This window comes from Gossypium hirsutum, chromosome A09 (assembly GCF_007990345.1).
Source record: "Gossypium hirsutum isolate 1008001.06 chromosome A09, Gossypium_hirsutum_v2.1, whole genome shotgun sequence".
Taxonomy (NCBI): Eukaryota; Viridiplantae; Streptophyta; class Magnoliopsida; order Malvales; family Malvaceae; genus Gossypium; species Gossypium hirsutum.
In genome coordinates this window covers 59,700,173-59,772,261 of record NC_053432.1, presented here as the reverse complement: position 1 = coordinate 59,772,261, position 72,089 = coordinate 59,700,173, and the positions used below count along the sequence as shown (strand labels likewise).

The following is a 72,089-nucleotide window of genomic DNA, read 5'->3' as shown; positions in this document are numbered from 1 at the left end:
ACGCTCGACAAACCCAAACGATAAGGTATGTTTGCATGTGCTTCGGAAAAGTCAATTCGTTTTAAATAGTATTCGTTCAATCGACTAACGAACTTTCGGCTTTTAGATAAGTTGATACCTTGTGTGTGTATATGTTGATGAAGTGTGAAGTAAGTATGATTATGAGAATGTGTATTAATAAAGTGATTCATTTAGCTATGTGAATGTAATACTTTAGTCAAAGCCGATTTCATTACTTGAAACTTACTAAGCTTTAAAATGCTTACCCCGTTGCTTTGGCTCTCTGTTTTATAGATTTTGTTCGTTAGCTATCGGATTCGGGATCATCGAAGTCGAAGTCATCCACACTATCAAAGCCCTTTTGGTACTCTTTTAGTTGAACTCTGGATATGGCATGTATAGGACTACCCCTTGTTGTTTTTAAGTACTTTTTGTGATGTATGTGTGTACAGCCATGCGAAAATGGCTCGTAGAAGTGGAGTATGGCATTAGACCATTTGTGTTTATGTATATATATATGGTTTCATGATGTGACTATGGATTGAAATAGAAGTGTTGGGCAAATGATCAGCCATTGGAATGGCTAAATATGATCATATGTGGACCTATGTATGACAAAACCCTAGTTGGTCCATGGTAACCACGAAATAGGTAAAGTTTACCTTGAAAACAGATGCTGACAGCAGCAGTGGTGTGGATTTGAAAAATCACTAAAATTTTTAGGAATGGAATTAAATAGTGAATAAATTATGTAATCGAACCTTGATTAATCTACTTTCATATGAAAGTAACGAAACAATCATATGAACAGTATATTAAGAGATATTGAAGTTCTCGTGAAACAGGGCCAGAACGGTTTCTGGATCTCCTGTTTCGACTTTGAAAATTCACCATAAATTATCCAGAGGTAATTAGAAGTCATTCCTTACATTTATGGATTCCCCTTTGAGTCTAGTTTCATTAGAAACAAACGGCATGAGTATTGAAGCTCTGTACAGGGAGATATCCAAGTTAGAATACATGAAGGTCAGAGTAGTCGAACCCAGAATCAGGGGAGACTTTAACTAATAAACTGTACCAATTGGCCCGACCAAAAATTCTAGAAATAAATCCACAGATGGATATATGAGTCTAATTTCGGGGAAAATTTACGGAATCTGTTTTCAAGTGTTTGAACTCGAGATATGATTTTTAAGGCGACAGTGACGCGGTTAGCCAGCCTGTCTGGAAATTTTTTAATGGACTGTGAAAACAAAGTAATTAAGTCTGTTAACACCTCGCGTTCGACTCCAGCAACGGTCTCGGGTACGGGGTGTTACACCGTAAATAAGCGTGGGGCTATGGACGTGGCAGTGGTGCACTAGAGATCGTTGCGGACGTGGCGAGGCCGTTCATGGGAGCTACGGCATGGGGAAACCTAGGGTTTCTAGAAACTTCAACCTACCTGGGCCATTTGGGTCATTTTTTAGTTTGGGCTATTGGGTCAGTTTTGAAATTGGGCTATTAGGCCTTATGAATTTGGGTTAACCCAGGTTTAATTTTGAGTGGATTTGGGTTTAGGGTCTAAACTAGTAAACTTAGATTATTTTTGGGTTTCAATTTGGGTTTCAATTTGGGCAAAGCTGGGCTTGTTGTAATTGATGGACTTTGGACCCTTTATTGGTGTGTTTTTTTTATTTTGATTTTTTTATTTATTTTATTTATTTGGATGACTTTATGAGCCCGGACAAAGGCCTTCTACATCAACAATTAGATTAATTTCTCATTTTTCTTAAAGTATGAATGCTAAAATTTGACGAATTAAAGTAGATGGACTAACTTGTTGATTTTTCTAAAATAGAAGGATGAAATTTGAATTAAACCATTAGAAAATGAGAGGAGAAAAGGACTAGTATGGATACATTCCAAATGCACTAATAAATCAATTGTAGAAATAAAAAGGAAGATTAAATTATATTGGAATATAAGCAACTTTGATCCATAAGTGCAGTCAAGTCAGCTCCATGATTTATTGAATGTGTAGTAATTTTCAATCATAAAAATAGTGGTCCAAAGTGGAATCAATGGGATTCAATGATGCAAGAAAATTATCAATTTGCTTGTCGGGAAAGTGCCTAACTTTTTCCACACCCTAGAAATTTTTTTCCAAACATTTCAATTTATGCATAATTTAGGAATATAATTTTTCTCTTTATTTATGATATATGAAAAACATATATAGAAAGTTAATATCACACTCTTGAGCTGTTTAATGATAAATGAAAAATTCAATAGAAAACTAAACAAAAACTTTGTGGTTGTAGCATGTTGCTTGTATTGAAGAAAAGAACAGACACAAAACCAATTTCAAGAAATGAGATTGTCGGAGATAGTGGAGCTGACGGTGGAGGAATTACAGTTTGATTGCAAATTTGGTAGTAAAACAAGGAGTTTTAATTAACACCTAACATATTTTCCACAAGAATTTTTTACAGCAAAATGTAGACAAAATGCAGTTCAGAGGGTAGTGGGAGAGTGGTAGAGTAGCTAGTAAGCATTAGCACAACCGCACTCATGTTTGGTCTTTGAGCTACATTTTATTGAACACAAAGCAACCCAATGTAGATGCATCTCATTATCTCACTTCTGGATCCATCCCTCAAATTGGAGTCTACAAGATCAAATGCTGTCCCATCCTCCCAATTTCTCCATGCCTACAAGGTTTAATTCATGCAAAGTGATAAACTCTACATTCCAAAACCAAATCATAATATGCAGAAGATTCAGATACTTACAAAGCTTAGAAGATCTTCTACATCACTCCCATTTCGAAAAGCGCTATTCTTTTCACCACTTAAAATCTCCAACATCAATACGCCAAAACTAAAAACATCTAATTTAACTAAAAATTGACCATGCATTGCATATTCAGGTGCCATGTTTCCACTGTAAATCAATATAAGAAAAATTAACTAGTTTCAATTTGCGAAACGTTCTGATTCATGTTATTTGAGTGAAAATGATTACCGGTCATGAATCATAAACTTATTGGGAGTACTTACTATGTTCCTACAATTCTACTGGTAGCACTTTGAGTTTGCTCAACAGCACACGTTCTTGCCATGCCAAAATCTACAATTTTGGGAGCTATCTCTGCATCTAACAGTATATTGCCAGCTTTAAGCTCTCAATGAATAATTTTTAGTCGAGAATAATGAGGAAGGTAGAGAATGTTGTTCCAATAGGGTTGGAAGCGTGTAAATTATTGTACTAAAAAATCACACAAAGTTCAATTCCTAGGAAAGAGAGATGGATCACAAGGATCTCTTAAGTACCAAGTCTTTCCTTAGTCAGAATATCCATTCTATCGTAATTTAATAGCACAATTAAATACTACTATTATACCCTCAAATATTGAAAGAAAAATGGGACAAGAAAGAACACAAGAGTTTTAACGAGGTTCGGTAAATTATACCTACGTCCTCAGACACTAACACCAGATGATAACTTCACTATCTCCAAAATATTACAAACAAATAGAACTCCTTAAGAATTCTCAAAAGGGAGAAGAGAGAAAACTAAAAGAGAAAGAATGGTTGGGATTACATAGAAATGAGAAATGGGAAGGCCTATTTATAGTTGAAATTCAAGGATCAAACCATAAATAGCCCATTATCTCAAGGACCAAAAAAAATTATCCCATGCCAAATTTTTCAAGTAAATTTTCGGTGCCAATTGCACCTCCTATTTTTGACATTTAAGTCAAACTTAATGGCTGCTATAAATTTTAACAATCTGCCATGCAATTTGGCGCTACAAAACCATGCAATTTTCAACAATTTACCATGCAATTGTCAACAGAGAAGTACGCGAGCAACACCTTCTATGATTTTGCATCGTGTTTTCTAGTCCAAATAGGCTTTCTTAACTGGATCTGCATCACCATAAAATGTACAAATTTGAATTAATGAAATAAAAATGGTTATTGGTGTTTAGCTTTGTAGCAGAGATTCTATAATATATTAATACACTGACATATCATACCAAATAAGAATTTATCCAAACTTTCATTAGGAACAAACTCATAGATGAGAAGCCTTTCTTTTCCTTCAAGGCTGAAACCTTGGAGCCTAACTAAATTCCTGTGTTGAAGATTGGCCATTAACTGAACCTCGTTTTTGAATTCAAGGTCTCCTTGTCTAGAATCTAAAGATAACCTTTTCACTGCTATTAATTTTCCACCAGCAAGTAAAATTTTGTTTTGTTTATCCTACAAATATCGAACCTTTTTTAAGCTCAATCTTCCTTCATTCTTTATCTGGATTTATTACGTTGTTGCTCAAGTTTTACATTGAGCTTCATACTTCCTCCAGATAAATTGTTCAAAAACCCAATAAATGGTATCTAGAGCTAAATTCTTAGTGGACCTATCATTTTCATTCCTTAAAAACCATGTCTTCCTCAGGTTTTTCACCAGCTGCACCACTAGTCTTCAATGGAGAGGGCTACCACATTTGGGTAGTGAAAATAAAGACCTACTTGCAGGCATTCGATTTGTGGGAGGTTATCAACTTAGAAGTTGAACCAGCACCTCTTAGAGCCAATTCAACAGTGGCTCAGATCAGATAACATTCAGATGAAAGAACCAAAAGGCACAAAGCCATGTCTTGCATCCAAAACAGTGTGTCTGATGTGATTTTCACAAGAATCATGGCTTGTGAGTCACCAAAGCAGGCCTGGTATAAGCTAAAAGAGGAGTTCCAAGGGACTGAAAGAAAAAGGTAGCAACAACTACTGAATTTAAGAAGGGACTTTGAAAACTTGAAGATGAAGGAAGAAGAAACATCAAAGAAATACTTAGACAGAATCATGGCTGTAGTAAACAGCATAAGGCTACTAGGAGAATAGTTTAGTGAAGAAGGTGATCTCAACCTTACCTGAAAGGTATAAGGCAAAGATATCATCTGTTGAAGACTCGAGGGACCTGACTAGCATTTCATTGACAGAGCTGATTAATGCTCTTTATGCTCAAGAGCAAAGGAGAGCAAGTAGACTAGAGGTGCATCAAGAAGGTGCTTTCCAAGCCAAAACCAAACTAGCCACAAACTCCTCTGCCTATAAGGGGAAGAAAACCTGGAAAGATAAGCCTAGAATAGCTGGTGCAAGAAAATATCCACCTTGCCGACACTGTAAAAGGCTAAGTCATCCGGGTGAAGTATGTTGGTTTAGGCTGATGTGCAGTGTCAAATCTGTAAAAATATGGGCCATGCTGAGAAAGTCTACAAAAACAAAGGCAAGCAGAGACAAAACCAACCTCAGCAGCCAAGAGCTAAAGCGCAAGTGGTAGAAGAAGAAAGTGATCAAGAAGAACGAGTCTTTGCTGTCTCTTGCTCATTTACCAAAAGAAAAGCCACAGAAGGATGGCTAATAGACAGTGGTTGCACAAACCACATGACCCCTGATGCTAGCATTTTTAAGTCAATTTACAGAAGCTTTAAAACAAGGGTGAAGGTTGGAAATGGACACTTCATCGAAGCTAAAGGCAAAGGAGATGCGCTGATAGAAACTTCTATAGGTACCAAACTTGTTACAAATTTCTTGTTTATGCCTGATATTGATAGAAACTTGCTTAGCATTGCTCAGCTGCTTGAAAAAGGATATTCAGTAGTATTCAAAGGCAAAGAATGCCTGATCAGTGAACCAAGTGGATCTAAGCTCATATCAGTAACCATGGCTGACAAAAGCTTTGTTGTGGACATCCTACAAAGGTAATCTCCTCGATGGACACATCAGGTTAGGCCATCGAGTTTTGATTCAGAACCTTTGCATCATCGACCCATTACTGATCGTAGTAGTCCTAAGTTTGGAGATTATCATTCACTAAAAGGTGCTACACAATCTGATCCATTGAACCAAAAGAAGCTTGTCACTCGTATTGTGGATTTAGAATCTCAACTAGGGCAAGCACAAGAAGAGTTGAAGAATCTCAAAGACCAATTGGCTTCAGCAGAAACTACAAAGAAAGAAGTGCAACAAGAGTTGGAAAATAAGACCAAGAAGCCTAAAGCTTGGGAAACTGTTGAGGTAAATGAAAAGGTTTCTCTGAAAAGAACTCGAGATTTTAAGAAATCCGATTGTAGCATCAGAGATAAAGTCTCTAAAGATCTTGCAATAGATCAAGCTGAAACTGATCAAAATGGTCCTGAAATGGACATTGATGATAAAATAGTCAGAGACACTAGACCATTGGTTGAGATTTGTGAAAGAGCTAAAGTAGTTGCTATTGAACCATGCTGTTTTGAAGAAGCTGAAGCTCAACAAGGATGGAAGCAGGCCATGCTCGATGAGATGTGCATGATTGACAAGAATCAAACTTGGGATTTAGTTCCAAGACCAGCCAATAAGAATGATATTGGAGTGAAGAGGGTGTTTTGAGCCAAGCAAAAAGCTGATGGTAGCTTGAACAAACTCAAATCAAGGCTGGTTCTAAAAGGATCAGTCAGAACTATACAGCATGCAAGCCAAGGAGGAGTGTTGAAGTTGGCATGCATGCAGGAGATAAAGCAACCAAAGAGCAGACCATGCAACATAAGTTATGCGGATGAAGTATGAAGAAGCAAATCAAGCCGAACTTACAACACATAAAGTACATACAATCCAAGTTATGTGGATGAAGTATGAAGATCAAGCTGTTGTAGTATTTCCGGATAAAGTACATGCAGCTACTGAAGTTGATGCTACTGTTCAATTTCAGTTTCATTTTGTTACTTTAAGTTATATTTTTTAACTTAGTTAAATTAGAACTAAGTAGGTAGTGTATTTAATGTTATTGGGTGCTGATAAGATTGATAGATCAGCTTACCTAATTGTGCAAGTTGATCTGCAAGTTGCAACATGCAAGGGGTGCAAGTAAGTCTAAAAATAGTAAATATGTTAAAGCTGACTAGCTTATGACTGGTATATGTATTGGCATTATGCCATCTTTTTTTAATCAATGAATTTCAATAGAAATCATTCAAGAAAAATACTCTCTCAATTTTTGCTTTCTTTCACCAAGTAAAATTATGTTTTGTCTATCCTGCAAATATCGAGCCTTTTTAAAGCTCAATCTTCCTTCATTCTTTATCCGGATTTATTACATTGTTGCTTAAGTTTTACGATGAGCTTCATACTTCCTCCAGATAAATTGTTCAAAAACCCAACAAGTTATGATTTCATTCACTGCTTCAGTTGCTTCATGCTCTTCAGAGGTATAACAAATCAAACAAAAACAAGTAAATTATAGATTCAGTCATAACGTTGCAAAAAAAAAGAAGAAAACCAATAAACTGATACTTCTACTTACTTCGAGGTTTCAACTTTGGCTTCCTCAACCTTAAAATAATGAAGATGCAGCCGGAAATGAGAAATAGAGCAAAAGTGGTAGCCGAGATGGATATGATAATAGTTGCTCCAGATGAATTACTATTGTTTCCTGAAAAATTTCAAAAAAGTGTTTACTTTATGAGTGAAGACATAATGAAGTTTAGATCTCCCCAATATGGAAGTATCTTGATATTCTGGAGAAACCATTTTCTATTTTTACAGATAGGAACCTCTTTATACAAGATGGTGACTTGATAAAACAAAGAAGAAAAGAGGAGGTACCTGTTGTTGTGGTATCAACAGCAGTAAGATTATAGAAGCGGTCAATGCCAAACCTAATATTACAACTAAGAACACCTACCCTGACTCCTTGTTTTCTTACATAGCATTGCAGGATATAAACAATACCGCTGGACAGGCAGGAGCTGTAACCATTCTATGTCAAATCAGGAGTGCATTGAGCAAGCGCATATATTGTTCAGAAAGGTGAAACTTGTGTACTTCCTATTGCAAAATTTCGAAGAGAAGTCCCTGATGAAGCTTTATTTCTTAGGCTTTCCAATAAAGAACCCAAAGCCTGATTAAAAGCTTCTACATTCGTCACATTATCTCCATACTAAATGAAGAAAGCAGGGTCTATTTCCGCACGACCAAGGATGGAGTAATTTGTGTAGCAGAACATGCAATAGTCATACCATATGCTTGCCTCTATTTGGTCAGGGCAGCGATCTCTAAGTTCAGTGTTTGCATTATTGACGCAGTCGAAGTAATCACTTGAGCTCAAATCTCCTCTGCAAAGTGCAATTGTGTTAGCTATGTTGGAGCCTTGACCTGATGAAAAATTGTAGAAGCCGTTTTCATGTGCTGTGCTATAGAGGAAGGACGAAAGTAAGCGGTTGAGGTTTGTCTCGTAAGTGTTGTTTCTGGTGAAGTTACCATTTGTCTTCGAACAGTAGTGGTATAGGTATAGAGGCTGTTGTTGAGCAAGGGTAAGAGTAAGAAGGAATGTTGTAACTAAAGAAGAGATAAAAAAACTACCATGAAAGATCCATTGATATGATTGCCTGCAAAAAACGAGTATATTAAAATGATCAGTGCTCCTTCTCTCACGGAGTAAGGAGTTGGATGCTTAAAAACCTTTATGGTGTATAAGTTTATGTAAACGTTGAATGATTCAAAGTTAAAAGGTAATGGAAATTAATTGTGTGACCTTTAACAATATGCTATAAATATTGTTCACTCATTTGTTCAACTGAAATGAAGAAAACAAATGGTGTAACATTCAACGTTGTCTCTTTAATTCAGTATTTCCACACCCTGCAAGAAAGTAATAGAAATGCTTAGAGCAGAGTGAAATTGGAGTCCATTAACCTTCATGCATAATTTCTGACCTTGACAAACCAATTAAAAATTCCATGCCATACAATACCTACGGTAAGTACAGATATTGTTTTCAGGAAGATTAAAATATTAGTAATTACTTTTTTTTTATTTAACCGAAAAATTGGAGTGACTGATTAAAACTAAAATTAACTAAATTAATTAACTAGAGAACATGACAAAGAACAAAGCAGAAAAACAAACGATTAACAATCAAGAAGCGAAACAATACGTAGGAAGAATTAACCTGGATTTCATCTGTTATTATCAATATTAATTAAACAATTTTTTCACTTAGTATATTGATTCATAGAAATTGATCTAAATTATGATAATAGACTAAGAGCAACTGACCTAGGTTGATTAATTGGAATTTCTTTCTAATTAAAACCTCTATTATCGCATTAACTAAATCTATAGATCCCCTTATTAGATTTGACTCTAATCCGATAGATTTATGTCATCCTAATTCTAAGATTGCATGCATCTCCACTCAATTATACTAGATCTACTCTTAAACATGGTCCATTCCTCCTTTGATTTAAGCACATTAAACATGGATTAATAGCCTACAAATATTAAACCAAGAATTAAGCACATATAATAGAGAACAAGATTCAAGTATTTATTTCGTAAAATAGAAATCAAAAGGCAGAATCCATTCTAGGGTTCATCTCCCTAGGTATTTAATTAGAAAATTAGTTCATAATTGCAATTAAAAACATCTCAAAGAAAGTATAACCACAAGAAATAAATAAACTCATAATAAACTTCAAATAAATCAAAAGGAGATCTTTAATCTTGATGGAAATTTGCTTCAGAGTCAACTTCAATAGTGTTTTCCAAGTTGTTTTCTTAAATATTCTATGAAGGCTTTCTCCCCTCTTCTTATCTTTGTCATATATAGGTCTTAGAATGCCCTAAGAATCTAAAAATTATGTTTTTTTTTCACGTGTTTGGAGTGCGATTCGCAAAATCCACACTGTCTAGCACATGGTCATGTGGCCACATGGCTGTGTGTCCAGCCCGTGTGGTTCTTGAAACTTTCTCTCATTTTTTTTTCTTTTTGTTCCCAAATGCTCTCCTAAGTATAAAATCATGAATTTAAAGGATTATAAGAATAAAATTCACCATTTTAAATCAAATAATCATCCAAAAATGCATTAAGAATAAGGCTAAAACATGTTACTTTTGGCATTTATCAAATATCCCCACACTTAAGCGTTTATTTGTACTCAAGCAAAATTCTGAACCCACATTCAAGTTAACTTTCTTAGTGTGTCATTTTCATCAATAATGTTTCAAGATAGTTCATAAATAATCATGCATAGGAAATTGAACCAAAATGACACTAAAGATTCAAGTAGTCTAAGCCGAAAATTTTTTAAAGCACAAAAACGTAGGTGTCTCCCCTTATCTAAATAATTACCTTAAATTCAAATCAAGAAGAATTGACATCCACAATAAAGATCACTCAAAGCACTCAAAGTGTTTAAGGTTTAAATATTGTACACTCAACAGTCGAATGAGAAATGTCATTATCATAAGCTTGCTTGAAAATCAAATCTCCACCACTATAAAATGATATGACACACTAATCAAAAAGTCTTTATAAGGTTGTAATGGGGCTTAGATTAAGGATATGAAAAATGTAAGAAAAGTTGGTTATAATCGAGATCGTGTTGATAAATTACCAAAATAGAAAGAAAAAATCATTTGTTGAATTTTAAATAAATTACATAAACAAGAATAATCACAAATGGAACTGTTCTTTTCAGCAGAATATGAAACTAATTATTCAAGCTCAATCAATTTTTTTTATATATTTTCTTCTTCTTCTTTTTTGATTGATTTTTTTAAACAAAACAAAATTCAGTAATCCAAATAATGAAACATAGTTAGACAACTGACCAAATCAAATTTTGAAAAAAGGGAGTCAATAAAAAGGATAACTTCACAACATAAATATGGGTTATGTGTAGTGCCCCAAAACCCGGCCTAGAAGTTTAGACCGAATCCCGGAGGTTAAATTGATCACCAAATGATATGAAACAATTTTACAAACGAGTTGTTAAAATCTTATACGAACACAGTTATTAAAATCGAACTAAACTATTTAACCCTTTTAGGATTCAAAATAGAGAATTCAAGTCACATCGAAGGCGTTCAGAAGTAAAGTTCTGAGTTTCTAAAATTCAAAACAAAACTATTCACGAAAATCCAAAATTAGATTGTACCATAGTCATTATAGATGTTTACAGTCCAAAATAGTTCACAAATTTAAAATTTTGAAAAGTCATTTTATTAGTCCAGCTTAAAACATATCACTCCGAGACCTCTGGCATGCCAAGTCCAACTACAGAAAATGAGGGTACCTGCAAAGAAATAAACTAGAGGGTGAGCTATACAAGCTCAGTGTGAGTTCGAAACGTAACAAACAACAAAGTTACAAAATAGAATTTCAATTAGAAGTTCAATAGCGAAACGTACTTACCAAGCTATTACAAATCCAGAATGTAAACACTGAACCAACGTCCCAACCATACGCATCAAACAGAGCACAACATATCATTGCGAACATATCTTTCAAACAAATAGATGTTCGCACAACCAGAAGTATGTACTAATGCAAAACAGATTAAAAACAAACCCACCCCACCAATCGAACACCACTCCGATTCCTATTCACACCACGAATAAGCTAAAGGTAGCCCAACCAACCATGCACACCACATAGGACCCCGAAAGGCCTATCCAATCCTACACACCACATATGTGGAACTAAGCCACATAGATGGCAATATGCAGCTGAGTTGACATATGTATCATATTGTGCGATAAATCATTGTACAGATCTAATGCAGATGAACTGTCGTATCAGATTAGACTTCTTTCTCTTCGCAACCAATCCCAAAAACTTTATGCAAATGGATGTGTGCAGACAGACTTACAGAAACAATCTACGGACAGTCAAACCAAATCAGAGGTGCACACATCAAATTGACCAGGTTCAGAACCAGATATCACGATACATAATTATTATGCAACATCATATTAAAAAATCATTAATATAGTGTAACAATACATAAAACACATATGCCCAAGCCAAAATAGAGTCTCAACTACCCTTACTAAGGCCTAGCCAAGGGTCGAAACACACAAGAACACAATTAAGTTACAATCCGACTCAGAACCAAAATTTGCAAAATAGGGCAACACGGCCGTGTGGGGATCTACACGTCCATGTGAAGGCCACACACGCCCGTGTGGATGGGCATACGCCCATGTGATCAGCCCATGTAATTCATTGTCCAAAAGTGCCAAAATTAAGTGTAGAGCAGACACGGCTGTGTGGAAATCTCACACACATGTGGATAGGGGACACGTCCGTCTGAAAATAAAAAAAATCCTAAATCAGCCACACGTACGTGTGACACCAAAATTTTCCCAAAAACCCCAATTCCCAATTACACACAGCCATGTGAGCTACCCATATTGGGCTCACGCCCGTGTGGCCACCCGTATGGTCACGAAACCACGCTAAAATAGCCTAAAAAAATGAAATTTGACATCAAATAATCCTTAACCTCTAATAGTACAGAAGCACACCCTAACTAGTCGAATTTTACACAATTTAACAGTGACATAACATTATGATTACACAATCATCGGAACACAGGAAATTACCAAATTTCACAAAATTGATTCAATAATTCACGAATTTTAAAAAGTTACAAACCTACACCTGAATTCACGATTTAAACACCCAAAAACGATCGATGCCTCAAATCCTCCAATTTTAAAACTCCTGTCAACGAAATTGTAAAAAGCAGCAAAAGAAATGGAGTAGAAGCAAAAGAGTAGAACTCCAATCGAGACGAAAACAACCCACTGAAATGAAGCAGCAGAAGAAAATCAAAGATTAAAATAAAAAGAAGAAAACGTGAAAAGAGAATAGAAGAACGTGTGTGAGAGGGAGAAGAGAACGTAAGAAGAAATTTTTCCTTTTTCAAAAGAAAAAATATATAAAAATAAATAAATAAATGAATAAATAAATATTTAGACTTAAAAAAAACAAACTAAATAAAAAATAATCCCTCAAAACACACTTAAAAACTCAAACCCAGGACCCAAATGTACACTAACACACAACTAACCACCAGACCAGCATACCTACTTTGACATAAAATATGAGCAACAAACCCAATTGCCCGATCTAGCCACTAACCCTACCTACAAATCTTAAAACTTCTAACCCCAAGTTCCAAGTTGTTACATTATGGGTTGACATTAACGGGTTAGAAAAAAGGTGTTAGGATCAATGGGGTTTACTAAGGGTTAATTCAATAGGTAAGCTTTTTATGGGTCAAGTGGGTTAAATCCTAAGTTCCTCTATCATCTCAGCATATTAAATCAATAATGTGGTCTCGACATATATAATCGAAGCAAGTTCTAAAATAACAAATCAAGTCTGCATACTCTGAACCAAAGATAAAATGAGCACGAATAAATATATGCTCTATAGGCTCAAAGCTCACAAAAAGATTATGGTTTTGATGTCGAACTTATAAAATTAAAATTTCAAGATAATGCTTTAATTTAGGGAGACAACCTAAAATAATAATTTTTGAAAACATCTTATCATGCTTGACTCTCTCGTGTCTTAAAGTATAAATCACACAAAAATCCACAAATTATTCCAAAATCGAATCAATAAAAACTCCAAATTAAAAGGATTTCACTCTAATGGAGGGTATGAGAAAGTTTCTTAAACATAACAAATAATTCAAGGATTTTATCACAAATATAAAAACAACCTCTCCACACTTAAGATGCACAATTTCCTCAAAATACAAACAAATATAATTACAGAAGAAGCATAAATAAGAGAGGAAGGGAACTGAAACTACCCTGAATTTGGATGAATTAGTCGGAATATTGAAAATCAGAATCATGTGCAACTCTAAATGAAGTGCATGTTTTCGAACAAACTAATAAAAAATAGACAAAAATGAATAAAAAGATAAAGAGATAACAAAATAAAAAAAAAGCCAACGAAACCATAAAAGTACCGTGCATAATAAAATGCAAAAATAAAAACAAAAAAAATTATAAAAATAAAAATAAAAATAAATAAAATATAAAACTAAATGAGATCACTCTAATTAGGTTAGGAAGGAAATAAAATAAAAAAAATACCTTTAAAAAGGAAATAAAATACATGGCCGTGTGCGGCACACGGCTGTGTGAAATCACTCAGACCGTGTATGATAAAAATAGGCAAAAATAAGCCCAGTAACCACACACCTGTGGGCCAAGTCGTGTGCAACACTCCTTCACTTCTCCCACGCTTGTGTGTCAAGTCGTGTGTCTCACTCGACCACGTCTCCAACTTGTGTAATGCTCTATGCCCATGTGGGTCAAACTAAAATTGAAAAAATAGCTCCAGTATAGACACGGCTTGAGACACACCCATATGTCCAAACACACGGCCATGTGGATCACTCTAGAACATATGTACCACTTTTTTAAAAAAAAATCATTTTTTTGAATTTTTTTCTTTTCAAATTTTTTTCTTCCAAATTTTTTTTCAATTTTATTAAAACGATAAAAAAAATAGTAGTATATATATTTAATTTTTTTTAAAGAAAACATGAAAGTAAACTAAAAAAACAAAAACACTCGGATTGCTTCCCGAAGCACTTATTTAGAGTCTAAGCTCGACTTCCCTTTTTAAACTCACGGTTAACGTGGATCTTGGAGCTGAAGCTCTTCTATCTTGATATCAGTTTTACCACCAAAATAAGGTTTGAGACAAGTATTGTTTACCTTGAACATGTCGAATTCAGAATGTCTTACCTCAACTGTACCGTATGGAAAAACAGTTTTTACCACAAATAGGTTGGACCCTTTTGACTGGAAAAACGATTTTTACCACAAATAGGTTGGACCCTTTTGATTTAAACTCTAAAGGAAAATTTCGTGGATCCGATTTGTCTAATAGTACTTTATCCCTAACTTTGAATTGGTTCATTCTCTTTACATGCACATCATGGCGTTGCTTTGTTACTTCCTTTTTCTTTCTCGATTTCTCATCAACATTCGTTCGACATTCATCTAGTTCGTTGAGTTGCACTATTCGCTCTTCACTTGTCCCTCAAGTTCTATCACTTTGAATAAAATATGGCTCCAACACGTTTTCATGAGGGGTTTCTTGTAAAGAACATTGAGCCACATTATTACTAAAATTAACAGAACAATTAGTATCATATTGTTTACTAGGGACTTTCACAAAATCATGTGCTTGTAGAGTAATCTTTTTATCACCCATACGAAGAACAAGTTCATCAGTACCCGCATCAATAACGGTTCTAGCAATGACTAAAAAGGTCAGCCTAAGATCATAGGTACCTCAATATCGTCATCCATGTCGAATACAACAAAATCAACAGGGAATATAAATTTATCGACTTTCAAAAGTACATCATTAATACCCCCAAGGTATCTAATTGATCTATCCGCTAATTGAATATTTATCCTAGTAGGTTTGGGTTCCCCAAGACCAAGTTGTTTGAACATTTTATAAGACATGACATTTATACTAGCTTCCAAATATTCAATTAGCTACTAGGATAAATATTCAATTAAACTCCTTGGATCCAAAATGCTTTTAACATTTAAACTACCAATGAGACAAGGGATAGTAAAACTCCTTGGATCTTTAAGTTTGTTGGGTAGTTTTTTTTTGGAGAATGGTCAAGCAAACTACATTGAGTTCCACAGTCGACAAGTCGTCTAACTTCTATTTCTTTGTTAACAACTTCTTTAAAAATTTTATATATTTTGGCATCTGGGAAAGGGCTTCAACAAAAGGAAATTTAATATGTTGTTTTTTAAAAAGTTTCAGAAATTTACCATATTGTTCATTTGTGCAGTCTCTCTTAAATGCTGCCAGATATGAAATTCATGGTTTGTATTCCCTAATTATCATTTTATGCTCTTTCTTACCATGACACCTCAAACTCGGCCTAGACGTTATGGCCAAATCTGGAGATGTCACAAAGAATGAGTTTGGTTGCGTAAAGTCATTTCAAATACTTTACTCATATACTTTATATTCATTTTGAAAACGTTATTTAATTAATTTATTTTCCAAAACCTATCTTACAGTTGAAGTCGGTAAAACCGATTCATTTAGAAATTTGAATTGAATTTTTTTTTAAAAAAAACCACATTTTGCGTGAAAGCCGTCTATTTCATAAAAAATTTTAACCAAGCATGCAGAAAATCGATAAATCAAATTCAATAGATTAAAACCAAAAAGTCCAAAGAGTCCCAAATATTACAGACTCTCAAAATAAATGCCAGAACATAAATAAAACCATAATTTACTAAGTTTAATCAATTTATGATCATGTGGTCACCGTAGAGTCTCTGCCACGCTGATCTGCCTAAGTCTGTGGATTACCTGACAAAACAGACAAACAGATGTGAGTTTACGTAAACTCAGTGTGTAACCCATCAAAATTAAGCATGCAACATACAACAACATATATACGATCAAAAACAGATATAGACTTAGTTTCATATTTAGATACAGATATCAGATTCAAATATGTCAAAATCCTATCCTCATTCTCTACACACCAACTTCGACCATCCCATCACACCATGTGGGGTTAAAAACACCCACCCATCCCTACACACCACATCATACCATTAAGGCACACATCAGATAATATGCAGCCAAGCTGCCAGAATTAAGGCGTTTAACGCCCAAAAGAATACTTCATCCATACATATAAATCCCACCCCAATAATAGATACAAAAATCAGATACAAAATAGCAAAATAAACATGCTTATACACAGATATCGAAATAATCAAACATGCATAGTATTATCATACTCAGAACAGAATTTCAGGCTATTAGATCAGAATTTCAGGCTATTAGATCCACAGTTTTTGGGTTTGGTTAGCCTTTACTAACCCCACAGTAGGCCCACAGTCGATCGGAGTGACCCGTGCGACCCTAGGGAAAATTTTAGAGTTTTGGGCTCACATACCCGTGTGGCCCACACCCCCAATTAGGCCATGTTCATATGGCCTACACGGCCGTGTGCTGCGTACGACCATGCCTTTATCGACCATATAACCGTGTCTCGCACACAGCCATCTACATGGGCGACCATACGCTCGTGTGGCATCAACATATTCATTTTTTAACTTTTGTCGAGGCCTCGTTTTCTGCGTTTTAGGTACACACCTAGTATCAATTTGATGCGAAATTACGCCTGAGTCTTCCAGAACCTACAACTAACATTTCCAAAGTCTGAATTTAGTAACACTAACGAAACTCAACCGCAATTCTTTTACAACCAAAACCTTACAGCATTAATCAATGAACGCGAATACTTACCGATAATGAACAGAAACCCTGAACACTTAAACCACTGTAGGAGCCCTATTCGAAACTTGTCCTTTGCCTAAATCGAGAGTAACAAAAAAAACAAATTCTCTCATTAAACACTTAGTAGAAACAACATTAAGATTCTAACAATACACAACTTACTGAACAAGCGAAAACGTTGTGTAAAAGGAGACGGATTGAAAAAGAAATCGAAAGGAAAAAAGAGAGGAAGAGGCAGATTTTCAGCAAAAGGGAGGAGAGAAACTGACGTAAAAAATTCTCTAGATGAGAGAGAAACAATATTTTTTTTGAAAATAAAAATAAAATCCCCACTAATTCACATCCTAACCACCCACTACTCAGAGTTCTAATAAAACCGAAACTCTATCATACAGTCGAGCAAAAGTAATACCTATGCTCGCGCAAGCATTCAAACATAGGACCTCCAGCACACTAACTCTTACCACTCAAACCAGCAGGCTCATTCTGATATGGACTAACAGAAAATTTAATATAAGCCCACCTAACAATGATAAGGCTTGGATCCAAAAATAATAAAATTTGCTAAAGATGAGGCTTGAACCCAAGACCTCTTAGACACACCCAGAACACTTAACCACTGAAATAGATACACAGTTGTGTCAAATTTCACAGAAGCTAAAATAAATTATTTAGGGCGTTACAACTCTACCCTTTTAAAAGAAATTTCGACCTCGAAATTTACTTGATCAGAACAGATGAGGATACTACTGACGCATTGAGTTTTCAGGTTCCCACATGACCTCCTCAGTACCATTATTCTGCCACAGAACCTCACTAAAGGGATGGAATTCCTCCTCAGAACCTTAATTTCACGATCCAGAATCTGAACCGGCTCCTCCTCAAAAGTCAAATCCGGCCTAACCTCAATCTCCTCAACAGAAATAACATGAGAAGGATTAGACTGATACTGCATTAACATCGAGACGTGGAAGACATCGTGGATACTGTTTAACTTTAGAGATAGCTCCAACTGATAAGCGACCGGTCCCACACGCTTTAGAATCTGATACGACTCTATAAACCTAGGGCTTAACTTGCCCTTACGACTGAATCTCAGAACCTTCTTCCATGGAGAAACCTTAAGAAAAATGAAGTCCCCCACAGAGTACTCAATATCACGCATCTTCATATCTGCATAAGATTTTTGTCTATCAGAAGTTGGTTTCAGACGATCTCAAATCAGCCTAACCTTATCCTCTATCTTAGAAACCAACTCAGGACCTAAAACACGATGTTTACCCATCTCATTCCAACATAGCGCTGTACGATATTTACAACCATATAAAGCCTCGCAAGGTGCTATCTGGATGCTAGATTGGAAACTATTATTGTAGGCGAACTAAACTAGCGGCAAATAATCCTCCCAACTACCTTGGAAATCTATCACACAACTCTAAAACATGTCCTTCAGTATCTGAATCACCCTTTTAGATTGACCATCAATCAGAGGATGGAACACAGTAATGAAGTCTAATCTCGACCCCAAAACATCATGTAAATTTTTCCAAAACTGAGAACCTTATGCATTCTTACAATCTCAAAATAGAGCTTTGCTAACTTCTGGAGAGAAAAGTCCGTCTGAATAGGAATAAAGTGAGCAGACTTGGTTAATTGATCCACGATGACCCAAACAGAATCTTTCTTGGTGGGTGTCAAAGGTAAGCCACTAATGAAGTCCATCGTCACTTGTTTCCATTTCCATAAGGGAATCTTAACTTGTTGCAACAAACCCGAAGGCAACTAGTGCTCAGCCTTAACTTGCTGGCACGTCAGATATCGAGCCACAAAATCCGTAACCTCACGTTTCAAACTTGACCACCAGTATAACTCACGGAGATCGCGATACATCGTATTACCACTGGGATACATAGATTAAGGGCTACTATGCATCTCCCCCAGAATGCCTCAAATTAGTATCATTCGGTACACAGATTCGTCTTCGAAAATACAGAACACAATCATTATTCAGCCCAAAAACCAAAGTAATGCCACTCTCAACTTGATGAAACCACAAGCCTAGAGACTAATCCCCTAACTGTTTATCTCGAATCTACTTCACCCAAGTTGGCTTAACTTGCAACTCAGCTAACAGACCCCCATCATCAAACAGGCTGAGTCTAGTGAGCATCGCTTTCAAATCAGACATCGCCCTATGACTTAGAGCACCGGCCACCACATTGCCCTTACCAAGATGACACTCTATCATGTAGTCATAATCCTTAAGCATCTCAATCCATTGGCACTACCTAAGATTCAACTCCTTCTGAGTAAGGAGGTACTTGAGACTTTTATGATCAGTGTAGATGATACACCTCTCACCATACAAATAATGCCTCCAGATTTTCAACGTAAAGACCATAGCAGCCAACTCTAGATCATGCCTTAGATAGTTCCCTTCATGTGTCTTGAGTTGACAGGACACATAAGCCACAACCATTCCATCTTGCATCAATATACATCCCAAACTGACATGTAATGCATCACTGTAGACTAAAAATTTCTTACCAGATTCAGGCTGTATCAGAACAAGAGCCTGAGTCAAAACAGACTTGAGCTTTTCGAAGCTCAATTACTATGCATAAGTCTAAACAAACTGAACACCCCTATGCAAAAGCTTAGTTAATAGAGTTGCAATTAGAGAGATTCCCTCAACAAACCATCGATAATAACCCACCAAACCTAGAAAAATATGAATCTCAAACACATTCTTAGGCTATTTCCAATCCAGTACAACCTCAATCTTCCTCGGTCAACACGAATCCCCTCAACAGACACCACATGCCCCAAGAAAGTTACCTCTTGTAACCAAAACTCGCACTTACTCAACTTAGTGTAGAGCTGCTTTACAAAAAGAATCTAAAGTAGCACTCTGAGATGCTCATCGTGCTCATCCTCACTCTTAGAGTAACCCAGAATGTCGTCGATAAATACCATGACAATTTGATCCAGATAAGGATGGAAAACTCAGTTCATCAAATCCATGAATGCTGTCAGAGCATTTGTCAGGCCAAAAGGCATCACTAGGAACTCGTAATGTCCATAACGAGTCCTAAATGCAGTCTTATGAACATTAGCTTCTTTAACCCTTAAGTGATGATACTTAGAACGAAGATCTATCTTAAAGAACACTGAAGCCCCTCGAAACTGATCAAACAAGTCATTGATCCTTGAAGTTGATACTTATTCTTCACAGTCAACCTATTCAACCGCTGATAATCGATGCACATCCTCATGGTCCCATAATTCTTATTAACAAATAGAACTAGTGCTCCCCACGGAGGCATACTAGGACGGATGAAACTACAATCAAGAAGTTCTTGCAGTTGAGCCTTAAGCTTTGTAAACTCATTCGGTGCCATACGGTATGGAGCGGTAGACACCAGATCTGTACCCGGTAAAAGTTCGATTCCGAACTCAACTTCCTAATTCGGAGGTAAACCCAATAACTCCTCATGAAAGATATCCCAACTCAAATGATCAGGATGAGTACCCTTCTCAACCATCAACCACCACTGGTTAGTGTCATTGCAAAGTAGAGAGACTGCGCCCTTAAATTTCTTTACAGGGGTACAGTCCAAATCATTCATAATCCTCTCGGTGGTCTCCAACTAATACTCGGCCACATTAGGGGTGACTCCAATGACACTCCTAAACAACTCAGCACCATTAGACCATAGTCATTCAGTTACCGACCCTGGGCCCCCAGCTCCAGAATGGGGTCCAACGACCCTCTCCAAGATCCTCAATATAGTTTGAGACAGTGCGTCGTACCCAGCAGAGCGACTTTGAGACCAAGTCTCAGTTGTAGGCAAAACTGGTGTCTCGCTTGTATCCAAGTTCGGCATACTGCCTAGAGAGGAAGACTTAACTCGAGCCCCTCTACGGCCTCTACCATGACCTCGAATACCACGTCTGCGAGTTCTACGAGCGCTCATTGTATTTTTTGAGTTTTTATCTACATTAAAAATTTTATGCATCACTTCAGTATTTATTAGCAGATGTTTTATGCATAAATTGTCACAAGTTTTAGAATTTTTTTCAAAGGTTTCAGTCTCTAACTACTCAGTATAGTTCCAGAAAGTGCTAACTACAATGTTTTTAGATTTTTCTATCAGAAATTCAAAAATACTTACAGGATCGACGTCGGAGACTCGGTGTACCACATACTTCCCTATTTTATCCAAAAGTATTTGAAAGCCAATTCTTTTCGAAATATAATTTTGAAACCCAAAATTTACAGCCCGAGTTTTGTAACTTGGCTTTGATACCACTAAATATGACACCCCGAACTCGGCCTTGACATTATGGTCGAATCTGGAGATGTCATAGAGAGTGGGCTTAGTTGCGTAAAGTCATTTCAAATACTTAACTCATAAACTTTATATTAATTTCGAAAAGGTTATTTAACTAGTTTATTTTCCAAAACCTACTTACAGCGGAGGTCGTTAAAACCAATTCATTTAGAAATCCAATTCGTATTTTTTTAGAAAAACCACATTTTGTGTGAAAACCGTCTATTTCACAAAACATTTTAACCTAGCATGCAGAAAACCGACAAATCAAATTCAGTAGTTTAAAACCAAAAAGTCCAAAGAGTCCCAAATATTACAAACTCTCAAAATAAATACTAGAACATAAATACAACCATAATTTACAAAGTTTAATCAATTTATGGTCATATGGTCACCATAGAGTATCTGCCGTACTGATCCGCCTAAGTCTGTGGATTACCTAACAAAACAGACAAACAAATGTGAGTTTACGTAAACTCAGTGTGTAACCTATTAGAATTAAGCATGCAACATACAACATCATATATACAATCTGAAATAGTTACAGACTCATATTCAGATTTAGATGCAGATGCAGATATCAGATTCAGATATGCAAAAATCCTACCCTCATCCTCTATACACCAACTCCGACCATCAGACCACACCATGTAGGATTGAAAACACCCACCCATCCCTACATACCACATCATGCCATTAAGGCACATATCAGATAATATGCAGCCAAACTGCCAAAATATAGGCCTTTAACGCCCAACAAAATACTTCATTTCCTCCATACATATAAATTTCACCCCAATAACAGATATAAAAATCGAATATAGAATAGCAGAATAAACATGCTTATACACATATATCAAAATAATCAGACATGGATAGTATTATCATACTCAGAATAGAATTTTAGTCTAATAGATCCATAGTTTTAGGGTTTGGTTAGCCATTACTGACCCCACAGTAGGCCCACAGTCGATCAGAGTGACCCGTGCGACCTTAGGGAAAATTTTAGAGTTTTTGGCCCATATGTCCGTGTGGCCCTCACGGCTTGGCCCAAGATCTACACGCCCATGTGGCCCATGCCCAACTGGGCCATGTCTATGTGGCCCACACAGCCGTATGTACCGCACGGCCATACTTTTGTCGACCACACGATCGTGTCTCATACACGGCCATCTACACGGGTGACCACATGCCCGTGTGGTGTCGACAGATTCATTTTTCGGCTATTGCCAAAGCCTTATTTTTCTCCATTTTAAATACACATCTAGTACCGATTTGATGCGAAATCACACTCGAGTCTTCCAGAACCTACAACCGACATTTCAAAAGTTTGAATTTAGTAACACTAACGAAACTCAACTGTGATTCTTTCACAACCAAAACCTTACAACATTAGTCAACGAACGTGAATACTTACCGATAACGAACAGAAACCCCGAACACTTAAACCACTATAGGAGCCCCAGCCGAAACTTGTCCTTCACCTAAATTGAGAGTAACAAAAAAAACTCTCTTGTTAAATACTTAGTTGAAACAACATTAAGATTCTAACAATAAACAACTTATAGAACGAGTGAAATCAAATGTTGTACAAAAGGAGACGAATTGAAAAAGAAATCAAAAAGAAGAAGGAGAGGAAAAGGAAAATTTTCGACTGAGGGGAAAAGAGAAACTGATGTAAAATATTCTCTAGATTTAGGAGAAATAATATATTTTTTTTAAAAATAAAAACAAAATCGCCATTAATTCACATCCTAACCACCCACTACTCAAAATTTTAATAAAACCGAAATTCTATCACATAGTTGAGCAAAAATAATACCCATGCTCGCGTAGGGATTTGAACACAAGAGCTCCAACACACTAACTCCTTACCATTCGAACCAGATTTAACACCCCAAAATTCTTATTTTTTGTTTCTGTTAAAATGTGGCACAATTGTGTATCTGTTTCAATTGTTAAGTGCTCAGTGTATGTGTGGGAGGTCCCAAGTTGAAGCCTTATCTTAGGTGAATTTTTGTCTTTTTCTGAATGAAGCATTAACCTTGCTCAAAGGGTTTAAGTTTAATTGTTTGTAGGTTTATAACAGAATGTGCCTACTGGTTTGGTGGTTAAGATGTGTGTAGGTGTGTTGGAGGTCTGGAGCTCGAATCCCTGCTTAAGCATAGGTGTTATTTTTTCGCGGTGATGGACAAGAATTTTGGCTGAGTGGGGATTCTGGAGTGGTTGTAGGTTAGTGGGATTAGGGGGAGTAAATTTAGGGATTGTGGAGACAGTTAAAGGATTTGTGTATCATTAGTTTTATTTTTTTCAAAAGAATTCGGTTTGCTTTCCCCAATTTTTGATGTATCTTTTCTCCATTTTCCTTTTTGCTGAACTTTGACTCTTCTACATCCTTTCTTTTGATTTCTTCCTCCAATTCATCTTATTTCGGTCCAATGTTGGCTATGCTCGGTTGGTAAATTGGTAGGTAAGATGGTTATGCCTCTTTTGAAGGGGGAAAATTTTTTCTTTTATTCGTTTGAGAATTTTTTAACTCTCCGTTAATGTCAAATTTTTAATTTGCCAGTAGTGAATCATGGAAGTTGTGACTCTCCTCTTATGGATTCATAGTTAAGGATTGCCAAAATTTGGAGGTAAGTGATGACGGGTCGGTATATCTCGTTTGGCTTCATAGTTACGGTTTAGTTGCATGTTAAATCTAAATTTGGGCTTTGGTTTATTGGTTGTTAGGTTCTAGAGTGCTTGGGATTGTGATTGCTACGAAATCGTATCAGGTGTGTTCCTGGATCGCAGAAAGATAGGAATCAGTGAAAGTCGAAAAACCCCATTATGGATGCCACACGGGCGTATGGTCGTCAGTGTGATAGGACGTGTGCAACAACATAGTCGTGTGGTCAATGAAAACATGGTTGTGCGCAGCACACGGTCTTGTGGTGGCTGAGGTGTAGCCGTGTTGACCATACGAGCTAAACCAAATTAGACCGTATGGGCCACACGGGTAGTCCTCACAGACGTGTAAGAATTTGGGCCAGCCCATGTGATCCACACGGGCTAAGGCCAATCTGGGCTTGTGGGCCATACGGACAAGCCACATGGGCTTGTGGGCCTATTTAGATAAAATGTCTCTTAGGGTTGCACGGGTCGTCCAAGTCGACTGTGAATCTACTGTAAGATCGGTAAGCGATACTTGGACCCTAAATCGTGTGACCTGAATATATAATGTATGTGTTGAGCATGTTAAATTTATGCATGTTGGCTAATTCGTATGTATGACTGATAACTGAATTTTAGCGTGTAAGCATGTATTTTTGTATGTCTGCATTGAGCATGTTTAGTTGCATCTGCATTGGGGTGGGGTGATTGATTATTGGAGGAAGTGTACTGAAAGGCTTTCATGCCTATTATTTGGCAGCTCGGCTGCAATATTACTGATATGTGCCGCATTCGGTACGACTTGGTGTGTAGGGCTAGGTGGGTGTTTTAAAACTCACATGGTGTGTAGAGGTTGGTGGGTAGGATATTGACTTCTGTTACTGAATGCATACTATATCTGAGGTGGGCTAATGCCTTAATTTATATCTGAAACTGTATCTGAATCTGTAATGGGATTAGGCCCTAGAATGCATTTGACTGATAACTGTTGTCTGACTGTATGCATGTCTTCTGTGGGGATTACAAACTGAGTTTACGTAAACTCACCCATTCTATTTTTCTGTACAGGTAACCCCAGATTTAGACGGATCAGTGCGGCGGAGGACTCAACGGTGACCACATATCTATTGAACTACTTAAATTTTATTATGGTTTCTATTTCCTATTTTTGATGTAATTTGGGACTTTTGGACTGTTTGCCTTTATTTTGGATTTAATTGTTTTCTTGGAATTTTAAACTGCAAAACTCAATGAAAACTAGGTTTAATTAAAAAACATTTTTCCTAAGTGCGAACGATTTTCTTTAAATATCACGGTTTTAAAAGCTTCCGTTACATAATATGTTTTTAAACGAATAAAATTAATAAGAAAATAATTTTGAAATTGACAAGAGATAAATTGAAACTAATAAATGGAAACGGTTTTAACTTGACAAATTCGATTTCAAATCTCATTCCATGTGACATCGCCAGATTCGGCCATAATGTTTAGGCCGGGTTTAGGGTGTTACATTTAGTGTTATCAAAGTTGGGTTGCAAAACTTGGTTGTGGATTTTGGGTTTTAAATTTTGGTTTTTAAGAACTGATTTTCAAATGATTTGAAATGATTTGGCTGAGAATGTGGTACACCGAGTCTCCAGCGCTGATCCTATGAGTATTCTGATAAAATGTTATGATATTATAGATAGTTTGTTCTGAAAACACTCTAGTTAGAGTATACTGAAACTGCAGTGAAACTGAAAACTAAAAATTGATAGAGAATATACTTGCGAAAAACAAACTCTGAATTTATCATACTACTTCACATAAAACATCTACTAATAAATATTGAAATTGTAACTGATTCATAAAATTTGTAATATAGATAAATTTGAATAGACATGAGCATACGAGGTATCCATGGACGTGGTACTAGAGGCCGAGGTAGAGGCCATAGGGGGCTCGAGCTGAGTCCTCTTCTTTGGGTAGCATATCGAACCTAGATACGACTAAGACGCTAGTGTCACATTCTATTGAAACTGGGTCTCAATATTGCATGGCTGGGGATGATGCATTATCCTAGGCTATGTTAAAGATACTAGAGAGGGTCGATGGGCCCAACGCTGGATTTGAGGGTAGAGGGTCAGTTACGGACCGACTCCGGTCCAATGGAGCTGAACTTTTTAGGGGTGTCACTGGAGTCGCCCCCAATGTGGCTAAGTATTGGATAGAGCCTACTGAGAGGATAATGGATGATTTAGACTGTACCACTGAGTAGAAATTAAAGGGTGCAGTCTCATTACTTCGCGATGAGGCCTATCAGTAGTGGCTGACTGTTAAGGAGGGCACTCTGCCCAATTGTTTATCTTGGGACTTCTTTAAGTCTGCCTTCTAAGGGAAGTATGTGGTAGCAAGTTACATCGATGCTCGGAGGTGTGAGTGTCTGAATCTCACTCAAGGAAACCAATCAGTGGCTGAGTATGAGGCCAAGTTTCTGAGACTAAGCCGCTATGTGCTAGGTATAGTGGCATTTGAATATAAGAAATGTGTCTATTTTGAGGACGGTCTTAGGGATAATCCGAGGGTACTAATAGCTCCATAGAGGGAGCGAGAGTTCTCCGTTCTGATAGAAAAAGCGAAGATCATCGAGGAGGTTAAGCGCGCTGAGCGCCAAAACAGAGGACGTGAGAGGGGTAAGAACAAGAGGGATTCAGAGCCCTAGAGTTTAGTACTTAGGCCTAAGAAAAAGGCTAGGACTGATGGGCCGGTTAGAGTTGGGCCCCTTATTGCTCCTACTAGATTATGATCGTGTGGAGATTATGGTAGACGCCATCAGGGTAAATATTGGAGGAGAACTGGGGCGTGTTTGAGGTGTGGGTCATTAGAGCACAACATTCGAGAGTGTCCATTAATGGCCAATCAGGTGTAAGCTCTGGGTTCTAGTACTGCGTAGCTGCAAATGGTAGTTCAGTAGACACCGAGGGGCTGTGGTCAGGCTAGGGGTGGTAACAATATGGGCCGTGGAGAGAGAACACCTGGTAGAGGTTCTAGTCAGACTGAGGCAAGGTAGCCTGCTCTTGTTTATACTACTCATCATCGAGAGGACAGAGATGCTCTAGACCTCATTACCGGTACGTTTTTAATTTATGATGTACCTTATTTTGCTTTGATAGACATAGGCTTCATGCATTCTTATATAGCTAGCACTGTGTCTGAAAACTTGGGGATTTTGGTTGAGAGTACTTTTAGTGAGGTGACTGTACTGAGTCCACTGGGGCAATTAGTTTAGGTTAGCAAACTGTATAGAGATGTTCCGCTAGACATTCAAGGGTCGGTATTTCTGGCTAATTTGATGGAGCTTTCGTTTGGGGAGTTCGACCTGATTTTGGGTTGGACTGGTTGGTCAAGCATCGTGTTAGTCTGAACTGTGTGACTAAGAGGGTCATCTTGAGAACTGAGGAGGGTATTAAGGTAGTCATGGTTGGAGAACGTCAAAATTATTTGGCTAATGTGATCTCTGCACTGGAGGCTGAGAAACTGGTTTGTAAGGGAGGTGAGTCGTTCTTGGCCTATATTAGCGTTTTCGTTTCTAGAGACTCTATTGTAAAGGACATCAGAACTGTAAGGAAATTTCCAGACATCTTTCCTGAGGAGCCACTGGGTTTACCTATGAACCGAAAAGTGTAATTTGGGATTGAGCTTCTTTTTGGTATAGCTCCGGTGTCTATTGCCCCCTATCGAATGGCATCGAAGGAGCTTTTGGAGCTTAAGGCTCAACTTCAAGAGTTGTTAGACCGTGGCTTCACCCGTTTGCGTGTGTCTCTGTGGGGAGCACCCGTTCTGTTTGTTAAGAAAAAGGATGGGACAATGAGGATGTTGATAGACTATCGGCAATTGAACAAGCTGACCATTAAGAATAAGTATCCACTTCTGAGGATCAACAACTTATTTGATCAGTTTCGAAGGGCTTCTGTGTTCTCTAAGATTGATATCTATTTAGGGTTTCATCAGTTGAGGGTTAAGGAGGTAGATATGCATAAGTTTAGGACTCGTTATAGACACTACGAGTTTCTAGTTATGCCTTTCGGGTTGACAAATGCATCAGCTGCATTTATGGATCTGATGAGCCGAGTGTTTCAGCCCTATCTTGATCAGTTCGTCGTGGTTTTCATCGATGTTATACTGGTGTATTCTAATACTGAGGATGACCATGATGAACATCTTAGGGTAGTGTTTCAAACTTTGAAAGAGAAATAGCTCTACGCTAAATTCAGTAAGTGTGATTTCTAGGTTCGTGAAGTCACTTTTCTAAGGCACGTGGTTTCTGCTGAGGGGATTCGTGGTGACCCTCAAAAGATTAAGGTTTTGTTGCATTGGAAACAGCCTAAGAATGTGTCGGAGATCTGCAGTTTTCTGGGTTTGACGGGTTATTATCGTCAGTTTGTTGAGGGATTCTCACTAATTGCAGCGCTCTTAACTAAGCTACTACGAAAGGATGTTTCATTTGTCTGGATTGATGTGCAGCAGGAGAGCTTCGAGAAGCTCAAGACTATTCTGGCTGAGGCTCCTGTTCTGGTCAGCCTGAACCTAGAAAGGAGTTTGTGGTTTACAGTATCGCATCGCATGTGGGTTTGTGTTGTATTCTGATACATGATGGTAAGGTTGTGGCATATGCATTTTGTCAGCTCAAGATACATGAGGCAAACTATCCGACGCATGATTTGGAATTGGGCGCCATAGTATTTGCTTTGAAAATCTGGAGGCATTATCCGTACGGTGAGAGTTGTATTATCTACACTGATCACAAAAGTCTCAAGTACCTTCTAACTCAGAAAGAGTTGAATATTAGGCAGTGTAAATGAATTGAGCTGCTTAAGGACTATGATTGTACTATTGAGTACTGTCCTGGTAAGGCCAATGTGGTGGCCGATGCATTGAGCTGTAGGACGATGACTGATCTGAGAGCGATGGTCACTCGACTTAGTTTGTTCGACGATGGAGGTTTGTTGGCTGAGTTACAGGTTAAACCGACTTGAATAAAATAGATTCGGGATAGGCATTAGAGGATGAATCGTCGGGTCTCTGGTTCTGTCAGGTTAAGAGTGGCAGCACTACAGACTTTGGGCTGAATAATGATAGGGTACTCTGTTTTCATGGTCAGATTTATGTACCGAGTGATACTGATTTGAGGCAGCCTATTCTGAGAGGCGCATAGTAGCCCTTATGCTATGCATCTAGGTGGGAATAAGATGTACTGAGATCTTCAAGAACTGTACTGGTGGCTGGGATTGAAATGAAAGGCTACTGATTTTGTGGCACGATGTTTGACTTGCCAGCAGGTTAAGGCTGAGCATCAGTTACCTTCAGGTTTGCTGCAGCCGGTTAAGATTCCGCTATGGAAGTGGGAGTGAGTAATGATGTACTTCGCTAGTGGGTTGCCTTTAACGCCCACAAAGAAGGATTATGTTTGGGTCATCGTGGATCAATTGACCAAGTCTGCGCACTTCATTTCAGTTAGGACCAACTATTCTCTTCAAAAGTTGGCGAAGCTCTATATTTTTGAGATAGTGAGACTGCATGGGGTACCGGTCTCAATCATTTCTGATAGGGATCCTCCCTTCACGTCTCAGTTCTGGAAAAAGTTACATGAGGCTTTGGGTTTGAGATTGGACTTCAGTACTGCATTTCATCCTCAAACCAATGGTCAATTTGAGAGGGTGGTTCAGATATTGAAGGATATGTTGAGGAGTTGTGTTATCAATTTTTGAGGTAGTTGGGAGGATTATATGCCACTAGCGGAATTTGCCTATAATAACAGTTTCCAGTTGAGTAATCAGATGGCACCTTACGAGGCTCTGTATGGTTGTAAGTGTCATACTCCTTTATATTGGACTGAGTTGAGCAAACGTCGAGTTTTGCATCTTGAGTTGGTTTCTGAGACTGAGAATAAGGTTCGACTGATTCAGTATCGTCTGAAGGCTGCTTCGAATAGACGGAAGTCTTATGCAGATCTGAAGAGGCGTGATATTGAGTATTCTTTATAGGATTTCATTTTTCTCAAGGTTTCTCCATGAAAGAAAGTTCTGAGATTCGGTCGCAAGGGCAAGTTGAGCCCTAGGTTCATTGGGGCATATCAGATTATGAAATAAGTGGGGTCAGTCGCTTATCAGTTGGAGTTACCTCCAGAGCTAGACGATATTCATAATGTATTCCACATCTCGATGTTGAGGCGTTACTGCTCTGATCCTACTCATATTGTCCCTATTGAGGAAATTGAGGCTAGGCCAGATTTGACCTTCGAGGAGGAGCTGATTCATAGCACTGAGGAAATTGAGGAAATTGATGTAAAGGTTCTTCGGAAGAAGTCTATCCAATTAGTGAAGGTGTTGCGGCAGAATCATAGCACTGAGGAGGCCACGTAGGAGCCTGAGGATGCGTAGCGTCAGTAGTATCCTTATCTATTCTGATCAAGTAAATTTCAAGGCCAAAATTTTCTTTTAGAAGGTAGCGTTGTAATGCCCCAAAATGCTTATTTTTGTTCCTGTTAAAATGTGACAAAATTGTGTATCTGTTTCAATAGTTAAGTGTTCTGGGTATGTGTGGGAGGTCCCAAGTTCAAGTTTTATCTTGTGTGAATTTCTGTCTTTTTCTAAATAAGCCTTAACCTTGCTCAAAGGGTTTAAGTTTAATTGTTAGTAGGTTTATAACAGAATGGGCTTGTTGGTCTGGTGGTTAAGATGTGTGTAGGTGTGTTGGGGGTCTAGAGTTAGAATACCTGCTTGAGCATAGGTGTTATTTTTGCGCGTTGATGGACAAGAATTTTGGCTGAGTGGGGATTCTGGAGTGGTTGTAGGTTAGTGGGATTAAGGGGAGTAAATTTAAGCATTGTGGAGATATTTAAGGGATTAGTGTATCATTAGTTTTACTTTTGTTTTTTTTTTGAAAAAAATTGGTTTGCTTTCCCTAATTTTTGACGTATCTTTCCTTCCTTTTCCTTTTTGCTGAATTTTGACTCTTCCACATCCTTTCTTTCAATTTATTCCTCCAATTCGTATTCTTTCGGTCCAATGTTGGCTATGTTCGGTTGGTAAGTTAGTAGGTAAGAGGGTTATGCCTCTTTTGAAGGGGAAAAGTTTTTCTTTTGTTCGTTTGAGAAGTTTTTAACTCTCCGTTAATTTTGAATTTTTAATTTGGTAGCAGTGAATCGTGGAAGTCATGACCCTCTTCTTATGGATTCGTAGTTAGGGATTGCCGAAATTTGGAGGTAAGTGATGAGGGTTTGGTATATCTCATTTGGTTTCATAGTTACAGTTTAGTATCATGTTAAATCTAAATTTAGGCTTTGGTTTATCGGTTTTTAGACTCTGGAGTGCTCGGGATTGCTATTGCTATGAAATCGTATTAGGTGTGTACCCCGAACATAGAAAAACGGGATTCAGAGAAAGCTGAAAACCCCCACACGGACCATGGCCAATCTAGGCATGTGGGCCACACGGGCAAGCTAAATGGGCATATGGGCCCATTTAGATAAAATGTCTCCTAGGGTTACACGGGTCACCCAAGTCGACTGTGAACCTACTATAGGGTCGGTAAGCGATACTTGGACCCTAGATTGTGTAACCTGAATATATAATGTATGTGTTGAGCATATTAAATTTATGCATGTTGACTGATCCGTATGTATGACTGATAACTGAATTTTAGTGTGTAAGCATGTATTTCTGTATGTCTGCATTGAGCATGTTTAGTTGCATCTGTATTGGGGTGGGTGATTGATTATTGGAGGAAGTGTACTGAAAGGCTTTCATGCCTATTATCTGGCAGGTCAGCTGCAATATTACTAATATGCGCCGCATTCGGTACAACTTGGTGTGTAGGGCTGGGTGGGTGTTTTAAACCCCACATGATGTGTAGGGATGGTCGGAGATGGTGTGTAGAGGTTGGTGGGTAGGATACTGACTTTTTTTACTGAATGCATACTGTATCTAAGGTGGGCTAAGGCCTTAATTTATATCTGAAACTGTATCTGAATCTGTAATGGGCTTTGGCCCCAAACTGCATTTGACTGATAACTGTTGTCTGACTGTATTCATGTCTTCTGTGGGGATTACACACTGAGTTTACATAAACTCACCCCTTTTGTTTTATCTGTATAGGTAATCCTCAGATTTAGACGGATCAGTGAGGCAGAGGACTCAACGGTGACCACATGTCTGTTAAACTACTTAAATTTTATTATGGTTTCTATTTCCTATTTTTGATGTAATTTGGGACTTTTGGGCTGTTTGCCTTTATTTTGGATTTAACTGTTTTCATGGGCTTTTAAACTCCAAAACTCAACGAAAACTACGTTTAATTAAAAACAACGTTTTTTTCCTAAACGCGAATGATTTTCTTTAAATATCACGGTTTTAAAAGCTTCCCTTATATAATATGTTTTTAAACGAATTAAATTAACGAGAAAATAATTTTAAAATTGACGAGAGATAAATTGAAGCTAATAAACATAAACGTTTTAACTTGACAAATTCGATTTCAAATCCCATTCCATGTGACATCGCCAGATTCGGCCATAACGTCTAGGCCGGGTTTGGGGTGTTATACCAATAGGCTCATTCTAATATGAATTAACAGAAATTTAAATATAAGCTCACCGAACAATGATAAGGCTTGGATCCAAAAATAACAAAATTTGCCAAAGATGAGGCTTGAACCCAAAACCTCTCAAACACCCCCAGAACACTTAACCACTAAAGCAGATACATAATTGTGTCAGATTTCACAGAAGCAGAAATAAATTATTTAGGGTGTTACACTTACCCTCCTCAACCTCATCACTTTTCATAATAGCTTCTAGCTTCGACTTCTTTTCAAGCTTGACCAATCCTTCCACATTTCTAGCAATGATTGTGTGGATTTGCTCCCTTAGGTTAGTTTTAGTGTTGCTAGGTAAGCTCCCTTGTGGTCTTTTTGAAATAAGTTTGGAAAGTTATCCAATTTGATTTTCTAGTCCATGAATCAATGTTTGTTAATTTTTCAGTGTTGTTTTAGTGTTTTGAAATTTAGTTTTTGACACCGAAATAAATTTAATTAACATTTCCTCAAGTTTCAGTTTCTTCTATTACTGATAAGGCTGTTCAAAACCTAGAATGGGTTGTGACCTTTGATCTCCTTAACCACCCCAAGAGAAATTTGGACGGTTCCTCCAACTTGTATTATAAGTATTGCTATAGGGGTTATTTTAAGGTTTAGAATTATTACCCAGAAAGTTGACTTGCTCATACTCCATGTTAGGCTTGAATGTTAAATATTTTGGATTAATCATCTTCGCTCCCTTTGCATCGCATTGCATCACCGAATTTACCTGCTTAGAAAAATTCAAACCATCAAATTTTCTATTTAGTGCTTCCACTTGGCTTGCCAACATAGCAACTACATATCTATATTTAAAACATCAGATGCTTTCATCGATTTTGTTCTTATGACTTGTTACTGATAGTTATTCAGTGTTATTTCTTCAATAAACTCTTGAGCTTCCTCGGGTGTTTTATTATTCAGTGTTCCACCAGCTGCTGCATCAACTAATTGCCTAGTTAAGGGATTCAAACCATTGTAGAATGTTTGAACTTGTAACCACAAAGGTAATCTATGATAAGAGCACCTTCTCAAAAGATCTTTAAATCTCTCCCATGCATCATATAATGTCTCCATATCAATTGAACAAAGGAAGAGATGCCCTTTTTCAACTTAGTTGTTTTGGCTAGTGGGAAGTACTTCAACAGAAGCTTTCCAGTCATTTGATCCCAAGTTGTGATAGAACCTCGTGGAAGTGAATTCAACTACTGTTTTGCCTTACTCCTCAAAGAAAATGGGAATAACTATAAATGTATGGCATCGTCAGTAATGCCATTGATCTTGAAAGTGTCACAAATCTCTAGAAAGTTAGCCAAATGAGTATTCGAATCTTCATCTTGCAAACCATCAAACTAAACATACTGTTGTACCATCTGAATTGTGTTCAGCTTCAGCTTAAAATTGTTTGCATTAATGGTGGGTCTCACAATACTCTATTCAACCTCAATTAGTGTGGGCTTAGTATAATCATACATAGTCTGCGGGGCAGGATGTGCTGGAGGTAGCTGATTATTTTGATTATCACCCATCTCCACAGTAATATCCTTTTCCTCTTGATCGTCTACTATATTCTGTTGACTTTGTCTTGCTTCTTTAACCTCTCTACAATTTATGTTAGCAGTTTTTTCAATCTTATTGTCCAAAAGTAATGGACCAATGGGTTTCCTCTAGTCATAAACCAAAAGGACCTACCAGAAGCAAACAAACGAAAAATTAGAATATAAAAATTAAATTAAAAACAAAAATATTAAAATAAAAATTAAAAATGGCTAAATTAATAGAAATAAAGTTTTCCTAATATTTTATCCCCCAGTAATGACACAAAAAACTTAATGTCTACGAGACCAACTAAAAATTCGACAAAGGAAAGTGTACCTATCAATTAATAGTATAGCTACGATGAGCACATATATCATTCCCACGAAGACTAAAAGTAAAACTAAAATTAACTAACAATTACCGTCTTTCTATTATTTAACCGATGAATTGGAGTAATTGATTAAAACTAAAATTAACTAAATTAATTAACTAGAGAACACAACAAAGAACAAAGAAAGAAAACAAACGATTAACAACCAAGAAGCGAAAAAATACCTAGGAAGAATGTGAGACCTTATACCCGACCTAGTTGTTGGATCCAAATATAAAATGTCACATTTCGTTGCCGAAGCAACTCACTTTTTCATTTTTTTTAAAAGGAAACGTAGTGGTAAAATTATTTTATAAAAATTTCGGCAGCATTCTACCTATTTTACATAAAAACCTTAGAAAATTTAGATTTTCACAAAATATTCACATTCAAATTATCTCTTAAATCAATTCTCAGCACTACGATTTCTCAAAACATATCAATAAACTAGATTTCTATGCTTTACTATTTTATCAAAACATTAGTTATAAAATACTAGCTAAGAAAACATAATGAAAATATTTAAATTCAATTTATGACATAATATTATATATTTATAAGCCTAGGTACATGCCATTTACATAAACTATAAAGTAAACTCTTCACCAACATTATTTGAGTTGAACTTTAGTTCTTCGGATACTGCTAGAACGATCTAAAGAATCTAACTACCTGTGCACGGAAAAATAGACAAACCGTACGCTGTGCAATTTTTATGCTCAATGGTGCTAATGTCATATAAACCATTACATAAGTATTGGACACAAATTATAAATATCATTAATAACATCACAATAAAAGAAAATTCTAATATCAATAAACTTTAATATTTTGATATTGACAAATCAAATAAAGAAAATAAGTTTTTTAATTAAATTTAAAATCGCGGAATTAATTTAATTTGCACAATATGGAAATTCAAATAAATTCAAGTTTTGTTTTTGCTTTTTTTCAATTTAGACCCCATACTAAAGTTTAGACTCATAATCAGCTACACGAATCTGCCACCCCGAGTTGTTCGGCAACGATGGTTATCAGAGAAGTCCACGACCCTCTGGGAATTGAGGCTACCCACGACCCTCTGGGAATTGGGGCTAACAGTAATAACAACTGACCGACTTGGCCTTTTTTCCCTTGACCCTCTGGGAATTGGAGAGATATAAATTCTCTGACATAAAGACTCTATGGCATGCCAACTATATCTGATTTAGCCTAACTTAGTGAAACGGGGTAAAAATCAAATTTCATGATCCATTTCAATTCTGTTTCATATTCAAATCACATATCGCCTAATGTAAAATAGGCTTCCAATTTGAAACATATTAAATATTTTCTTGCTCAATCATCTAAAATCAAAATACTCAAATCCAAATCTAACCATGAATTCGCTAATTTAGTCTTATGAAAAATATAGTAATCATCTCGAAACATAATTTTATAAATATTAACTAAATTATTCAAGCTCATCTAAAACTCATAAAAATAAAATAAAATAAAATAAATACAACTAGTTATATTAAATTAAATATTCTAAAGATTTATGTAATGAAAATAAGATATTACAACAAACCAAAGTTGTAATCGCTTTACTCCTTTTCTTCGCCTTTCTCCTTCAAGATGTTCGATTCGTTTTTAGCTATAATAGGAGCAATCCAATACAAAACAACATCATTTATCCATTCTAAAACAAAAACTAATAAAAAAAACATAAATATGCATGATTATTCATATTGAAAACTTAAGTTTTCTAGTTTGAAATTCACATATCTTTCGACTCGATGATCTATTTTCAATTCCGTTTTCACCAGAGTTCTCACTGCTTTACAAGCTATCATTTAGCACCAAAATTACACAAAGTGGCCAATGTTCTCTACTTCCCCTTTAACATGGCCAAATATACCAAATAAAATTTTCGTCTATTTTTGTTTCTTTTTCACACTTCTAACAATGTAGAACTCATCTTCTAATAATTTCCTATCCAAAAATATATCTATTTCACTTAAGTTTTCTAAGCTTCTATCAATGTCTTTTAATGACAACTTCCAAAATACTTGATAAAAAAAAAACTATTGGTATATATATGTAAAGCAAGCTTCAAAGATTCAAAATCTAAAAAAATTTGAAGAAAAACCATACCTTACACTTGAATTTGAAGGAAAATGATGGAAGAAATTGTTTTCTTTCTTCCCCCTTTATTTTGACGTGAAAAAGAAAGAAAGATGAGAAAGATAAAATCTCTCTTTTTTTTATGTATTATAATATTAATTAATAAAATATTATTACTTAATAAAAAAAATCACTTAAAAGCCATCATGAAATAGAGGTGTGCATGGGCCGACCTACCCGGCCAGGCCCGAAGGCTTGCTCAAAAAATGGGAGGGTTCTGGTAAAAATATAGGCCCGAAATATGGGTTTGGGCAAAAAAAGAGGCCCGTTTAGAAAACGGGCCAGGCTCGAGTAAAACTTTTTTGGCCCGGGCCGGCCCGAATTATATACTAAATATATATATTTTTTATTTTTAGTCATATTTACATTTTATTTTTAATTTTAATATAATTATTTTTTATTATATTTTCAATTTGTGTATTGTTTTAAGAATTGTTTTAATATTTTTTTTATTTGTTTCTTATTTTAATATTTGTTTTAAATGTATTTGATGATTTATTATATTTTAAAATTTTTTATTTAATGAAATAAGTTAAAAAAATTTAATATGGGTCGAGCCGGGCCGGGCCGGGCTCGGGCTTAATAATTTCATTTCAGGCCGGGCTTGGATAAATTTTTAGGCCCATATTTTAGGCCGGGCCGGGCCTGGGCCTAGAAAATGGGCCTAAATTTTTGTATAGGTCTGGCTCGAACCTGGCCCGGCCCGGCCCATGCACACCTCTATCATGAAACCATTGATTTTTTTAAATAATGGAAAAATTACCATTAAGTCCTTTCCATCAAAATAAAAATAGGATAATTGCAATTTAGTCTCTATACTTTTCTAACTTATTCAATTTAATCACTGAACTCGATACCGGATTTTTAACTTAACCACATACTCCTAATAATAATCCTCTGTGTTTTCATATCTGACGGTTTTTTCTAAAAACAATCACAATTTCTTATACTACTATTTATTTATAGATCACTTATTCAAGGACTTCTACCATAAATATTCTTCTTCTCTTCTTTTTTTTAAAAGTGGGGATGTTACAAAGAATCCACCTAAATTTCATCTGTCATTATTAATCTGAATTAAATAATTTCTTCACTTAGTATCTTGATCCGAAAAAATTCCTAAATTATGCTAATATCTCTTTTCAAGATTAAGAGCAACTGACTCTAAGTTGATTAATTGAAATTTATTTCTAATTAAAACCCCTATTATCGCATTAACTCGATCTATGGATCCCCCTATTATATTTGACTCTAATCCGGTTGATTTATGTCATCCTATTTTTAGGATTGCATGCAACTCCTCTCAATCACGCTAGATCTAATCTTAAATAAGGTTTATTTCTCCTCTAATTTAATCACATCAAACATGGGTTAATAGTCTAAAAATATTAAACCAAGAATTAAGAACATATAATTGAGAACAAGATTCAAAGTATTTATTATGTAAAACATAAATCAGAAGACAAAATCCATTCTAGGGTTCATCTCTCAGGTATTTAGAAAATTATTTCATAGTTGCAATTAAAAACATCTCAAAGACAATATAACCACAAGAAATAAAGAAACTCATAATAAACTTCAAAGAAATCAAAAGGAGATCTTTAATCTTGATGGAAATCTGCTTCAGATTCAGCTTCAATGTTTTCTTGAATATTCTATGACTGCTTGCTCTCCTAGTCTTATATTTGTTATATATAGGTTTTAGAATACCCGAAGAATCTAAAAATTATGTTTTTTTCTTCGCGTGTTTGGAGTGCGATTCACAAAATCCATACGGTCTGGCACATGGCTTTGTGTCCAGCCCGTGTGGCTCATGAAACTTGCTCTGATTTTCCAATTTTCACTCAGTTTTCACTCATTTTGCTCCCAAATGCTCTAGAAATATGAATTTAAAGTATTAGGAGCATAAAATTCACCATTTTAAATAAAAAAAATTATCCAAAAACATATTAAGAGTGAGACTAAAAATATATTACTTTTGGCATTTATCAATTTCTTTTTAATAACTAAAATTGTTTATTTGTTAGAAAAAAATGCTAAAACAATATAATATGGTTGCAGTTGTAAGTGTTAGAAATATAAGTAACGACCCAAAATTTATGGGTATCGAAAATTTACATTTTTGGGTCATAATTTCCGCAAAATGAATTCGTAAATATTTATTAGAAATATTTACGAAGCTAGTAGTGTAGTTAATTAGACTTTGGTTAAGTGAATTAGCTTGGATTAAAGCTAATTTAGTGAAAGGACTAGATTGAATATAGGGTAAAAGTTTAATGATAAACTATAGAAAATCCAAGGACTAAATTAGTAAATAAGCCTGATCTGACAAGTTTGTGGTATGTATAAATACATGTGTATTATTTTAATTGGTACAAATGTATGAATATATATGAATTTACTTAATATTTAAGAAATAATAATTATAATTTAAAATAATAATAATGATATAATATAATAGTATATAATAAATAAAAGAAATAAAAACATAAAGAAAAAGGAAAAAGAAGGGCATGAGTAGCAGGGAAAGAAACAAGAAAAAAGGGAAAGAAAAAGAAAAGGAAAATTTAGGGTTTTGGAATTTCAAGCTTAATTGCCAACGTAGCACCAGAAACGTCATCGAAAAAGGGAAAGGAGAAAGTGAACGAGGATATCGAATAAAGCCAAGAATTTCGGTTTATATTTCTATAAATTATGCTTAATGTTTTAATTCAATGTAATTGATATTTTTAATAGTTAGAATGTATAATGAATGATATGATGGAAACAGTTACTGTTTCTGTATTATAATGATATGATTTGAATACCTTATTAATAGTATCGGGCTAGTCGGATATAATTGGCATGCCATAGGATTGGAAGTGTTCAGGGATATTCTGACTGTGTGTCGATGATACACTATATGTGTCGATGAGACACTATATGTGTCGACTACTGTGATTGTTCCGGATTCGTTTGAAAGAAGTACTCCTTACCTAACTGTGATTGTTACTATTACTGTTACCTTTATAGTGTATCCGCCTTCGGTCGAAGAAACACTGTACATTATCCCCGGTGTGTTGGTTGGATCTGTATATCCGTTCAGGTCCGAGTCATGTTAATAGGGGCAAATAAAAGTATTGAAGACTGATTGTTATCGTTTATGTGACTAAAAATGATATACGATGTTGAAAGACATTGAATGATATGAAAAAGGATACAAATTGATTGTAAGAGATGAAACTATTAAGATTATGAAGTAAAAAGTTTAAGTTACAATGTATATACATAGTTTATTATTTGTTTAAGTATTAGTTTATAGAAATACCACTGAGTGTATTACTCAGCATACGGTATGTTTCTGTGCACAGGACTAGGTACAAAAGAAAGCTAAGGACTTAGCATCCAAGCCAATCCCGGACTTAAAGCGGTGAATACTTTTCTTTTGGTAAAATGGCATGTACCTAGGTTGTTAAGGTGTTATTTTGTACATGATAGTGAATAATCATGAAAGTTGTTGAAGCATGGTATGAAATATGCATATTTTGGAAGTTAAACTTATATGAGTTTGGCTAGTATGATAATGTAGTATAATTTCGATATGAATTGCGGTACATAATCCTTAAGAGGTATTAAAGTGAATGAATGAATATTTACTAAGTTTGAATGGCATAATGGATGATATTTGATTTAAGAACTATTAGTAAATGTTTGGGTATGAATTAGATAGGGGTGTTCAATCGGTTAACCGAACCGAAATAACATTAACTGAATTAACCGACCCTTTAAAATTTTTAACCGTTAACCGAACCGAAATTTTTTCAAAAAAATTAATCGAACCGAAATTTTTTCAGTTAATTTGGTCGGTTAACCGAATTAGCCGAAAATTATATATATTTTTTATTTTTGGTTAAAATAAGTATAAAATTAACCAAATTAACCGAATTAATTGAATTAACCAAATTATTTGTATAAAATTATATGTTTTTTATTTTTATTTTTATTTATTAAATTATTTGTAATTTTTATGATTAGGTTGAGTTGGGTACTTGGGTTAATATATATTAGATTGGGTATTTGGGTTTATGTTGAATTGGGTTTGAATAAATAGTGGGCTATTTATATATTATAAATTTATTTATTAATATTTTCGGTTAAACTGAAAATATTCAGTTAACCGACCGGTTTTGAACCAAATTAACCGTTAACCGAAAACTCAAAAAAATTATTAACCGACCCCCGATCGAATTAATTCGGTTAACCAACCGATTAACCTAATTCGGTCGATTAACCGAATTTTTTCGATTTTACTTGAATTTTGCACACCTCTAGAATTAGATGTGTTTAGCATGTGAAAATAGCTTAAAAATGGTCAAAAGTCATGTTTTCACACGGCCAAGTCACATGGGCGTGTGCTCAGGCCGTGTGGCTCTCTGTATATGTCACACGGGTTGTTCCCACGGCCGTGTGTGCAAATCAGATCTGCCCACGGCCTGGCCCCACGACCATGTCCTAGGCCACACGGGCGTGTGCCCCTATCTTCAATGAAAAATTTCCAAAGTTGCCATTTTAGTCCCGAATTACTTCTAAAGTATGTATTGGGCCCCATAGGCCCATATTAGGGACTTTATGGTGAAATTTGAAAGGTTTTGAATTGGAATGCAAATCTGTGACTCAGTTTTGTATAAATGTTAGTGTATAAGTCTAGTAATGCCTTGTAACCATATTCCGGTGACGGTTTGGGATTAGGGGGTGTTACATTTAGTGGTATCAGAGCTACTCAGGTTTAGTCGATTCTAGGACTAAATCGATCTCGAAATTGAGTCTAAAGGTACATGCCATTATTATATTAACTTTTAGTCGGGATTGGATGCTGATATATATATACTGATAAATTAACTCTGTTTTATAGTGAGTAAAAGATGTCTGATGAAAGTATCGAGGGTACCGATCAAGAAATGTACAGTAGAGATGAATCACGTGATGTATATGAATCTGAATCTGCAACCCCAAGTGTAAACCCGGTAGGTAACCAACCACTGAATATTGGAATGGATAATACATAAATATTTAGAATGATTGCCGAAGCTCTTTAAAGAGCGGTAGGAAGTATGCCTGCTACTATTTCTACCCTGCTTCCCGACGAGCTCCTATTAAGGAACTGTGAAAGTATGGAGCTATAGAATTTCTGGGATCAAAGGGAACTGATTCAACAACAGCTGAAAATTGGTTAGAGACTACCAAGAGAATTTTGAAGCAATTAAAATGCACACCACAGGAAAGTTTAGTATGTGTTGTTTCTCTGTTATAAGAAGAGGCTTACATATGGTGGGAATCAGTGATTCAGAATATACCAGAAGAACAGGTAAACTGGGAATTCTTTCAACAGAAATTTCAGAAGAGTCATTTTGGAGAGACATATATGGAAGACCGGAAATAGGAGTTTTTGATGCTGAAACAGAGAGATATGTCCGTAGTGGATTATGAATGGGAATTTCTAAGATTGAGCAGATATGCAATTGAATTTGTACCAACTGAAATTGACAGATGCAAGCAATTTCTAAGAGGATTGCGAGATGAATTCCAACTACAATTAATGCCTCTACGGATTACAGAGTTTGCAAATTTAGTAGAAAGAGCTAAAATGATTGAGCAAGTACTGGGGAAGAGTAAAAGGTCTAAAAGTGTCCGTTCAGCTGGAAAACATCCTAGAATTGCTAGTTCAAGTTTGCAATTCAAACAATCGAGAGAATCTCGTGGTAGTCGAAGATTCAGTTTAAGATTAGAAAGAGGAGACAGAAGTCAAAAGAGACAAACTACTGTATCTGCTGGCAGTATCAAAAGCCCAGCTCAGAACGTTGAAATTCCAGAATGTGAATATTGTGGAAACAAACATAGGGAACAATGTAGAAAGTTAACCGGGGGTTGGTTCCGTTGTGGATCCACTGATCATTTTGTAAAGGACTGTCCAAAGATTGGTAAGGCAGCACCAATGGCATTACAAAGATCTGAATCTATTTCCAGAGGTCGAGGTTCAGGCTGAAGTGGTTCAGTTGCTAGAGGTGGAACTAAAAAAGCTAGTGAAAATACTACACAATAATCTAAAGTAAGATCTCCGGCCCGAGCATATGTTATAAGAGCTCGAGACGAGGGGGATGCTCATGATGTAGTGACAGGTATATTCTTATTACATTCAGAACCTATTTATGTTTTAATAGATCCAGGATCGTCACATTCCTATGTTAATACAAAACTGGTTGAGACGGGAAATTTAAAACCTGAATTGTCTAGAGTAACGATATAAGTGTCTAGTCCATTGGGGCAAACTATGTTAGTGAATCAGATATGTCGAAGATGTCCATTAATGATTCAAGAGAAAATCTTTTCTGTTGATCTGTTGATTATGCCATTTGGCAGTTTTGATATTATACTGGGCATGGATTGGCTATCAGAACATGGAGTAATTTTGGATTGTTATAAAAAGAAATTGACTGTTTAGAATGAAAGTGGTGATCAGATTGAAGTAAATGGTATACGGACTAGTGGGACTGTTCGTGTTATTTTAGCAATTAAAGCTAGTAAGCTTCTTTATCAAGGATGTGCTGCTTTCTTAGCATATGTTATTAATTTCGATTCAGTTGAGAGTCAATGCAGTAAAATCTGAACTGTATATGAATTCTTGATGTGTTTCCTGAAGAATTGCCTAGATTACATCTTGATCAAGAAGTTGAATTTGCGATTGAAGTATACCCGGGTACAGATCCAGTGTCAATACCTCCATATCGAATGTCACCTACTGAGTTGAAGGAGCTGAATGTACAACTGCAAGACTTGTTGGACCGAGGGTTTATACGACCTAGTACGTCACCATGGAGAGCTCCAGTGTTATTTGTTAAAAAGAAAGATGGTTTGATGTGGTTCTGTATTGATTATCGACAATTATATAAGGTGACTATTAAGAACAAATACCAGTTACCTCGCATTGATGATTTATTTGATCAATTAAAAGGAGCTTCTGTGTTTTCAAAATTTGATTTGAGGTTGGGATATTATCAGTTGAAGGTAAAGGAGAGTGATGGACCGAAGATGACATTCCGAACACGGCATTATGAATTTTTGGTGATGCCATTTGGGTTAACAAATACTCCAGCTACTTTTATGGATCTTATGAATCAGATTTTCCAACCGTACTTGGATCAGTTTGTAGTAGTTTTTATTGATGATATTTTAGTATATTCGAAGTCTGAAATTGAACATGAACAGCATCTTCGAATTATTTTGAAAATATTGCGAGAGAAGCAATTATATGGGAAATTGAGTAAGTGTGAGTTTTGGTTAACAGAGGTTGTATTCCTTGGTCATGTAGTATCAACAGATGGGATAAGAGTAGATCCAAAGAAGATTGAAGCATACTTCAGTAGGAAAGTTCCTAGAAATGTGTCAGAGGTACGTAGTTTCCTTGGTTTGGCAGGATATTATCGAAGGTTTGTGAATGGATTCTCAAAAATAGCTTTACCAATGACAAAGTTACTGCAAAAGAATGTTTCGTTTGTTTGGTGAGCAGTGTCAGAAAAGCTTTGATATGTTGAAGTAAATGTTGACAGAGGCACCAGTATTGACTTTACTGGAGTCGAGAAAAGATTTTGTTGTGTACAGCGATGCTTCTTTAAATGGTCTCGGGTGTGTATTGATGCAAAATGGAAAGGTAATTGCTTATGCTTCACAATAATTGAAACCGCATGAACGCAATTATCCGACACGTGATCTAGAATTAGCAACAATGATATTTAACTTGAAATTTGAAGACATTACTTATACGGTCGAAAGTGTTATATTTAAATTGATCATAAAAGTCTCAAGTATCTTCTATCATAGAAAGAATTGAATTTGAGACAGCGTCGGTGGATAGGACTTCTAAAAGATTATGATTGTGTTATTGACTATCATCTGGGTAAAGCTAATGTGGTAGTAGAAGTATTAAGTAGAAAGGCTACAATTGAATTGAGAGAAATGTTTGCACAGCTCAGTATTGTTGATGGCGGAAGTCTTTTGGCTGAATTGAGAGTAAAACTGATAATGTTTGATCAAATCAGAACAGCACAGTTAGAAGATGAAAAGTTAATGAAGAAAAAAGAGATGGTGCAGAATTATATGATAGAAAATTTTAGCATTGATGAGCATGATTGTTTGAGATATCAGAATCGACTTTGTATTCTAACTACTTCAGATTGAAAGAGTTAATACTTCGAGAAGCACATGACAGTTCTTTTGCATTACATCCCGGAGGAACGAAGATGTACCGTGATCTACAGGAACTATATTGGTGGCCAAGTATGAAAAGAGATATAGTGGAATATTTGGAATATGTGGCTAAATGTTAAACATGTCAGCGAGTTAAAGCTGAACATCAAGTTCCGACAGGGTTGCTTCAGCCTATTAATATTCTGAATGGAAAAGGGACCGAATAACAATGGATTTTGTAACTGGGTTGCCACTGTCTACGAGTAAAAAGAATACTATCTGGGTAATCGTTGACCGACTTACGAAATCGGCTGATTTTATAGCCGTCAGAACTCACTGGTCACTACAGAAACTTGCGGAGGTGTATATTAGAGAAATTGTAAGATTACATGGTATTCTTGTATCAATAATTTATGACTGGGATCCACGGTTTACATCAAGGTTTTGGAAACAGTTGCATGAGTCTTTCGGTACTTGACTTCATTTTAGTACAGCTTTGTATCCACAGACTGATGGACAGTCCGAACGAGTCATTCAGATTTTAGAAGACATGCTCCGAGCTTGTATCATTGATTTTGAATCAGGTTGTGAATGTTATTTACCATTAGCTGAGTTTGTATATAACAATAATTTCCAATCAAGTATTCAAATGGCACCGTATGAAGCTTTGTATGTCAGAGATGCCGATCACCAGTGTGTTGGACGGAATTGAATGAAAGAAAAGTGGTTGGTCCAGAGTTAATTCAAGAAACGGAAAACATTGTTAGAAAGATTCGAGAATGATTGAAAGAAGCTTTCGATAGGCAGAAATTGTACGCAGATTTGAAACGAAGGGACATTGAGTACTCAATTGGAGACAAAGTATTTCTTAAAGTCTCTCCTTGGAAGAAAATTTTGAGATTCAGTCAAAACGGTAAATTGAGTCCACGATACATTAGACCGTATGAGATAAAGAATTGGACCAGTGGCATATCGTTTAGCTCTACCTCCTGATTTAGAGAAGATTCATGATGTTTTCCATGTTTCTATGTTAAGAAGATACCGATCAGATCCATCTCATGTGATTTCAATTGAAGATATAGAGATTCGACCTGATTTGTCATATGAAGAAGAACCGGTTAAGATACTAGCTCATGAGGTAAAGAAATTACGCAATAAATGAGTTCCCTTGGTAAAAGTGTTGTGGAGAAGTCATAATATTGAAGAAGCAACATGGGAACCGGAAGATACAATGAGATCACAGTACCCCCATCTCTTTTCAAGTAAATTTCGAGGACAAAATTTATTAAGGGGGAAGAAATGTAACGACCTAAAATCTACGGGTATCGAAAATTTAAATTTTCGGGTCATAATTTTCGCAAAATAAATTCGTAAATATTTATTAGAAATATTTACGAAGCTAGTAGTGTAGTTAATTAGACTTTGGTTAAGTGAATTAGCTAGAATTAAAGCTAATTTAGTGAAAGGACTAGATTGAATATAGGGTAAAAGTTTAATTATAAACTATAGAAAAGCCAAGGGACTAAATTAATAAATAAGCCTTATGTGACAAGTGTGTGGTATGTATAAATACATGTGTATTATTTTAATTGGTACAAATGTATGAATATATGTGAATTTACTTAATATTTAAGAAATAATAATTATAATTTAAAATAATAATAATGATATAATATAATAGTTATAATAAATAAAAGAAATAAAACATAAAGAAAAAGGAAAAAGAAGGGCACGAATAGCAGGGAAAGAAAGAAGAAAAAAGGGAAAGAAAAAGAAAAGGAAAATTTAGGATTTTGGAGTTTCAAGCTTAATTGCCAATGTAGCACCGGAAACATCATCAAAAAACAGAAAGGAGAAAGTGAACGATGATATCGAATACCCGAGAATTTCAGTTTGTATTTCTATAAACTATGCTTAATGTTTTAATACAATCTAATTGATATTTTTAAAAGTTAGAATGTATAATGAATGATATGATGGAAACTATTACTGTTTCTGTATTATAATGATATGATTTGAATACCTTATTAACAGTATCAGGCTAGTCGGATATAATTGGCATGCCATAGGATTGGAAGTGTTCAGGGATATTCCGACTGTGTGTCGATGAGACACTATATGTGTCGACTACTGTGATTGTTCCAGATTCGTTTGAAAGAGGTACTCCGTACCTAACTGTGATTGTTACTATTACTGTTACCCTTATAGTGTATCCGCCTTCGGCCGAAGAAACACTGTACATTATCCCCGGTGTGTGGGTTGGATCTGTATATCCGTTCAGGTCCGAGTCATGTTAATAGGGGCAAATAAAAGTACTGAAGACTGATTGTTATCGTTTATGTGACTGAAACTGATATACGATGTTGAAAGATATTGAATGATATGAAAAAGGATACAAATTGATTGTAAGAGATGAAACTATTAAGATTATGAAGTAAAAAGTTTAAGTTACAGTGTATATACATAGTTTATTATTTGTTTAAGTATTAGTTTATAGAAATACCATTGAGTGCATTACTCAGTGTACGGTATGTTTTCGTGCGCAGGACTAGGTGCGAAAGAAAGCTAAGGACTCAGCATCCAAGCCAATCCCGGACTTAAAGTGATGAATACTTTTCTTTTGGTAAAATGGCATGTACCTAGGTTGTTAATGTGTTATTTTGTACATGATAGTGAATAATCATGAAAGTTGTTGAAGCATGGTATGAAATATACATATTTTGGAAGGTAAACTTATATGAGTTTGGCTAGTATGATAATGTAGTATAATTTTGATATGAATTGTAGTACATAATCCTTAAGAGGTATTAAAGTGAATGAATGAATATTTACTAAGTTTGAATGGCATAATGAATGATATTTGATTTAAGAACTATTAGTAAATGTTTGGGTATGAATTAGATGTGTTTAGCATATGAAAATAGCTTAAAAATGGTCAAAAGTCATGTTTTCATACGGCCAAGTCACATAGGCTTGTGCTCAGGCCGTGTGGCTCTCTGTTTATGTCACACGGGCTGTTCCCACGGCCATGTGTGCAAGTCAGATCTGCCCACGGCCTGGCCCCACGGTCATGGGAGCCCCACGGGATGGCCACACTGCCATGTCCTAGGCCACACGGGCGTGTGCCCCTATCTTCAAAGAAAAATTTCCAAAGTTGCCAGTTTAGTCCCGAATTACTTTTAAAGCATGTATTGGGCCTTGTAGGCCCATATTAGGGACTTTGTGGTGAAATTTGAAAGGTTTTGAATTGGAATGCAAATTTATGACTCGATTTTGTGTAAATGTTAGTGTATAAGTCTAGTAATGCCTCGTAACCCTATTCCGGTGACGATTTGAGATTAGGGCGCGTTACAATATAAATAATTGGATAATAGGAAAAGGAAAAATAAAATAATGTTATTGCTTTGAGGCGTGTACAACATTTTTCTTAAGGCTTTTATATGTGTTTAAAATACAACAAAGTCTTTAAACACTCCAAACAGAACCATGAAAATGACTAATAGAAAAGTTATTTATATCTTTTTGTAAGATATCCTTTTATAAGGACATATTTTTAATGAAATACTCTTTCAGATTGTATTGTCTTAAAAACTTCACATTAATACAAAATTAGGTAAGTTATATTTTTAAAATACAATCATTTATTAATAATTATAATTTATTAGACTTTTTAGATAATAAAATATTATTCTGTCCATAACACATTGTCATCCCAAAATCTGCAATTTTAATTAGGAATCATTTGGTTAATCGGAAAAACAATGGAATAAGTTTTTTTTAATCACGCTAGTAAAACAAGGAGTTTTAATTAACACCAGCATATTTGCCACATGAAAAGGAGATCTAAGGGTTAACCAACTCAAACCGGCAATCACTGGATTTTACAACGATGGGGATACAATTTTGACAGCAAAATACAAATGTGACCATCTTTGTTATCTTGGATATGGGAAAGCTTATTTTCTGAGACTACCGCAATTTCGTTTTCGGATCGACTTGATGTTGTTTCCCCTGAATTTAAGTCCTCTGACAGTTGCATCGCCGATTGAGTTTTGCTGTGCATAAAAAATGCAGGTTCTAAGGGTAGAGGGAGAGTGGTGGAGTCGCTAGTAAGCATTAGAACAACCGCACCCATGTTTGGTCTTTGAGCTACATTTTCTTGAACACAAAGCAGTCCAATGTGGATGCATCTCATCACCTCACTTCTTGGACCATCTCTCAAACTGGGGTCTACAAGATCAAATGCTGTCCCAGCCTCCCAATTTCTCCATGCCTGCAGGGTTTGAATTCATGCAAAATGAAAAACTGTACCTTCTTTTAATGCATAACGTCCAGAAGATTTGGATACTTACAAAACTTAGAAGATCTTCTATATTGCTCCCATTATGAAAAGCACTGTTCTTTTGACCACTTAAAATCTCCAAAACTAGTACACCAAAACTGAAAGTATCTGATTTAACCGAAAATTGACCATGCATTGCATATTCAGGTGCCATGTATCCACTACAAATCAATTATTAATATAGGAAAAATTAATGAATTGTAAGGTTCATGTGATTAGAGTGACAATGAGAATCAACCATGTATCAGCTAAGATGATGTTATAGTACTTACTATGTTCCCACAATTCTACTAGTAGCACCTTGAGTTTGATCAACAGCACACAATCTTGCCATGCCAAAATCTGCAATTTTGGCGGTCATCTCTGCATCTAACAATATATTGCTAGCTTTAAGATCTCGATGAATAATTCTTAATCGAGAATCTTGGTGAAGGTAGAGAAGTCCACGGGCAACCCCTCCTATGATTTTGTATCTTCTCTCCCAGTTCAAATACGCTTTTTTAACTGGATCTACATCACCGTAAATGGACAAATCCGAATTAATGAAACAAAACAAGGCTGTTGATTTTTACCTACAGTAATACACTGCCATATCATACCAAATAAGAATTTATCCAAACTTCCATTAGGCACAAACTCATAGATGAGAAGCCTTTCATCTCCTTCAAGGCAGAAACCTTGGAGCCTAACTAAATTTCTATGCTGAAGATTGGCCATTAAATGAACCTCGTTTTTGAATTCAAGGTCTCCTTGTCTAGAATCTGAAGATAACCTTTTCACTGCTATTAATTTTCCACCGGCAAGTGTGCCCTGACAAAATAGATTTCCGTGGTATTAATCTATGTTAAAATTAATAAAAATTTTAATAAATTATTTAAATTTAAATGAATTAAATATATAAAATAAAGTTATTTATTTAATTAAAATTAATTAGGATAACTTACAATTAAATTTTTAATTTTTTTAAAAATACAACAAGTATACGTTTAATATGGCTAAAAGAATAGTAAATGAATACAAAATATATTAATTATATATCATTTCGAAATTGTACATGAGATATAAATAATAAGAAAATTTTACAATTTTTAACAACATGGCCAGCTTTAGTAAACAATTATTATTAAAATAAATTGTTAACAAAAGTGTTACACAAGATAACATTAAATGATTGACAATTTCGTAATTATAATTGTAAAAATTACATAAGCTATTAATAAAAATAAAATAAATTTAATATTTAAAAATATTATTTTTTTCTTGCACAATATTGTAATATAACTTTAAGTTTTTGAGATTATTTTCACTAGGGGTGAAACTAGAAAATTTTTTTAGGAGTTAAAATTAAATTGTAATTTTTACGATAGTAAAAATACAATTTTATTATTTTAATATCTCTATTTTTATAATTTTTAAAAAATTAAATCAAATTTTTATTATTTTTAAAGGTGATCAAAGTACAATTTAACCTTTATTAATTATCATAATACTAATCTAGGCATTAAAGTTTAGAGTTTAAATTTTTTTATCACTTAATCAATAATGAAGAACGACTAGATGACAGGTCAATGTAACATTTTTCAGTTCTATAAAAAATATAACATCCAATAGTTGAATGACTAACTTCAAACTTCTCAAATACTTCTTTTATAATTAAATGATTATTTGTATAAATTATTCACAATACACAGTAAACTTCATAATTAAAAATATAATTATAAAATAATAATATATGATAAATAGCATAAAAATAAATCATACATAAATTATAGAAAATATTTATTATAATAAAGATGCTATAACAGTGCATAATTGATAGTATAGGAATATATTATTGGTTATATACCTTCTTTTTTTCTTTTTTTTTTTACAATATCGAAGTGTAATTATTTTTTAAGCTGTATAATATAATAATTAGTAGGTTAATTCATCAAGATGAATTATGAATTTTTATTAATTCGTTAACTCGTAACTAATTTTTAACATATATGCTTTCAGATGTTAAAAATTTTATTAAATAAAATTACTAGCAAAAAATTAAATAATTTGTAAAGTATCTATATTATATTAATTATTTGATAATTTTAAAAATAAATAATTATAAATTAATAGTAAATAATATATAATATAATAAACAATAAAATTTTGTAATCAATAATTAAATAGAGATAAACGTAGTAATAAATAAATTACAATACACAAGTAAAAACATATAAGGATAAGATAATAATAAATAAGATACAAATAAATAATTGATAATAGAAGATAATAGTAAATTTTATAATTTATAATTTTATATAATTTATTAATTAAGTAAAAAATTATAAATATATATTTATATTGAAAATTTTAGTCGTAACAAATTAACTTACAATTAAATTATCAGTTATATATTTTTTAAAATTATTACATAAAATTAATTGAACAATTTATTATAAAATATTATAATATTCATATTTTAAGTAATTAACGTCTAAATGCAAAGAAAAAAATAAAACATCAAAAAATTATATATATATATTTCATTGTACGCTCTAAGTATTTTTTTTATATCTTTTTCTTTGGAATTGAAATTTAAAATTTTTATTATTTGTAATGTAATAAAAGTTATTTTAAGTATTCTTTTATAAAATATTATTAAATTAAATTATTTATAATTTGATAATATTAGCATAGTAGGCGTAACTAAAACTAGTATATATGGTATGAAATTGTGATTTCACTTAAACTCTATTTTTTTCATTTTTATTTCTCTTGACGCATTTTAAATTTAACTAAATACGCTAAAACAGGACAAAAAACCTAATTATCAATTTCATCTTGAAAAAGGATAGAGGTGATGCAATCCTTTCACTAGGCTAATAAATTTATCATTTGGTGCAATATATATTGATGTCTTACCTTATAAACTGCTCCGAATCCACCTTGGCCAAGCTTATTTCCATCAGAAAAGTGATCTGTTGCAGCTCTAATGGTGTTGAAATCATATTGTAAGGACTCTGCAGTTGAGATTTCATCCACTGCTTCCGTTGCTTCATGCTCTTCAGAGGTTTAACAAATGAAACAAAAAACAAGTAAATTGTAGACTCAGTTACAACGTTGCAAAAGAAAGAAAACCGATAAACTGATACTTTTACTTACTTTGAGGTTTCAGCTTTGGCTTCCTCAACCTTAAAATAACGAAGATGCAGATGAAAATGAGGAGTAGAGCAAAAGCAGCAGCCGAAATGGATATGATAATAGTAGTTCCAGATGAACTACTGTCGTTTTTTGCAAAATTTCAAGTGTTTCCTTTATGAGAGAAGACATAGTGAAGTTTGGGTCTCCCCAGTTGCATAAACAAAAAGGATATGGAACTATGGAAGTATCTTGATATTATGGAGAAACACTTTTCTCTTTTCATAGACATGCGATGCATCTCTTTATACAGATGGTCATGGTGACTTGATAAAACAAAGAAGAGAAAGTACCTGTTGTTGTGGGAGAAGAAGGTGGGGATGCTGTTGATGGTGGCGGTGATGATGGTGTTGCTGTTGTATCAGCAGCAGTAAGATTATAGAAGCGTTCAATCTCAAACCTAAAATTAGAACTTGGCCTATATACCCTGCATCCTTGTTTTCTGTCACAATAATTTGGGATTTCTCCAATGGCCTGTAACAAGCAAGATTGGCAAACCGTATCTTCCAAATTAGGCGTGCATTGAACAAGCGCATATATTGTTAGGAAAGGTATTCGCGCACTGCCTGTTGCAAACTTTCCAAGGGATGTCCCCGTTGAAGCAATATTTGTTAGGTTGTCCATTAAAGAGCTCACGGCCTGATTGAAAGCATCTACATTCGTCACGTTATTTGGATTCCACATGTAAAAACTAGGCGAGGTTTCTGCAACACCAAGGATGGTACGATTTGTGTAGCGGAACATACAATAGTCATACCCTATAATCGCCTCTCTTTGGTAAGGGCAGCGGTTTCTGAGCTCATCGTTTGCGTTATTGATGCAGGTGGAGCAATCACTTGAGTTCACATCTCCTCTGCAAAGTGCAAGTGCGTTGGCTATGTTGGAGCCTTGGCCTGATGAAAAATTGTAGAACCCGTTTTCATTTGATGTATTGAGGGTGAAAGACGAAAGTAGTCGGTTGAGGTTCGTCTGGTAAGTGCTGTTTCTGGTGAAGTTACCACTTTGGTCTGAACAAAAATGGTATAGAGGCTCTTGTTGAGCAACGGTAACAGTAAGAAAGAATGCAATGGTTAAAGAAGAGAACAAAAACAACCATGGAATATCCATTGTCCTCCTTAATGTAGGATTTTGAGAATATATTATAATGATGAATGCTCCTTCTGTCACGAAGTTGGATGCTTAAAACCTTTATGATATAGGAAATTAGGAATTGGTAGATAAAACTGTAAGAATTTTCTTAAAAGATTATTAAAATGCAGGGTTGATGCAGACTTAACTGATCATAAATTTCCAAGAAAGCCACTTGGCTGTGGATTTGGACAAGTCTGAAATAAAGAAGTGAAAGTCAATTGTTGATTACTTCATAAAAGAAAAATCTTTGGTTTGAAAAGTAAAACAAGTATGTGGAAACATGCAGGAACTAGGAAGCTTCCTTGGGTTTCAAGGGAATAGCTCTGGTCGCGTGATCATTAACTCTATGATCTAATATTGTTCACTCTTTTTTTTCAACTGAAATTAGGAAAACATAGGGTATTACTTAAACAAACACTGAAGTATTAAAAAAGAAGACGACAAAGCTAACTATTTTGGAAACTAGCATGTTTGATTAAATTGGAACACGTCTCAAAGATGAAACTATAACCTCTACTTTAGAGCTATAGATATTGTTGATGTGTGGGATCAATAAGGAGAAGATACGGAAAAAGATATGGTGGATATGGTGGAGCTGACAGAGGTCAGTTCACTATGTTTGGGTGGAGAACTAGAGAGTAAAAAGAGAGTGGAGAAGGCTGAGGCAGTAACTGGAAGGAGATTGACCAACTGTAGGCTATTTATAGGTGAGGTCCCATGCAAGATAGTGTTAATGTGACAGACCTTGTAACACCCCTCACCCGTATCCAGTGTCGGGATAGGGTTCAAGGCGTTACCGAAACTTTTTATTTAAAACATACTAAATCAACTCACCAGGTTTAGCTCAGAACTGAGACTTACAAGCATTCGCATCTCGTCCCTTAAATAGACCTTCAAGACTCTAAAAATACATAGGGATGATTCGGGATAGGACCGAAAACATCCCATAACTTTAGAAAAATTTTCTTATTTAGGAGTATCACACGCCCATGTGTGTGGGCTATATGGGCTCACACGCCCGTGCATCTTAGGGCACGCCAATGCCCTTCAACCGTGGGCAACACTGAGTTTTAGACCCGGTCAAGGCACACCCCATGGTCTCACCCCGTGTTCAAAACTTGAGCATTCTATTAAATTAACACGGCCTAGGTACACGCTCATGTGACCTACTCGTGTACTAATTTGACTTAAAGTTTTAGGTGCAGGGGATACACGGTCACAACACACGCCCGTGGGAGGGAACCGTGTGTCACACACGGCCTAGACACACGCCCGTGTGTCTAACCATGTGGACTCTGTTGGGCTATTTTCCAAGCCTAAGGTCACTTTTTTCTACCTCTTATGCATAGAAATTTCCAAGTTTGAGAGAAAACATGACTTTACACTTGTAAATAATCTTAATAAAACTCATTGTATGGAAACCTCATATCATTGGTTTCACACGAAAAGGTTATTTCCCATTTAGTATTCATGGGTTCTTATGTTATTGTAGTACATTCAAAACTTGGCTCGTTTTTGAACTCGTTGCCACTTGTAGCAACCCAACATAATGGAGCATAAACGTGCATATAAAGGCAAGTCATAGCCTACTTTCAAATATGCCATTTTCTATGGCCTTATACAAAATGATGAATGCATCTTTACATGCCTTCATTTGGAAATTCAAATGACACATATGACAAAATACTCAAAGCCCTACACATGCCATTAACAAATTAGAAGTGTTTTTATACCAAAGCTTGACTAGTTGATAGTGTGTTGAGTCTCCAATCGTCTTCCAATCCTTATGAGTCCTCGAGCTCTGAAAAACAGGGAAAAAGAGAGGGAATAAGCATTTTCATGCTTAGTAAGCTCGAATAACTGGAAAGTAAACTTACCGAGTAATTAGCTTACATCCATACTTAAATCATGAATTCATCCAATATGAAATGATTTCCTATCACATGCACTCAATCAATGAGTTAGTCACATAATCATGTATCCTGTAATGTAACTAGATGAGCTCATCATTCAATATTTCATTCATGTATGTATATCCCATGTTATTCTCGTTGAGTTTCTAGGAAGACTCGATGGAATACCCATTATCCGTCAATTCATAGGAATGATAATTCCATATATGCACTCCCGCAAACCTCACATCATATGGTAGGATTACCAATCCAGGCTAAATCTCTTATAGTGACAACACCCTTAATGAGATCAGATCTAAATTACCAGTCCAGGCTAAATTCAAACCCTAATCAGATTACCCGTCCGTGCTAAATCTGTAATGCACATATATTCTTCGGGAGGCTTGATCATTCAAGGAACACCCGTCCGGGCTAGATTCCTTTTCATACTTGAGATTTTGGATTACCCGTCCAAGCTAAATCTTCACTGCAACACATGCAAGATCTCAGTTCACATGTCAATGAGGGATTATCCATTGATTTCCCTTTGTCAACCTCAACAGAGATATTTTTCACATGTTTTCATCAATTTACATTTCTATGATATTTTATGCCAATAATAAATGCAATCACCAAGCATTCATAAAGCATACAATTATGCATATTAAGGGTTTACTTGAAGTTATCCGAACTTACCTAGTATTCTTTTCGAGATTGTGTTTCGGTTATTTCGAAACTTTGCGTTTACCAAGATCGACCTCCGAAATTTGTTCCTCGAGGTCTATAACAACAAAATTAACTCATTAATACCCCACATTATACATTTCAGGTTTAATATCTACCCCCAGTCCAAATGACCGTTTTGTCCCTAACCTTTGACATTTTTACGATTTAGTCCTTAGGTTCGTATAATGAAACACATGCAATTTCTATCTTACCCAAGCCGAACTAAACATTTTTCTCTCTTATGACAACCCACATTTTTCATTTTCTTCCCCATTTCTACCACACATTTACATCTTTTGCAAATTAGTCCCTATAAGGGTTTCTCACGAAAACCAACTTGGAAAAGATGTTTAACACACATTTATCTTTCATATTCCTCCATAATCCATCAAAATACAAGCAACTCATGCATGGGTAAATTTTCAAACATGAACCCTAGCATGAAATATGGGTAGAAATGGAGAGAGCAAGTTACCGGGATTTCAAAAATACAAAGAACATGAAAAACGGGACTTGGGAGTGCTTACTATTTAGCTTGGAAAGCTTGAAAACCCTAGCTATGGTGACCTTTGAAATTTCGGCTGGATGAAGGAGAAAATGAGCTGATTTTGGTTCATTTTTCCCATTTTATTTCATTAAAATGCCTAATGACCAAAATGCCCTCATGCATTTTCTTTAAAATTTCATCTATGCAAGCCCATTTTTGTCCAAAAATTTAGAATTTGGGCAAATTATTCTCTATGACCTTCTAATTCATAATCTAAAGCAATTTCATACAAATTGCTTCTAGAATCCAAGTTTTACAATTTATTCAATTTAGTCCCTAATTTCCAATTGGACATCTTATACTTAGAATTTCTTCATGAAACTTTAACACATGCATATATTCATATTCTAGGCCTCATAATAATCATCAAAATAAATATTCTGATGTTGGATTTGTGGTCCTGAAACCACTACTCCGCCTAGGCCCTATTTCGGGATGTTACATTTCTCTCCCCTTAGGGACTTTCGTCCTCGATACTCTTACCAGAAAATAGATTCGGATATTGGCTTCTCATGGTTTCTTCTGGTTCACATGTAGCTTCTTCAACACCATGTCGATGCCATAAAACTTTTACAAGAGCCACATCTTTATTTCTCAACTGTTTAACTTCACGAGCCAATATCTTAACCGATTCCTCTCCATAGGTCATGTCCGGTCGAATTTCAATATCAGTCAGTGAAATCACATGAGAGGGGTCTGATCGGTATCTCCTTAACATGGATACATGGGACACGTCATGAATCATTTCCAATTCAGGTGGCAACACCAAACGATAGGCTAACAGTCCAACTCTTTCAGTGATCTCGTATGGTCCGATAAATTGTGGACTTAGTTTACCTTTCTGACCAAATCTCAATACCTTTTTCCATGGAGATACTTTCAAGAATACTCTATCTCCAACTTGAAACTCAATTTCCTTTCTTTTCAGGTCAGCATAAGACTTTTTCCTATCTGATGCCGCTTTTAAATAATCCCATATCACTTTAACTCTTTCTTCAGTTTCTTTAATCAGATCAACTCCGTGACTCTGATTTTCCTGAAGTTCTGTCCAGTACAATGGAGTTCGGCACTTCCTACCATACAAGGCCTTATAAGGTGCCATCTTCAAACTTGTTTGGAAACTATTTTTGTAGGCAAATTCTACCAATGGCAGATATTTTTCCCAACTACCCTAAAATTCAAGGATGCAACAACGTAACATGTCCTCGAGAATCTAAATCATCCGCTCAGACTGACCATCGGTCTGAGGGTGGAAAGCTATGCTAAAGCTCAACTTTATACCCAAAGCTTCTTGTAACTTCTTCCAGAATCTCGAAGTGAACCTCGGGTCTCTATCTGAAATAATCAACAATGGTATTTCGTGTAATCTTACTATCTCAGAAATGTACAAATCGACCAATCTATCAAAAGAGTAATCCATCCTTACGGAATAAAATGAGATGACTTTGTCAATTTGTCCACTATGACCCATATGGCATCTTTCTTTTTCGGAGTCATAGGTAGTCCTTTCACAAAATCCATAGTAACTCTGTCCCACTTCTATTCGGGGACCAATACAGGCTGTAATAAACCTGAAGGCACTTGATGTTCAGCTTTAACTTGCTGACATACCAGGCATTTTGATACAAGTTCAGAAATATCTCTTTTCATACCATTCCACCAGTACATCTTCTTTAAATCGTTGTACATCTTGGTCCTTCGAGGATGAACTAACAAACGACTATTATGTGCTTCTTGCAAATCTTCCGAATAAGTTCATTGTCTTTGGGTACACAAACCCTATCTCTGAACATCAAACATCCACCAAGACTAATTCAGAAATCTGACTCAATACTAGACTCACATTGAGCCCTTTTTGCTTGCAAGTCATCATCATTAAATTGAGCATCATGAATTTCCTGCAGAAAAGTTGGCCTAGCCTCTAGCTCAGCTAGAACTGAACCATCATCAAGTAATGTCAAACGAGCATCCATAGCTCTCAAGGCATATAAGGATTTCCTACTCAATGCATCGGCAACCACATTCGCCTTTCCTGGATGATAGTTGATAATCAAATCATAATCCTTAATTAATTCTAGCCATCTCCGCTGTCTCAAATTTAATTCTTTCTGAGTCATCAATTATTTCAAACTCTTGTGGTCCGTGAACATACGACAAGTCTCGCCATACAAATAATGCCTCCAAATTTTCAAGGCAAAAACAATAGCGGCAAGCTCTAGGTCGCGATTTGGATAATTCTTCTCGTGGGGCTTTAATTGCCATGAAGCATAGGCTATCACCTTGCCATCTTGCATAAGCACACAACCCAATCCATTTAAGGATGCATCACTGTAGACCACAATTCTTTTCCCGGTTCAGGTAACACTAAAACAGAAGCTTCGGTCAGCAATGTCTTTAACTTTTCAAAACTTTGCTGACACTTCTCCGTCCATTCAAACTTAACGTCTTTCTGTAGTAGCTTCATCATTAGAGTGGCTATTATGGAAAATCCTTTTACAAACCTTCGATAGTAACTGGCTAAGCCAAAAAAGCTTCTAACCTCGGTTACATTCTTAGGCGATTTCCATTCAACAATTGCAGAAATCTTACTTAGATCAACTCGGATGCCTTCACCTAAAACTATATGACCCAAAAATCCAACTTCCTAGAGCCAAAACTCACTCTTGCTAAACTTAGCATATAGTTGCTTTCCCCGCAAGGTCTGCAATACAATTCTTAAGTGCTTCGTATGCTCTGTTTCATCTTTAGAGTAGATCAAAATGTCATCAATAAACACAACGACAAACTTATCCAAGTATGGCTGAAAGATCCTATTCATTAGATCCATAAACACGGCCGGTGCATTCGTCAGCCCAAACGGCATGACAAGAAACTCATAATGGCCATACCTCGTTCTGAAAGCTGTCTTAGGTACATCTGAGTCTTCAACTCTCAACTGATAATAGCCAGACCTCAAGTCTATCTTGGAGAATACGGTGGTTCCTCTCAATTGATCAAACAAATCATCGATCCTTGGTAAAGGATACTTATTCTTAATAGTCACCCTATTCAGTTGCCGATAATCGATACATAACCTCATCGAACCATCTCTCTTCTTTACAAACAATAGGGGGCACTCCAAGGTGAAAAACTTGGCCTAGCAAATCCTTTATTCGTTAGCTCTTGCAACTGTGCTTTTAACTCCTTCAGCTTGGTAGATGCCATTCTGTATGGAGCAATAGAAATTGGAGTCGTTCCTGGAACCAACTCAATACTAAACTCTATCTCCCTTTCAAGAGGTAGTTCGGGTAATTCTTCCAGAAACACATCTGAATACTCACATACTATTGGCACAGCCTCAATCTTCAGCTCTGTTTCCTTAGTGTTCAGTACAAATGCAAGATAGGCTTCATATCCTTTCCTCATATATCTCTAAGCAACCATTGCCGTGATTACAATCGGTGGCGAACCCAATTCTCTCAATTAAACCCGTAGAATCTTACCATCCGGGCATTTCAACTTAATGTATTTACTACCACAATTCACAGTTACATCATGAAGGGCTAACCAATCCATACCAAGTATTACGTCAAATTCATCAAATGGTAACAACATAAGGTTAGCCGGGAAACAAAAACCTTGAATCGTCAAAAGACAATTCTTACAGACTTTATCAACTAGGACTAATTTGCCTAGTGGGTTCGACACTCTAATAATGTCTTCCGTAAGTTCAACAGGTATGTTCATACTAGACGCCAATCTCATGCAAATATATGAATGCGTTGACCCCGGATCAATTAAAGCAACAATACTTATATTAAAAAGGAGAAGGTACCCGTAATAACATCAGGAGCATCTGCTTCCTCTCAGGCATGCATCGCATACGTTCTTGCCAGGGATTAAACCTCTAGTTTTGTAGCGTCATTAGTCACGACTCGACTGCCACTAACACTCCCTGAGTATCTCGGAGGTCTACCCCGTGGAATAGGAGTACTCGATTTTGGGGTTACATCCACTTCTTTTCCAACTCGCTTTGGGCAATCTCTGAGGAAGTGATGAAAAGGACCACATCTGAAACACGCGCCGCTCTTCATTTGGCACTCTCCGAAGTGAAATTTGTTGTAGATCTTACACTTTAGTTTTTGATCATCTACACTCCCACACTAGTCTTCATCGGGGAAGAAGACTTTTGACCTCGTCGTTTAGAGCTTCTTGATCTACCTAAATATCCCACTGACGAAGTGGATCGTTCACGCAGGCTCCTGGGTCTCTTCATAGAGAATGAGAGTGTTTTAACGCTAGACCTCTTGCTCGCAACTCGAGCCTCTCTCTTAGCTTGTTTTCTTTCATTATTAAGTTCTTCGGCCTTCTTGGCTCGATCGGCCAATGCGGTAAACTCCCGTATTTCCAAGATCCCAATTAACAACTTGATGTCCTCATTCTCCTTGAAGCGTTTACACATTTTCGATTCAGTTTAGACCCATTCAGTTGCGTACTGACTTAGTCGTACGAACTCTCTCGTATTCCGCTACAGTCTTATTCCCTTGTTTGAGTTTCAAGAACTCCTTCCGCTTCGAGTCCAAAAACCGTTGGCTAATGTATTTCTTCCTAAACTCAGCTTGGAAGAAATCCCAAGTGATATTTTCTTTCAGCACTACCGAGGATACTGTCTTCCACCAATTGTAGGCAGTGTCCTTCAAAAGGGACACAGCACACTTCAAACATTCCTTGGGTGTGCATGACAAATCATCTAGCACCCGCGTAGTATTCTCGAGCTAGAACTCGGCTCTTTCAGCATCATCAACAACTTTTGCTCTAAATTCTTCAGCCCCATACTTCCTAAGCTTATCTACAGGGGCTTTACCGATTCTCACCGGTGCCATTCCTCGTGGCACGTCCTCATCAGGTTGGTTAGGGGGCGGGGGAGGTCTCGGTATATTGGGGCAATTTCTTAGATAATCCCCAAACCACTCTTCCATCATATCACAGAAAGCAGCTCGGGCCTCTCTCGGCCTTCTAACATTAGCCTTCTACTACTAGTAGATACAGCTCGCTGTACGGAAGCTAGAGCATGGCTCTCTGCTCCCTCGGACTCATCTTGTGCTTGATTGGAAGACATTTACTATATTCAAAACAATTTAAACAATTAGGAGACGTCACACTCTCAACATTCAAATAATGGCATGTATAGTAAACCTTTAACATCCTCTACGGTAGTCCTAGAACCTACTAAACTGTAGCTCTGATACCAATAAATGTAACACCCCTCACCCGTATTCGGTGCCGGGATAGGGTTTAAGGCGTTACCTGAACTTTTTATTTAAAACATACTGAATCAACTCACCAGGTTTAGCTCAGAACTGAGACTTACAAGCATTCACATCTTGTCCCTTAAATAGACCTTCAAGACTCTAAATATACATAGGGATGATTCGGGATAGGACCGGGAACATCCCATAACATTAGAAAAAAATTCTTATTTAGGAGTATCACACGGCCGTGTGTGTGGGCTCACACGTCCGTGTATTTTAGGGCATGCCCATGCCCTTCAACCGTGGGCAACAACTGACTTTTAGACACAGCCAAGGCATACGCCCGTGGTCTCACCCCGTGTCCAAAACTTGAGCATTCTGTTAAATTAACACGGCCTAGGCACACACCCGTGTGACCTACCCGTGTACTAATTTGACTTAAAGTTTTAGCTACGGGGGACACACGGTCACAACACACACCCGTGGGAGGGAACCGTGTGTCACACACGGCCTAGACACACGCCCGTGTGTCTAACCATGTGGACTCTGTTGGGCTATTTTCCAAGCCTAAGGTCACCATTTTCTACCTCTTATGCGTAGAAATTTCCAAGTTTGAGAGAAAACATGACTTTACACTTGTAAATAATCTTAATAAGACTCATTGTATGGAAACCTTATATCATTAGTTTCACACGAAAAGGTTATTTCCCATTTAGTATTCATGAGTTCTTATGTTATTGTAGTACATTCAAAACTTGGCTCGTTTTCGAACTCGTTGCCATTTGTAGCAACCCAACATAACAGAGCATAAACGTGCATATAAAGGCAAGTTATAGCCTACTTTCAATTATGCCATTTTCCACGGCCTTATACAAAAAGATGAATGCATCTTTACATGCCTTCATTTGGCAATTCAAATGACACATATGACAATATACTCAAAGCCCTATATGCCATTAACAAAATAGAAGTGTCTTTATACCAAAGCTTAACTAGTTGATAGTGTGTTGATTCTACAATCGTCTTCTAATCCTTATGAGTCCTCGAGCTCTGAAAAATAGGGAAAAAGAGAGGGAATAAGCATTTTCATGCTTAGTAAGATCGAATAACCGGAAAGTAAACTTACCGAGTAATTACCTTACATCCATACTTAAATCATGAATTCATCCAATATGAAATGATTTCCTATCACATGCACTCAATCAATGAGTTAGTCACATAATCATGTATCTTGTAATTTAACTAGATGAGCTCATCATTCAATATTTCATTCATGTATGTATATCCCATGTTATTCTCGTTGAGTTTCTAGGAAGACTCGATGGAATACCCATTATCCGTCAATTCATAGGAATGATAATTCCATATATGCACTCCCGCGAACCTCACATCATATGGTAGGATTACCAGTCCAGGCTAAATCCCCAATATAATGAACTCATAAGGTGATGTCGAGATTACCGGTCCAGGCTAAATCTCTTATAGTGACAACACCCTTAATGAGCTCAGATTTGAATTACCATTCCAGGCTAAATTCAGACCCTAATCAGATTACCCGTTCGGGCTGAATCTGTAATGCACATATATTCTTCGGGAGGCTTGATCATTCAAGAAACACCCGTCCGGGCTAGATTCTTTTTCATACTTGAGATCTTGGATTACCTGTTCAGGCTAAATCCTTAATGCAACACATGCAAGATCTCAGTTCACATGTCAATGAGGGATTATCCATCGATTTCCCTTTGTCAACCTCAACCGAGATATTTTTCACATGTTATCATCAATATACATTTCTATGATATTTCATTCCAATAATAAATGCAATCACCAAGCATTCATAAAGCATACAATTATGCATATTAAGGGTTTACTTGAAGTTATCCGAACTTACCTAGTATTCTTTTCAGGATTATGTTTCGGTTTTTCCGAAACTTTGCGTTTACCACGATCGACCTCCGAAATTTGTTCCCCAGGGTCTATAACAACAAAATTAACTCATTAATACCCCACATTATACATTTCAGGTTTAATATCTACCCCCGGTCCAAATGACTTTTTTCCCCTAACCTTTTACATTTTTACGATTTAGTCCCTAGGATCGTACAATGAAACACATGCAATTTCTATCTTACCCAAGCCTAACCAAACATTTTTCTCTCTTATGGAAACCCTCATTTTTCGTTTTCTTCCCCATTTCTACCACACATTTACATCTTTTGCGAATTAGTCTCTATAAGGGTTTCTCATGAAAACCAACTAGGAAAAGATGTTTAACACACATTTATCTTCCATATTCCTCCATAATCCATCAAAATACAAGCAAATCATGCATGGGTAAATTTTCAAACATGAACCCTAGCATGAAATATGGGTAGAAATGGAGAGAGCAAGTTGCCGGAATTTCAAAAATACAAAAAACATGAAAAATGAGACTTGGGAGCACTTACTATTTAGCTTGGAAAGCTTGAAAACCCTAGCTATGGTGACCCTTGAAATTTCGGCTGGATGAAGGAGAAAATGAGCTGATTTTGGTTCATTTTTCCCATTTTATTTCATTAAAATGCCTAATGACCAAAATGCCTTTATGCTATTTCTTTTAAATTTCATCCATGTAAGCTCATTTTTGTCCAAAAATTTAGAATTTCGAAAAATTACTCTCTATGACCTTATAATTCATAATCTAAAGCAATTTCATACAAATTGCTTCTAAAATCCAAGTTACAATTTTTTCAATTTAGTCTCTAATTTCCAATTGGACATCTTATACTTAGAATTTCTTCATGAAACTTTAATACATGCATATATTCATATTCTAGGCCTCATAATAATCATCAAAATAAATATTATGATGTCATATTTGTGGTCCCAAAACCACTATTCTGACTAGGCCCTATTTTGGGATGTTACAGACCCGCTATTGGTCATTATTATGGAACGTGTGGGGTGGATATTTTTGATGAGATGAATATGTCTGTAATGTGGTAGATCATGTCATTTGTTTTTATTTGGGGTACAGAGAAGTTGAACCCACCTAGGGTTTGGTGACCAAAAGGATCATGTTAGGGATCGACCTGGTTAAGCAACAAGTAAAAATAGCAAAAGAAATTAAGAGATTGAACACAAATTTAACGTGGAAAAATCCCTCCAAAGAGGATAAAAAAACCACGAGCAAAGATAATTTTACTATAATGACAAAAGAATGAAGAGTACAAAAGATAGAGATAAAAACTAAACCCCGAAAACCAAAAAACAAAGAACCCTCAAAACGTAAACACAAAATTCTCTAAAAGTGTTATGAGTTCTAACCTCTAATGGTGTATTTTCTAAGGTTGTAAAATAGCCTATTTATAGGCTAAATTTATCAAATAAAAAAATAATCTACACTAATCAAAGTTTGATTGAAACAAATAAACAAAGTTTAACTGGAAGATTATTTCTCAAATTTGGCTGAAATAGGAGTCACACTCAACAAATCTCCACATTGACTCATATTTTCACATTACCATCTTTGCCAAAGCCTGCCACGGGCCTATCTTGAACTATGCAGGGAATTAATTGAGTCGAATATGTGCTTAGAAACTGAAAAACTTCTAGCCTTTGACTTGTACGCTACCAAAGTAAAAATATTCTGGGTCTGATTTTCATGAACATAGTGCCCTAACTTTTCAAAACCTACATAAAAAAGAGAAGCTTTCTTTAATGAAACAGTCATATATTTTTCCCTCCTATGACCAAGTTGCTTCTGCTCCAAATGAGTTGACTTCGACTCTGTAATGGATGAGGGACATTTGATTTCACCGTTCATTGTAGAACTTTCCAGAATATAAAGACTATCAGTCTTTTTACCTTTTAACAAAACTAGACCTCCACGAGATACCTTAATGGCACTCGACTCAATGTTGATTCTACATCCTTTCAGTCTAAAATACTCAAAGAGATGAGATTTTTTTCGTAAATCATGTACATACCTGACAATTGAGAGTGTCCTAATAGTCCCATCATGCATCCTAATTTTAACAGTAACAATACCAATTACCTTACTGGATGAATCATTTCTTATGCGCACAACTCCACCTTCAACCGAACTGTATATGGAGAACCATTCTCTATTGGGACACATATGAAAAGAACATCTCGAATCTAGGATCCACTCGGACGTATGCTTGGAGTTATCGCTCGTTGACACTAACAAGAAATCATCACCACTTTCATCGGCCAAATTAGCACTAACTACATCTTCCTCGTTACTCTCAACAGCTCTTTTATTTCACCGTTTATATCAATTTGCTTTGACGTAACCTAACTTTTTACAATAGCGACACCTTTTGTCTCGCTTTTTTAATGCTACCAAAATAGAAAGTTGCCTATCTACCTTGCTATCTGAACCAAACTCATTTTTGAGTTTATCTCTAGTAAATAAATAACCCTTCACATTTTCGAACGAGAGTTTGTCTCTGCCATAAATCAGGGTCTCCTTGAAAAACTTGTATGAAGGGGGTAAAGAGCACAATAATAGCATAGCCTAATCTTCATCATCAATCTAAATCTCAACGTCCTTTAAATTATTTAAAAGAGTAATGAATTGACTAATGTGATCTCTAAGAAGCTCACCTTCGTTCATGTGAAATGTAAATAGACTTTGTTTCAACACCAAACGGTTAGCTAGAGACTTAGTTGCATAAAAAGTTTTTAACCTTTTCCACAAGGCGGATGAGGTCTTTTCCATCAATAACTTATACAATACCGTATTTGTGAGGCACAATTGGATTGCAGACAATGGCTTTTCATCAAGTTCTTCCCATTCTATTTGATTTAGATTCTCAGGCTTTTTCCCGATAACAACCTTTTTCAGGCCGATTTGAACTAGAATTGCCATCACTTGAACTTGCCATAGATTAAAATTTGTGACACCACCAAAATTTTTAATTTCAAACCTTGTTGCTGCCATTTCTGAGCAAGTTGATCTACAAAAATTAAACTAGCTCTAATACCACTTGTAACACCTCAGATTTTGGGGGTTAGAAGTTCTGATGTTAGTGATCAGCGCCTAAGAGAAAAGTGTGCTTTTGTGTCTAGACTTGTATGTAAGTGACAGAATGGGCCTGCTGGTCTGGTGGTTGGAGATTAGTGAACTTCAAGGTTTCGGGTTTGAGTCTTTAGGAGCACATTTTGGAGAGGCAATTTATTCTATTTTGTTTTTAGTTAATATTGATAATTATTTATTTTTATTTTTATTTTATTATATTTTATTTTTAATTTTTTTGGTTTTCTGCAGGACATTTTTTTGGTTCTTTTCTTTTTGCCTTCTTTTTTTTTCTTTCTCTAGGGAAACAGTTTACTGCACATATTTTGAAGAATTTCGCTCTGCCATCATCGAAACAGGTGTGGGATTCAAACTTTAACTATTTTGTTTTACGAATTGTTGTTTCGACATTTCTTGAGTGTGCTTAACTTCATTTATTTGGAAGTTTGGATGTTGAAGAAATATAGGGAATACTGCGTATTTCGATGTACTTTTGATATAATAAAAGCTTGGGGACTATTTTGACGGCTAAAACGAGGTTTCTAGCCTGTTCCGAAGGAGTTTTGTGACTACTTCAGTGGCCACACAGGCATGTGCTTGCTCATACGACCGTGTGGAATTAGAAATTAGGGTTTTTGGGCTAAATTTGGTGCCACATGACCGTGTGGCCGATTTGGGGATTTTTTTATTTTTCAAACAGCCTTGTCCTCTAAACACATGGGCTTGTGAGTTTGGGAATTAGGGTTTGAGTGATTTCGGGTTACATGGCCTGGTCATACGATCTTGTGGCTGATTTGAAGATTTAGGGATTCCACAAGGGTATATGTTTCAAATACACAGTCGTGTCTGGTGGGCACACAGCCATGTGAGACCCTCACATGGTAGTGTCAGTCCTATATTCAGATTTAGTACAAATGGATAGAGAGTTGCACAGCCTATTCCCACGGCCATGTCCCTGGTCCACATGGGCGTGTGCCTTAGTCACACTTCACACGAGTGTGTGCCACTCTTCCCATGAGCTTTCGACCTGCCACATGGCCTAGGCAATTCCACACGACCAGAGCACACAGGCGTTTGGTCTTAGGACCCCAAAATTTCAGTTGTATATGTTTTGATCTGAAAATGTATTTGTGTGTTTCAAACCCTTGGCCATGCCTTTGAAAGGGTAATTAAGACTTTGATTTAGGCTGTGGCTTATGGGTTATTAGCAAATATTGTGTGAGACATTTGATTCTGAATCTGGATTGTGGAGTGTGTTTATGTGTTTACGTAACTGATCTGACTGATTTTCTATGAATGTGTCACTAACTATGAAGTTGTGAGCATGCATACACTTGCATAATGTATTTTGGGAGGGATTGTGAAGAGAAGGGAGTCTGATTCTGATATGATCTGGCAATTTTACTGCATTATATTCTTATGGCAATTTATCACACTGTAGTGCGTGTGTGTCAGATTTGTTGCGTACTATTATCTGATCTAGTAGTACAACTGTAACAGGACTGTATAGCGGATTATCGCATTGCACTATACAGCACATACGCCAGCTCTACTGCGTATTGATAGTTGAATGGCTTGGTCCACATATGTTGTGTGTAGGATTGGATGGGCCTTCGAGGTCTTAAGTGGTGTGTTTTGGTTGGATGAACTTAAACAGCTCTTATGGGGTGTCATCGGGGGACAGAGAGGTGTGTTGGATGGATGGGTGGGTTTTACCATTTGATTGCATTCACACTATTGATTTGAGTTTTCTAAGTGTAAGACTATCTCATTGTTTTCTGTTTGACTGAATAACACTTGTGACCGAATGTTTGTGTGTGAATTGGGGTGCTCGAGCATTATGTTCTATTGGCATGTGAGTTCCAAGCTTCTTTCTGACTTCATGTATTTCTGTGAATCTGATGCGATACTGTTTTGAACTCCGTGGTTGGTTTTTAGTTTTGATTCAGACTCACCTTGAGCTCGAATAGCTCACCCCCTCTTAGTGTTTCCCTTTCAGGTACACTTCTGAATTTTGACACTGGACTCGGCAAGTCAGAGGTCTCAAAAGCATCATCTTTTTTTTAACTGGTTAAAAAACATTTCTTTAAATCTGAGTTTTATGTAAATGGATTTGGATTGTAATTTCTGTTTTAAGCACTGTGGTATAAAATGTTTTGAATTAAGTTACTTTGCGTTGAACTTTGGGATTTGACAATTGAGGCTTTTATAACTTAAATAAACTAAAGTTTTACCTAGATCACTTTGGTGATTAATGTGACGTCCAAAATTTAGCCTAAACTTCTAGGCTGGGTTTAGGGTCTTACACCACTAGTTGGAGATCGACCCGATTAAGCAACAAGTAAAAATAACAAAAGAAATTGAGAAATTGAACAAACAAATAAAACGTAGAAAAACCCCTCCAAAGAGGATAAAAAACCACGGGCAGAGATAATTTTGCTATAATGGCAAAAGAATGAAGAGTACAAAAGATGGAGATAAAACCTAAACCTCGAAAACCTGAAAAAAAGAACCATCAAAATGTAAACACAAAATTCTCTAAAAGTGTTATGAGTTCTAATCTCTAATGGGTGTATTTTTCAAGGTTGTAAAAAAGCCTATTTATAAGCTAAATTCATAGGTCAAATAATAAAAAAATAATCTAGACTAATCAGAGTTTGATTGAAACAAATAAACAGAGATTAATTGGATGATTATTTCTAAAATTTGACTAAAATAAGAGTCACACTCAATAGATCACATTCTTAACAGAAGGTTGGGTGTTTAGAAGAGAGGATGGTTAGCTTCCTTGAATGGTCTCCTTTCACTTGCTTGGATGGTTGAGACGGTGAGTGAGGCTTCTGGTGATCACCTTGTCTGTAATGGTTGGAGTATGTCCTATAGGTGGCCTTTCGTTCAACCAAGTGTCCTCATTAGTGGGGGAGGTATAACAATATTTCCCCTTTCAAGTTGAGAGAGAGGTTACAAAGTGACGTTTCTTGAGACAAATTATTTTAGTGTTTGATGAATCACTAAACTAACTAAAATCACGAGAAAGGCAAGCGTAACTATCGAATAGGAGTATAGCTATGGTGAGTCGGGAATATCGTATCCACGAGGACTAAAAATACTAGTAAATACTATCTTTTTATTATCTAGCCGAATAAATTGAATGAATTTGTTTTAAATCTAAAATTAACTAAACTAGTTATTAAGAACTTAACAGAGAGCGAATTAGGAAAATAATTGAAGAAAAACCGATGAGATGGACAATACCCAGAAAAGAATCCACCTAGACTTCACTTATTATTCTGGACCAGAACTAAACTATTTATTCACTTGTACCTTGATATGTAGAAATCCCTAAATTATGTTAATATCTCTTTCGAGAATAAGAACAACTGACTCTAGGTTGATTAATTGAAATATCTTTCTAATTAAAACCCCTATTGGCGCATTAACTCGATCTATAGATTCCCCTATTAGATTTGACTCTAATCAGTAGATTTATGTCGCCCTATTTCTAAGATTGTATGCAACTCCACTTAATTATGCTAGATCTGCTCTTAAACAGGGATTTTTGCTCCACTGAAATAATCACATCACACTTGAATTAATATCTTGAAATTATTAAAGCAAGAAATAAGTATACATAATTAATAACAAGAAACAAGTATTTATCATGTAACTTAGAAAATCAAATGATAAGATCCTTTTTCGGTTTCATCTTCCCTAGGTATCTAGGGAATTTAGTTCATAATTTGGAAGGAAAACATCTCAAAATTAGGAAAACAACAAGACATAAAGAAACCTAAAAACTTCTAGAGAAATTGAATAGAGATCTTCAATCTTGAAGGAGATCCTGCTTCTGAGTTGAATCTATTGGCGTTCTTCGAGTAAACTCTTTGTTCTTCTCTACGTGTTCTCTTTAGTTCTCTTCTGATATGTATTTATAAACTTTAGGCTGCTCAAAAACCGTAAAAATGGGTTTTTTTCGCGTAAAAGAGAAGCAGGGTTCAAAATCACCACGGGCTGGCACATGGGCGTGTGACCAGCTCGTGTGGCTCACACAGGCGTGTGCCCAGCCCATGTGGAATTGCCCAGGCCGTGTGGTTCCTAAAAACATCTCTTTTTGTTCGATTTTGGCTCGATTTTTGCTCCTTTCACTTCCCTATGGTCATCTAAGTATAGAAACATAAATTTAAAGGATTAGGAGCATCAAATTCACTAATTCACGTAATAAATCATCCAAAAACATGCCAAGTATGGGATTAAAACATGTTACTTTTATGGTTTATCAAATATCCCTACACTTAAGTGTTTGCTTGCCTTCAAGCAAAATCCTCAACTCACAATTAAAATTAAACTTCCTCAATTCATAATTCTCATCAATAATGTTTTGTCATAATTCAAAAATAATCATACATTGACAATTCAAATAAAAGATCATTAAAGATTTAAACAATCCAAGTTGAGCATTTTTTAAATCATGAAAACATAGGTATTTCCCCTTATTTAAGTAATTACCTTTAATTCAAAACTGACAAGAATTGACATCCTTACTAAAGATTCACTCAAATCACTCAAAGTGTTTAAGGTTAAAAAATAAGCACTCAATAGTCAAACATGAAAAGTCATTAACATAGGCTCGCATGAAAATCAAATCTCCACCACTATAAAGTGAGATGATACACAAATCAAAAGGTCTTTAAGATGTTGTAATGGGGCTTGGGTTAAAGGTGTGGATAAAGGCTGAAAAAGAGGGTTAGAATTGAGATCGAATTGATAAATTACCAAACTAGAAAAATAAATAAATGCTAAATTATATCAATTGAAATTATTCAATAAAAACACGAGCTTCCGTTCAAAACATGAATATAACTATTCAAGCTCAATCAACATGGAACTATGTAATAATAAACAACTACAAATGTACATGTGTAATTTTTTTTTCATGTATTTTTTTGAGAACAATAAGAAATAACTCATCTAATAAAAAAAACATAGCTT

General features: G+C 35.9%; 2 protein-coding genes and 1 non-coding gene across 3 annotated transcripts; 1 reads left to right on the top strand and 2 right to left on the bottom strand.

Annotated features, from left to right (window-relative positions):
- Positions 1 to 2,576: 2,576 nt before the first annotated feature.
- On the bottom strand, positions 2,577 to 4,141 carry LOC121206013 (cysteine-rich receptor-like protein kinase 8). The gene is made up of 4 exons (XM_041076170.1): positions 4,024 to 4,141; positions 3,042 to 3,138; positions 2,775 to 2,925; positions 2,577 to 2,693 (listed from the first exon to the last, which is right to left on the bottom strand). The coding sequence occupies exons 1-4, from the start codon at positions 4,139 to 4,141 to the stop codon at positions 2,577 to 2,579; spliced, it is 483 nt and encodes a 160-aa protein (XP_040932104.1).
- A 29,604-nt stretch (positions 4,142 to 33,745) lies between these two features.
- LOC121206853 (small nucleolar RNA R71) lies at positions 33,746 to 33,851 on the top strand. Its single transcript, XR_005902025.1, has one exon. It is a non-coding gene; the product is annotated as a small nucleolar RNA R71 (small nucleolar RNA).
- Positions 33,852 to 48,902: 15,051 nt separating this feature from the next.
- LOC121206012 (cysteine-rich receptor-like protein kinase 26) lies at positions 48,903 to 53,657 on the bottom strand. Its single transcript, XM_041076169.1, has 7 exons — positions 52,828 to 53,657; positions 52,515 to 52,630; positions 52,275 to 52,405; positions 49,973 to 50,183; positions 49,646 to 49,883; positions 49,384 to 49,534; positions 48,903 to 49,304 (listed from the first exon to the last, which is right to left on the bottom strand). The coding sequence occupies exons 1-7, from the start codon at positions 53,655 to 53,657 to the stop codon at positions 48,903 to 48,905; spliced, it is 2,079 nt and encodes a 692-aa protein (XP_040932103.1).
- Positions 53,658 to 72,089: the final 18,432 nt, after the last annotated feature.

Bases quoted from the DNA above. Each gene is read 5' to 3' on its own strand.
- LOC121206012 (XM_041076169.1), bottom strand. From the start codon at position 53,657: ATGGATATTCCATGGTTGTTTTTGTTCTCTTCTTTAACCATTGCATTC. The intron at 52,631-52,827 runs GTTTTATCAAGT...AAACGACAGTAG, and splicing joins ACAGGTACTTTCTCTTCTTT to TTCATCTGGAACTACTATTA. The intron at 49,305-49,383 runs GTAAGTATCCAA...CAAACCCTGCAG, and splicing joins TAGAAGATCTTCTAAGTTTT to GCATGGAGAAATTGGGAGGC.
- LOC121206013 (XM_041076170.1), bottom strand. From the start codon at position 4,141: ATGGCCAATCTTCAACACAGGAATTTAGTTAGGCTCCAAGGTTTCAGC. The intron at 2,926-3,041 runs GTAAGTACTCCC...ATTGATTTACAG, and splicing joins AGTAGAATTGTAGGAACATA to TGGAAACATGGCACCTGAAT. The intron at 2,694-2,774 runs GTAAGTATCTGA...TAAACCTTGTAG, and splicing joins TAGAAGATCTTCTAAGCTTT to GCATGGAGAAATTGGGAGGA.